The sequence below is a fragment of the Zophobas morio genome, unplaced genomic scaffold (genome assembly GCF_036711695.1).
Source record: "Zophobas morio isolate AGI-343-1 ecotype UQ-CSIRO unplaced genomic scaffold, CSIRO_AGI_Zmor_V1 ptg000026l, whole genome shotgun sequence".
Classification (NCBI taxonomy): domain Eukaryota; kingdom Metazoa; phylum Arthropoda; class Insecta; order Coleoptera; family Tenebrionidae; genus Zophobas; species Zophobas morio.
The window spans coordinates 2,371,991-2,432,734 of NW_026972131.1; the positions used below are offsets into that span (position 1 = coordinate 2,371,991).

The window sequence follows — 60,744 nt, forward strand, 5'->3', positions numbered from 1 at the left end:
GAAAAGAGTTACCGGACGTATGTTGTTATGTATTTTATTTCATACTGTCAACATACTTTTTTATTCGATAATATTATTATTATTTTGAGAAAAAATCCAAATCGAGTCACTTTTTCTGACATCGTTAGCAACCGCTCTTTGGTAAATGTTTTAATTTGTTTATTCGTGCAAATCAGCATCATATGTTTAAACACATAGTACTTATAACACTTTACAGGACTTATTGTTTTGTATAATCCGACTCGATGGACGAATGTTTTGTGCAATCCGTCTCGAAGGACCAATGTTTGTGCAACTCGGCTCGTCCTACCAGTATTTTTTGTAATCTGGTTGATACGACAATGTGATACTGAATTGTACTTTGATATTGCTCCAAGGACCTTAGTTTTCTTGCGTGCGAGATAATAGACAGCGTTCGGTTTCGATGTTTAATACAGGACGGTTACAGAAATACTAAATTTACATTTGTATTTACAATAACAGGTAAAGCAAAAGAGACCCAAAAGGGTCAGTGGCCGCTTCCGGAAATGGAACACTTGTCCTTTTTGGCTCAATTTTATCGGACTTGTCCGTTTTTTTGATTTTACCGGAATCGTTCGATCCAGTAAAACGTCAAACTTGTCATAGTATAAAGTAAAATAAATAAATTTTATTCAATTTTGACATATAAACAAACGTTTATTTTGCCGTCAGTAGGCCACTAAAGCTTTGGTTTATCCGGTAGCACCATAAAATTTTTAAACCGCTAGCGAAATAAAATTTTTATTTTGCTGTTTTAAAACCATGGTTACCATTTCTGTAATTTCTCCAATGCCTTGCTGCTCTTTCCATCTAAGGAACTTTTGATACACTTTCTGATTTGCTCTTTTTTGGGAGCAAGTTTTGCCGTTGGAATCTTGCATGATTTTGCAATTTTTCGATAATTTTAGTTTGCTTAAAATAAACAAACACCGTCGCCAGAGTCACATACTACACACACACACCTGATATTGTAACCTAAATTCTACGCATATAAAACTTTTATTTGGTCGCTGTCAATTCTGACGTTTCTCGAATGTGAACTTTGAATCACCAATTTTTTCACAATTTGGGACTTGGGGTTGTCAAAATTGAATAAAAGTTTGTATTACACTCGCGGTTAAAATGAATGTGTAACTCGTGGTCTTAAGGCGCTCGCGGCGTACGCCGCTCTCGCCTTAAACTGGCCGCTCATTAAACATTCACTTTAACCGCTTGTATAATAAATAACTATTATGATGTAAATACAATTAAGTATATCGATAATTCGCTACTGAAAATTTATTGAAATATAATTTGTGTTAAAAAAAGATTTTTGTGGTTTTATGGTTTATTAACATAATTTACTTATTTGAAATTAAATATTTTTAATACATAGCACAAGTTCTTGATATTCTTTATTTTTATTCCAAGTAATAATTGTGTTTCCTTTAGTTTTAATCAAGAAAATTTTTCGGTTATTATCTAACATACTTTTGTACATTAAGAAACTCCATTCCACGTCACAGGACGTTACAGGACAATATTTAAATAAATAAAGAAGTCGTTTTATGTGTTTTAAAATTCACTCTGATTTCCGGACTTTAGACTTTTTGGTGTTTCACTTCGGCACAAGAACTAGTCGTATCTCAAAGAAAACAAACAATGGAATATACCGTATTGTACCTATATTTCATAGTAAAAATGTCTAAATTTTTTTATGAAGAGACAGACTGTTCTAGGAAACTTTACTAAATCTTTTCATTTACGAGCTTTTGAAAGACCGCCGGTCTCACTGATACTTCTTACTTGGCTCCTACGAATGAAGCGAAAAATGCACAGATTGAAAATATAGTAAATGGGGTAGTATGTATGCGTGATATGTCGTTAGACATTAGGTATTTTGCAAATAAAATTTATTTCATTGAAAACAGAAACAATAAAAAACATATCTGTACAAGTTTGGAATCGATATGGCCAGTTGTTTAGAATATGCAAATATGCTTTTGTTCGTATTTACAATTATTACGAAACAGGTTATCAAATAATCTATTTTCACATGGCGAGACTTTCAAGCGGCCGAAGAATTAAAAACCATAAATTTTCATTGAAGAAACAAACTCTTCCAAGAAAATTACCAAATCTTTTAGTTTACGCACTATTGGACGAGCACTCCTTAAAACGGTCAGTATACCTAATCGCATTATTCCATTGATACCTACCTACCGAAAACGTTGCCAGATGAGCCTAACACAAATTTGCGGATATTTCTGGTCAACCAGATATTATTTCATTTAGAAGTTTCTGGTAAATAAATGGGATTATTGTAATGAACACATAAAACAAATAAATTATGATTATTATTTGTTGTTTTAACCCATTAGACGCTTATAGGCTTATAAGCATACTTTTCTTGAAAAATCGGTAATAAATTCAGTGAAACATCTTTGTGCCTTAATTCCTATTGGTAAACTGGGATTTTGAATAGAGGTCGCAGGAAAATTTTGTATGGTTTTATGGTTTATTTACATCATTTTCTTATTTACAATGAATGTTTTTGATATATAATACAAGTTCTTGATATTATTTATTTTAATTACATTTAATAAACCATAAAACCACAAAAATCTTTTTTTAACACAAATTATATTTCAATAAATTTTCAGTAGCGAATTATCGATACACTTAATTGTATTTACATCATAAAATTTATTTATTTTACTTCATACTATGTCAAGTTTGACGTTTTACTGGATCGAACTATTCCGGTAAAATCAAAAAAACGGACAAGTCCGATAAAATTGAGCCAAAAAGTACAAGTGTTCCATTTCCGGAAGCGGCCACTGACCCTTTTGGGTCTCTTTTGCTTTACCTGTTATTGTAAATACAAATGTAAATTTAGTACTTCTGTAACCGTCCTGTATTAAACATCGAAACCGAACGCTGTCTATTATCTCGCACGCAAGAAAACAAAGGTCCTTGGAGCAATATCAAAGTACAATTCGGTATCACATTGTCGTATCAACCAGATTACAAAAAATACTGGTAGGACGAGCCGAGTTGCACAAACATTGGTCCTTCGAGACGGATTGCACAAAACATTCGTCCATCGAGTCGGATTATACAAAACAATAAGTCCTGTAAAGTGCTATAAGTACTATGTGTTTAAACATATGATGCTGATTTGCACGAATAAACAAATTAAAACATTTACCAAAGAGCGGTTGCTAACGATGTCAGAAAAAGTGACTCGATTTGGATTTTTTCTCAAAATAATAATAATATTATCGAATAAAAAAGTATGTTGACAGTATGAAATAAAATACATAACAACATACGTCCGGTAACTCTTTTCGCAGTACTCGTTTCGAAATTAAAGACTCGGCTACCTACTCGTCCTGAAACATATCACTCGTACTGTAAAATTTGAGCTACCGGACCGGACCGTATTTAGAATAACTTTAATTACCATTTATGTTTTCATCAACACTAACAAGTATTTAAAATAACAAGTAATAATTTGTTTGTATTGTTTATTCATTATAATAATTCCATTTATTCACCAGAAACTTTTAAACGAAATAAAATCTAATCGACTAGAAATAACGGCAAAGTTGTGCTAGGCTCATCTGGCAACGTTGCAAATTATATAAATGGTTACTATGAGATTTTTACACATTGTTTTCGTCGCCCTCTGTCGAGTGGTAGCTTTATTAAATGTATTGTTGCTGCGATTTGGGTTATCTACGCGCGCGATTGGTGTCCAAGCTTTTCGCCGGCGTTTGACGGCCGACTGTTGGTGCGCCATCTCTTGTTCGCCGGCCGTTGGCCTGTTCGCTCCAAACAATAGCATGGGTCTATCTATATGTATTTAATCAATGTTTTGTGACTGCTCCCCGTACAAAGTACTGATTAATACGTCCGTTTACTACCTTATCGACATCACGTGCTTACGGACTATTTTTACCCCCTTTCGTAAGGTACCGCCACTTCATAGTGAAGCGAGTGAGATGTAAAATATATATTCATTCTTTTCTACATGGGAAAGTGATTGTCCCATTGATCTAATAAAGGAGTGGATGGAGCCTTGTATACGTTTCCATACGCGAGCGAGTGTAATCAACATAAGAAAGAAATAGGTAGAGCGGTTATGCATCAGTGGGGAAAGGACGGCTGACCACGTATCACGTGCTGGGTGGCAAGAAACGCTTCTTTTGAACGGGAATTAATACGCCTTCTTACGAATTTGTTCAAACAATCAATTATAACAAACGTCTGTTAATGAAAACTATATTTTTACAGTTTATATTAAAATTATGTGTAATGTGAAACAACAAAAATCATGTTAAGTGGTGGAGATAGTCTTTTAATAAAATGAATTGAATAGAGAATCTACAATATATTACCTACGAATTCAGTTAGTACAATAATCTTCTACAAGTTAACTAATCTTGTAGTGTATGTTCATTGGTAATTCTGAAATTTTTAGGATAAAAGTAATTAAACTTTCGATAAAAGTGACAGGGTGCCTAATTAAATTAAACATATTAAATTGTGTGGGATTTTCTACAAAATCTATTTTCTAAATCCACGTACAAATAACTAAAACAATAATCAATAGATATAAAATTCCCTCTTTTTGTAGCAATAATCCGTTTTTTTCGTAACTCGGAATGCTTAGGGAATCTAACAATTTTTTGAAATTATTTACGAAATCCTTCGTCTGTTTATGTGATTATTAGATTATTACCTATGAAATGAAACAGGATTGCTTTCTTTGCACGTTCTATTCAATTATACGCACAACACGATTTCACGATGTTTAACAAATAGTCCAATAAAATACAACTTAAGAATACTGTAGACAATTAAATAAGGTAACTTGAGCCTAAAAAACGTAAATTTGCAAAAATACACCTTCAAACACCATGCGACAGCACGAAAGAAACCTTCAGAAACACAGTGGTCTGAAGTTTCGCGTCAATGTTTTGCCACCCAAAGAGCCCTATCTCTGTCGCACTGTGTTGACAACGCGCGTCTCTCTCTAAGTTACTTCCATATAATATTATTTCTATGGATTGTCCGTATAGGCAGAGATTATCTCTGGTATAGGTTGTCCAACTATAATATACTTAAACAATGGCAGTATCGTATCGTATGCATTTTACCTGGACTTGACCATTGAAGTACACTTACTCAAGATCCTTTCTGTGAATAGGTTCCGGTCGTTTGGGTAATAAAATTTTATTATAGGATTGGAAAAATACTCCATAGATTGTATGATTTTAAATCCTTACTTCCGTTGATAATGAATTAAAGCTTTTAACCAGATGTTCTTTTTCGGCATTTTGCGGCAAGACCGTTGAGGATTTTCTAGAAAAAAGGATTACTGTACCCAACTACATACCTACCTTAAAATTTTTCTAATGGAAACTTTTAAGTAAATGAACCGTTTATTTCACAACCATCAGTCTATCGCATCTGTCGTAGTACAGTGTTATACGTGGTTCTCCCTTGTTACATGTTGAGTTCTTTTTGGTAATATTACTAATATTTTAAAAGAATGCCGAAAGTAAAATCGACGCCGGATGAGTGGATAAGGGATTTTCCAGAATTAAAATTAGAAAACAACAAAATATTCTGCAGAGCTTGTGTGAAAACCGTAAGCGCACTAATTTTTTTTTTTTTATCTATTTTCCTTTGTTAATCCTGTATATGTACGTTGTTTTAGATTTAAAGTGATAAAAAATATAACGTGATGCAACATGTCAGAACGACTCTTCATGTAGAAAGGAAGAAAATGTTTGAAGTTTCTAAAATTAAACAGCAGACCATACATGAATCTGTTGCATCTACTTCCACAAAAGATGAGCAGTTTCAGTTTAATTTCGATTTATGTAAAATGATGATCCAGTCCAATATACCTTTAAAAAAATTGGAGAAAGGTCCTCTTCAAGAATTCCTTGAAAAACACTGCAGTCGACATATTCCGGTTGAAAGTACTCTCTGAAAAAATTATGTAGGCCCAGTGTTTCAGCAAGTTTACAACGAAATTAAACCTCGCATTGGAGATAATTATTTATGGTTCGCTGTCGATGAAACAGCCGATAGTTGTGGAAGATACATGGCAAGTTTATTGTTGGAATCTTAAATGAAAATTTCCCTAGTCGGGGGTATGTAGTAAGTTTGAAAATGTTAGATAAAACAAATGGCAATACGATTACCAGATTTGTAAATGACAGTCTTACGTCACTATTTTTGCCAAAAAAATTTTATTGATGATCTCGGATGCAGCTCGTTATATGTTGAAAGCAGGGAATAATCTAAAAATATTGTACCCCAATTTAATTCACTCTACTTGCATTGTCCACGGTTTAAACAGAGTGGCTGAAGGAATACGTTTGCAGTTTCCTACTGTTAATAAATTAGTGGCAAATGGTAAAAAGATTTTTGTTAAAGCCCCACTAAGAGTGCAACATATTAAGGAAAAATTTCCAAACATACCATTGCCCCCAGAGCCGATTATAACGAGGTGGGGAACATGGTTACAGGCCACATTTTATTATGACAAATATATCAAAGAATTTGAGGAAGTAGTTACGGAGTTTAGCGAAGATTCTTTTCAATCGATTAAAAATTGCATAAATATTTTGGAAAACAAAGATTTGCGACAAGATCTAGCTTTTCTAAGAAGCAATTATCAATTCGTATGTGATGTAATAGAAAAGTTAGAAAAACCCAACATGTTGTTGGTAGATGCCATAAACTTAGTGAAAGAATTTAAACAACAAGCAAACGCAGTAAGGGATGATATTGGTACTAGAATATCTCAAAAACTTGACGAAGTGTTAAATAAAAATGCAGGTTTCGGTGTTCTTTCCGACGTTGCTCGTGTTTTACAAGGCCAGAAGGTGGAAAATTTGGAGTTAGATTCAACATTAGTTGTAAAATTCAAATTTGTGCCAACGAGTGTGGATGTTGAACGCACATTCTCCAATTTTAAACACATTTTAAATGATCGGCGAAAAAATTTTACAGTGGACAACTTGGAACATATTACAATTATAAATTGTTTTAAAGAAAACTGAAATACGTGTGTAAAATATAAAGTCTAGGATTATTGTAGTAATATTTTATCCAAAGTTCTAAGAAGTGTTCTTTGATTTGTAATATGATTATGTTTTTAATGCTTTTTTGCTTAAAATAAAACTTTTTTATTGAAAATATTGTGCTTATTTAAGCGCTTATTCTTAATTTTTTTGTGCTTATAAATGCGCTCTCTAAATATGAATTACACCTGCAACTGCTAAATTTACAAAGGCTTTTCAAGAAAGCAGTTTTATGACTTTCAGCTTTTAAAAATTGACCGAAAGTTATTTCGACAGAACCTCCCTCGCCCCTAAAGTGCAATAAAATATATCCAGCTTGTTCGAAAAATTATAAAATTATAATATATTAGCTATGCTATAAGTTAAAATAAAGATATGTAAGATGTAATTTTGTAAATGTAAAGAACTGTGCTACGCGTATGCTTCGATTGAGTTTTTTCTTTTTTTTTTTTTGTTATGACGTCATCAACACTTTTGCAAGGACACGTACATTAATTTTCACTAAGTCTTTTAATCGCTACTGGGAACTTAACACGTTACACCCGGAAGTTAGCATCGCGTAAAAATGACAATTTATAAAAAAAAGAAATCCTACCTTTTTGGCTTCTACTTCTGCTACCATTTGTTGCGAATCCCCTCTTCTTCAGTTACTGTAAATAAAGAAAAATACCAATTAGCAAAATTTGATTTTTCGTATCACTGAATGCCATATATTTTTTTATTTATTTAAATGTTACCAAAAAAAATGTCGCTTAATATCTAAAGATAAAAAATATTCTACAAATGGTTCTTACCCTTTAAATCCTGCCCAGATGCCTTATCGTCTACCCGCCTGAAATTGAGCTGCCGTTTCTTGACACAACACAGGATCAAAGTTCTAGCACCACTACCTTTCACTACGTGTTTTAATCGCGCACTCGAAACTTAACACCGCGCACCCGAAACTTAAGATCGGTCACTTGGAACTTAACACTACGACATCGTGCAAAAATAACACTTCGTTAAGAAAAAAATCCTACCTTTGACTTCCACTTCTCCTCTATTTGTAACCAATTCCTTAATCTGCAAAGATATAGACCTGCTGTAAATAAAACTTACTTTGAATGCTGTAATGAATTTTCTTATTAAAAATTGTTCAATTAATTTTTACCATAACCTTTCTAGAAAAAAATTAAATTAATTCCACAAGGGTTCTTACCTTTTAAATCCAGTCCACAAGTTTTATCGTTCGCCAGGTTGGAGCTGATCTAGCACTTCTTAAGATCAAAATTATAGAAGCATCACTTTTCACTAAGTCTTTTAATCGCGCATTAGGAACTTAACACGCAGCACCCGGAAGTTAACATCGCGCAAAAGTGACAATTTATTTAAAAAAATCCTACTACCTTTTTGGCTTCTACTTCTGCTACCACTTGTAGCGAATCCCCTCTTCTTCACTTTACGGACCTACTGTAAATAAAGGAAAATATCATATAGCAATATTTAATTTATTTCATCCTGTGTCAAATTTGACGTTTTACTGGATTCGAACGAGCCCGGTTAGATCAAAATAAGTAACAAGTCCGGTAAAATTGAGTCAAAAAGGACAAGTCCTGTAAAGTGTTACTATATGTTTAAACATTAATATTATATTCTGATTAAAACATTTGCCAAACAGCGGTTGCTAACGATGTCAGAAAAAGTGACTCGATTTGAACTTTTTCTCAAAATAGTAATTTATTTAAATGGTTATTAAATCATTATTGTAATAGCCGTACTAAAAAAACCTTTACCCTTTAAATCCTGCCCAGATGCCTTATCGTCTGTCCGGTTGGTTTTGAACGCCCTTTTCTTGACACAGCGCATGATCGAAGTTCTAGAAGCACTAGTTTTCACTACATGTTTTAATCATGCACTCTTCTTCTTCTATTATTTATAGCCACTCCACTCTTCTTGAAGGATTCGGATCCACTATAAATAGAAAAAAAAAACAGCATTTATCTGCATTTTATAAATTTTCAACAATGAACACCCAAACCCATGTAAACAAGGGACGCTTTACTAGTTTACAAAAGATGAACGCCGTACTTTATAAATTTTCATCAGTACCAGAGTTAGAGCAGTTGTGAATGTCAAAAGTAAAATAACTATTTATTTACACTAAAAGATAAAGAAAAGCCACGACTTGTGAGTGCAATTTTAATTATTAAAAAAAAAGGTCGAAAGTTGTTTCGACAGAACTTCCCTCGCATCTCCACAATTTACAATATGAAATATGTATAACGATTTTTTAGAATTTCAATATCATTACAACTGAGATGGCGGTGGGAGGGCGGAACTTAAATTTTACCTTTTTTCTGGATATACGTAACAATCTTTTCACGACAATACATATTTAAAATGGTAAATTCTTGTCGGGAAACATCGATTTTACAATTACACTCCGCCCCTCGGTTTGACAACGAAAAAAAAGATAAGCCCCACCCCGATCTCAGTTCTTAATCGTGATGAATTTTCCATTCGTTGCCAGAGTGAGGGGCGGAGCGTAATTACAAAATCCATATTTCCTGTTTTAAACACGTTTCAAGTTTTCTGTTGCGAAAGAAGATTACGGACAAGAAAAAAAAGCAAAATATTTTGGCTTAAATGTAGACTTCTTTTCGCAAATTTCTAATTTATTATTAATAAACATGAGTGAAAATGTGTTGTGTTAGTATTGTGAACACGAACGAAAGTGGATATTTTTCCGGAAAGGACCGAAAACGGGGAAGTACGACTTCAGTTTTAATTTATCAAGTTCCGTGATTCGTTTACTCGACAATGTTTAAATTTCGGAAAAAAATCGAAACGGTTGAAGTTGATCGGTCAAAGCTTTAATAATATAATTAATATTATTGATTATGCTCAAATATGGTAAATAACTATTAATATATGATAATCAAACCGAAAACCGTTTTACTAAAAACACGATGGTATTAAAAACAAAGCAATTTGTTTAAATATTGTTAAGTTAATCCTGAAAATGTCTAATTTCCCGGCCAAAATATGAAAAATAATTTTTGCAATCTCATCGTGACGTGCGATGACGTCACTGTCACTTGAGCGACCTGTCCAAAGGTCACGTTTTTCGGTCCTTTGTGTTCAGTTTTAATTTCTGTTTTATGGCGACAAGATCGTCGTGTCCTTTTGGCGTAAAAGTAGAGCAGTTTCGCGGATTTCTAATTTATTATTAACAAATATTAAGGAAAATGTGTTGTGTTATTGCTGTGAACACGGAAGAGAATGGATATTTTTCCGAAAAGGACCGAAAACAGGGTAAGTAGGACTTCAGTTTTAATTTATCAGATTCCGTGATTCGTTTACTTAACAAAGTTTAAATTTTGGGGAAATTTTCGAAACGATTGAAGTTGGTCGATCAAAGCTATACAGTTTCACGATATAATTAAATAATATTTAAACATAATTAATATTATTTATAATGTTTAAATACGCTAAGTATTATTATATGATAATTAAATCGAACACCGTTTTCTTCAAAATGCAAACTTACTAAAAACAAAGCAATTTGTTTAAATAATATTAAATTAACCCCGAAAATGTGCAATTTCCCGGCCACAATATGAAAAATCATTTTTGCATTCTCATCGTGACGTACGATGACGTCACTGTCACGTGAGCTACCTGGTCAAAGGTCGCATTTTTCGGCCCCTTGTGTTCAGTTTAGATTTCGGTCTGATGGCAGCAACATTGAAGCTCCGGTTTGGCTTACAATTAGGGCTCGTTTCGCGGATTTCTAATTTATTATTAATAAATATTAGTGAAAATGTGTTATGTTGGTGCTGTGAACACGAAATAAAATGGATATTTTTCCGAAAAGGACTGAAAACGAGGTAAGTACGACTTCAGTTTTAATTTATCGGATTCCGTGATTCGTTTACTCGACAATGTTTAAATTTTGAAAAATTGGTCCAAGGAAAATTTTGAAAATATTCAAAGCAAATAACCAATGAAAACGAGGTTCTTAATTTGACCAGTAAAGAATTGGTCGAAGCTTTATAAGTAAAAAGAAAATCGCACTATTTTACAACATACATTTTTAAGACTTTCCTCTTTTAGGCGGTATTCGCTTGCGCTCTGTGAAATCGCACTAGTTAGGTATTTTGCTTTCAAGGCATCAACCAATAATTTATTGTCTTTAGCACACAGTTTTTTGTCAGTATTCACTTGATCTTTGTACTGATCTGTGCAATTTTTAAATTATTTTCTAAAGCAGCAGTGTCGATTTTATTTGAATTTATTTTTGTTTCCATTTCCTTCATTTCAAGCTTCAATTTTAGTTGTTCTTCGACATCTCTACTCGCGTAAATAATTCTTGAAAAACGTAAAATTTATCATTTATTCATGAAACGTGCGAAAAGCCAGAGCTTTTCAAAGTTTAGTAATAAATAGCTAAATATTACGAAAAAAATAAAGTTTAGCTAAACCATATCTAAATAGCTAAAAAGCTAACGACTCTGAACTCTATGGTACTAGTACGATTCTATGTCCTAACAACTATCACTAACAAATTTAAAAATCAACGAAAATTCAAAAACACGAATGCATATGTCGATAAAATTTATTGACTCATTCATTAATTTTTTTGAGCCACCTGTATAAGCAAATATAAAAAATATGAATACAATGATAACTCACAAGTAAAAACTCATCATATTTTGCACATTTTTGGTAGAATTTATCTGGCAAAATTTTGAGATGACGTCATCAATTTTTTGGAGAGAATAAACAGATATATTTTGATTAACAACTTACCATGCTTACAATAACTTCAAAACATCTGCAAGATTTCAAAGTGTTCAGTTTCGCACTTGTAATTAACAATAAATTTTTAAAAGTTGGCAGCTTGGAACTTTAATTCTGTGGTGACCAACGGAAAAATGAGAAAATTCCTATTCGTGGAAAAGGCACCCGCTTCGACCGGCAAACTTGAATCGTTCTGAAAGTTTTTTCATTCGTAATCATACGACTAACGCAATTGTTTTTCACAAATATTTTTTAATTATAAATTAGAAAAATCCCAAAAACGTGATAATTTATAAACAGCGTTTGCACAAGTTGAAATCACTAATAATAAAAAATCGTAAATTTAAAAGCTTTCCTTATATAGCAAAAGACTTAAAAGATACAAACAATCACATCTCAGAGAAATTCATAACACTAAATTTTTAAACAACGAAAAACTATTCTATCAACATTTAACTAATTCAAGCAAAACTCAATTATCCGGTGAACTTCCAAGTTCACAGGATGTAACAACATTTTGGTCAAAACTTTGGTCTCAAGAATTTGAATTTAACCGATCTGCCAAATGGATTCCTCATATATCCCATAAACTATCCACAGTTACACCAATGAATGATCATCAGATAACACTTGCCGAATTAATAAATACCATCAATAAGACACACAACTCGAAATCACCAGGACCAGACAAAATACAAAATTTTTGGATCAAAAAATTAAATTGTGTACATATTCATTTACTACATCACTTAAATCAGTTCCTTCTTGACCCATCCTCCTTTCCAACATTCTTATGTCATGATGTAACATACCTAAAACATAAAGATAACGACACAAAAAATCCATCAAAATACAGACCTATCACATGTTTACCGACAATCTATAAAATATTAACCTCATGCATTACACAAAAAATCTATCAACACTGTTTTAACTCTGACATCATTAATGAAGAACAGAACGGATGTATTAAAGGATCCTTTGGTTGCAAAGAGCAATTAATCATAAATTCCATCATCTGTGAACAAGCTAGAAAAGAAAACCGAAACATATATACTGCTTTTATTGATTATAAGCAACGGGCGGAATTGTGTTTCATACGCTAGATCCAGTGCTGTCGCGGCGATACTTTGATTACAAATATATTTTTATTTTGGACTATATCAACATAATATAACATTTCAAGATCACAAATCTGTGGTCCTGTGTTTGAAAAATTAAAAGGGGCATCAAGTATTATTTTTTTAAGTAATATAGTAATATAGAAGTAGTTTTTTAACAAGCTGTAAAACACTCCTAGCGACGCACTGGCTACGACCTTGTGGACCAGATCAAAGCGTCCCCGCTACTCGCCGTAAAACACACCTTGCTTCAACTGGGGAATTGCATCCGTAAGATAAATTTCCGCTTACTGATTATAAGAAAGCTTACGATTCTGTCCCTCATTCCTGGCTATGCAAAATTCTGGAATTATACAAAATTGATACTAAAATCTGCACTTTTCTCAAATGTTCCATGGAATTTTGGAAGACCACCCTCCAAATAACTTTAAATGAACAAACAATTAAGTCAGATCCAATAATGATCCGAAGAGGAATTTTTCAATGCGATTCTCTTAGTCCGTTATGGTTCTGCTTAGCAATAAATCCCCTCTCCGATATCCTGAACAGCTGCAGTTATGGGTTCAATATAAGAATTAACAAACAAAGAGAAAACAGAATAAGTCACTTGCTGTATATGGATGACATAAAAATATATGCAAGTACACAAAATCAGTTAACAAACCTATTAAATCTGACTGAACAGTTTTCCGGTGATATTGGTATGTGTTTTGGTATTGAGAAATGTAAGACCCAAGCAATCAGAAAAGGCGTCCAACACCAAGTACCACATATAACCCAGAATAACGAAATAATCGAAGCTCAAGAACGAAATGATACATACAAAAATCTGGGTTTCTGTCAATCCTCCCACATCAATCATACCAAAACGAAAACACAGTTGAAAGATCAATACCTAGCGAGATTAAAATTAATATTGAAGACACAGTTAAATGTAAAAAAATTAATGAAAGCAGTAAATACATTCTGCGTTCCACTGCTAACATACTCTTTTGGAGTCATTAAATGGTCCAAAACTGATATTGAAAATTTAAACATCGCAACAAGGAAAATCTTCACACAGTATAGAAGGCATCATCCAAAATCGTCCATTGAAAGATTCTCATTACCAAGACAGAATGGAGGAAGGGGTTTCCAGAACCTAGAAAAGTTATATAGAGACAAATCTCAGATCTGAAGAAGTATTTCTTGAAACAAGCAGAAAGAAATGAAATGTTTCGCACCATCACAAGGGCAGATTTGAACCACACACCCTTAAATCTGTCGAACACCGAAGAAATCCACACCCCCCACACAATAGACAAAATAATAAGTGGGCTAAAACAAAAACAACTACATGGAAAATTCTACAAAGACTTAGAAGAAACTCATGTTAATAAGAAGATGTCATTGATTTGGTTAAAAAAATCAAATTTCAACAATATTCAAGATCAAGTAATAAATACCAAGAATTACAGAAAATACATCATCAAAGATCCGAATATAAGAAACGACTGCTGTCGCCTCTGCAAAGCAAAACCTGAAACGATCCAGCACATAATCTCCTCCTGCAGCATCCTGGCACAAACTGACTACAAAGCTAGACAGGACAACGCCGCCAAAATCATCCACAAAGAATTAGCAACACTTATGAACTTAATCGAAGATACGACACCCTATTACACTTACATTCCATCTCGGTTCCTTGAAAATAACACATACAAATTATACTGGGATCGCACAATACTTACAGACTTAAACATTACAGCTAACAGACCAGACATCATACTTATCAAAAAACACACGAACGAAGCCATTCTCATTGACATTGCTATTCCTAACACAAACATTATTCAAACATACCACACCAAGATTTCAAAGTATCTACAATTATCGATAGAAATGAAATCCATGTTGAATCTTAAAAAAATTTCAATTCTACCCCTAGTTATCTCTAATGTAGGTGTAGTTCCAAATAGCTTAGTTGAGAATTTAAAGTCTTTGCATTTGAATGATTCAATAATTGTCAAAATTCAAAAAGCTGTTTTGTTAGGAACATGTCATGTTGTTCGTAAGTTTCTCGAACAGTCTGATCATGTCAGTCAGATTAGATTAGCACCAGTAGGTCAGAGTAGTGTAGGTCACTTTCCAAGTGATGCGCGGATAAATGATCGGTAGTTACGCTACTAGACTTTTGGGGATGGGGTGAGATTAGAGAATAATAGCAGACTAATTTGTATGCTGTAATTCTAGAATCTTGAAAGTTGTTTTGTTAATCTAATCAATGCATATCATTACTTGATCTTAGTACCCGTAATGATAGAAGTCTTGCCTGAATGCCGGTCAGTGGTGGGTCTTAACAATAACGACTTTCATACGAACGCGTTTTTCCTACTTCTCTGAAAAAATAGCCTTTCAAAAAATTTCACAATATTGCGCAACAATCACGATTTTATTTTCGAACGACTATCACCAATAAATTTAAAAATCAACGCAAAATCAGAACACTAGTGTATTTATTCTAACAACAAATTAAAAGCAAAATTTACAGAAAATTATAAATTTTCCCCCTCCCCAACGAATGCGAAAAGTGCCATTACAGCTGGAGACGAGAAATATCCTATAGTCGGAAAAATGGTCTCCTAACTTAAAATTTAAGTTGTACCTATCCCGTTTTAGGTCCCCCCCCAAAGAAATGTGTAAATGTGAATTAATTAAAGTGTTGATGACGTCATCATAAAATGTTAGGTGTAATGAAAAAAACCACTTGAAACTTCTATATAGTATGTTCCTAAATTTTACAATTTTTCGAAGAATCTGTATTTGGTTGCCTGTGGTTCAGGGGCGAAGGAAGTTCTGTCTACACAACTTTACACCGGTTTTTAAATGTTTGTGGTGTAATTTTACAAATCGTAATAAACCACAGGCAGTATAAACTTACCACAAGAAAATCTTACTCCATTCTGCCACTAACCCCACTTAGACTTTAACCACCAAAAACCAAAAGACTTTTTTCAAAAACCAGTCAGTGTTCATCTTTAATTAGTAATTAGTAATTAATAATCGAAGAGACATATTTCCGGTTTCGCAGACTCGTTAATACTGGTTTCGTGGTTTCGGTAATGTACATTATACCCCCTTCCACCTCCCTCGGCGACCAATTCCAAGAATCAAGTCCTCCGCCAACTGTTTCCAAGAAATTAGCCGCACGATTTTTCCAAGAAATTCGGGCGCGATTTTTTCCAAGAAATATCGATTTTTATAAACTTACAATACACAGAAAAAAATTCTGTATTGTGTTCCATATTTTTGGAAAAAATCAAAATTGGGAAACAACATTTTGAAATTTAATTTGGAATCTGCAAAACCGAATGCTTTGAAATCTTGGAGATGTTTTACAGTTATCGTAGGCATGGTAAATTTTTAGTCAAAATATATTTCTTCATCCCCCCTAAAAAACTGATGACGTCACCTCAAAATTTTACTGAACAAATCCTATCTTAAATGTGCAAAGTATGATGAGACAATACTTGTGATTTATCATTCCATTCATATTTTTGGATTTGCATATACAGGGTGACTCAAAAAAATTAATGAATGCGTAGATTTATTTTATTGATTTAATCGGGAACTACAGAACCAAATGCTTTGAAATCTTGGAGATGTTTTAAAGTTATCATAGGCATAGTAAATTTTTGATCAAAATATGTTTGCTCATCCCCCCCTAAAAAATTGATCACGCCACCCCAAAATTTTTTCGAAAAAATGCTATCTTAAATGTGCATTGTGCAAAGTAAGATGAGTCGATAATTGTGATTTATCACTGCATACATATTTTTTAGATTTGCTTATACGGGGTGTGCGAAAAAAACTAATGACTGGGTCAATTTGTTTTATTGATTAAATCAAGAATTGCAAATCTGAATACTTTGAAGTTATTGTAAGCATGGTAACTTTTTAATGAAAGTGTATATGTTTATCAACCCCAAAAAATTGATTACGACATCTCAAAATTTTTCCAAATAAATTTTTTCCCAAATGTGCAAAATAAAATTTACTGATACAGTTTTTATTTATTATTTAGGCATCGTAGGGTATCATAACGAATTATGTTTCTAAAGAAATATGAACCAGAAACATGTGCAAGATCACTTACACAGGATTCGTTCATCAGATATAATCACTCGTTTTTTAACTGTTTTTTTTTTAACAGATTTTAAGTTTCATGTTGTGAAAAGAACTCTACACATATTAAAACAAAAAGACAAAATGTAAGCCCGCCCACCCGCCCTATCTCAATTGTGAACCAAAGGCGGAGCTTAACTGGAAAATACTTATTTCTATACAAGAAATTAGAACATGTTTTTGAGTATCGTGTTCTTCAAAGAATACCATGCTTATTAAGAAAAAAAAAAACAAAATATTAAGTTTAACTTTTTCATGTACAGTCTTTGATAAGAAAGCAATAGCCCCGCCCATCCGTCTTTTCTTGATTCTAGTAGCAAGTAGTAAATCCTCCCAACCATCAATGCTCTTTTCATTCTAAGGACTAATTTTATTTCTGTTCAGAATGGGATTCATTATCGTTCACACTTGATTATATGAATCACTGAATTGGAGGTGTGGTGGGTGGGCGGGGTTAATTATATATTCTTTTGTAGAGTGGGACTGGGGCTGTCAAAAAAAAGGACTATTCGTAATTTTTTTTATACTATGTATTTACTTTAAGATTTTTTTTCTTAATTTAGAAGAAAAAATGAGAGAACAGGTGGGCGGGCGGGGCTAAGTTTAACTTTTTCATGCAGAGTCTCTGATAAGCAAGCAGTAGCCCCTCCCATACGTCTCCTCCTCATTCTAGTGACCACTCTTAATATTGTTCAGTATATTCTTAGCAAGTACTAGGCCCGCCCACCCGCCCTCTATTTTCTTGGAAGGTACGTCATTTGCTAAATCAGTCTTATCTTAACAAGTACTAAATCCTCCCACCCACCGACGCTCTTTTCAATCTAAGGACTAATTTTATTTCTGTTCAGTATGGGATTCATTAACATTCAGACTTGATTATATGAATCACTGAATTGGAGGTGTGGTGGGTGGGCGGGGTTAATTATATATTCTTTTGTAGAGTGGGACTGGGGCTGTCAAAAAAAAAGGACTATTCGTAATTTTTTTTATACTATGTATTTACTTTAAGATTTTTTTTTCTTAATTTAGAAGAAAAAATGAGGGAACAGGTGGGCGGGCGGGGCTAAGTTTAACTTTTTCATGCAGAGTCTCTGATAAGCAAGCAGTAGCCCCTCCCATACGTCTCCTCCTCATTCTAGTGACCACTCTTAATATTGTTCAGTATATTCTTAGCAAGTACTAGGCCCGCCCACCCGCCCTCTATTTTCTTGGAAGGTACGTCATTTGCTAAATCAGTCTTATCTTAACAAGTACTAAATCCTCCCACCCACCGACGCTCTTTTCAATCTAAGGACTAATTTTATTTCTGTTCAGTATGGGATTCATTAACATTCAGACTTGATTATATGAATCACTGAATTGGAGGTGTGGTGGGTGGGCGGGGTTAATTATATATTCTTTTGTAGAGTGGGACTGGGGCTGTCAAAAAAAAAGGACTATTCGTAATTTTTTTTATACTATGTATTTACTTTAAGATTTTTTTTTCTTAATTTAGAAGAAAAAATGAGGGAACAGGTGGGCGGGCGGGGCTAAGTTTAACTTTTTCATGCAGAGTCTCTGATAAGCAAGCAGTAGCCCCTCCCATACGTCTCCTCCTCATTCTAGTGACCACTCTTAATATTGTTCAGTATATTCTTAGCAAGTACTAGGCCCGCCCACCCGCCCTCTATTTTCTTGGAAGGTACGTCATTTGCTAAATCAGTCTTATCTTAACAAGTACTAAATCCTCCCACCCACCGACGCTCTTTTCAATCTAAGGACTAATTTTATTTCTGTTCAGTATGGGATTCATTAACATTCAGACTTGATTATATGAATCACTGAATTGGAGGTGTGGTGGGTGGGCGGGGTTAATTATATATTCTTCTGTAGAGTGGCACTGGGGCTATCAAAAAGGAAAAAAAGGACCAACCGTATTTTTTTATACTATTTACTTTAAGATTTTTTTTCTTAATTTAGAAGAAAAAATGAGAGAACGGGTGGGAGGGGGGGGCTAAGTTTAACTTTTTCATGTAGAGTCTTTGATAAGCAAGCAGTAGCCCCGCCCATCCGTCTCCTCTTCATACTAATGACCATTCTTAATATTGTTCAGTTTATTCTTAGCAAGTACTAGGCCCGCCCACCCGCCCTCTATTTTCTTGGAAAGTACGTCATTTGCTAAATCAGTCTTATCTTAACAAGTACTAAATCCTCTCACCCACCGACGCTCTTTTCAATCTAAGGACTAATTTTGTTTCTGTTCAGTATGGGATTCATTAACATTCAGACTTGATTATATGAATCACTGAATTGGAGGTGTGGTGGGTGGGCGGGGTTAATTATATATTCTTCTGTAGAGTGGCACTGGGGCTATCAAAAAGGAAAAAAAGGACCAACCATATTTTTTTTATACTATTTACTTTAAGATTTTTTTCTTAATTTAGAAGAAAAAATGAGAGAACGGGTGGGAGGGGGGGGCTAAGTTTAACTTTTTCATGTAGAGTCTTTGATAAGCAAGCAGTAGCCCCGCCCATCCGTCTCCTCTTCATACTAATGACCATTCTTAATATTGTTCAGTTTATTCTTAGCAAGTACTAGGCCCGCCCACCCGCCCTCTATTTTCTTGGAAAGTACGTCATTTGCTAAATCAGTCTTATCTTAACAAGTACTAAATCCTCTCACCCACCGACGCTCTTTTCAATCTAAGGACTAATTTTGTTTCTGTTCAGTATGGGATTCATTAACATTCAGACTTGATTATATGAATCACTGAATTGGAGGTGTGGTGGGTGGGCGGGGTTAATTATATATTCTTCTGTAGAGTGGCACTGGGGCTATCAAAAAGGAAAAAAAGGACCAACCATATTTTTTTTATACTATTTACTTTAAGATTTTTTTCTTAATTTAGAAGAAAAAATGAGAGAACGGGTGGGCGGGCGGGGCTAAGTTTAACTTTTTCATGTAGAGTCTTTGATAAGCAAGCAGTAGCCCCGCCCATCCGTCTCCTCTTCATACTAATGACCATTCTTAATATTGTTCAGTTTATTCTTAGCAAGTACTAGGCCCGCCCACCCGCCCTCTATTTTCTTGGAAGGTACGTCATTTGCTAAATCAGTCTTATCTTAACAAGTACTAAATCCTCCCACCCACCGACGCTCTTTTCAATCTAAGGACTAATTTTATTTCTGTTCAGTATGGGATTCATTAACATTCAGACTTGATTATATGAATCACTGAATTGGAGGTGTGGTGGGTGGGCGGGGTTAATTATATATTCTTCTGTAGAGTGGCACTGGGGCTATCAAAAAGGAAAAAAAAGGACCAACCGTATTTTCTTTATACTGTTTACTTTAAGATTTTTTTTCTTAATTTAGAAGAAAAAATGAGAGAACGGGTGGGAGGGGGGGGCTAAGTTTAACTTTTTCATGTAGAGTCTTTGATAAGCAAGCAGTAGCCCCGCCCATCCGTCTCCTCTTCATACTAATGACCATTCTTAATATTGTTCAGTTTATTCTTAGCAAGTACTAGGCCCGCCCACCCGCCCTCTATTTTCTTGGAAAGTACGTCATTTGCTAAATCAGTCTTATCTTAACAAGTACTAAATCCTCTCACCCACCGACGCTCTTTTCAATCTAAGGACTAATTTTGTTTCTGTTCAGTATGGGATTCATTAACATTCAGACTTGATTATATGAATCACTGAATTGGAGGTGTGGTGGGTGGGCGGGGTTAATTATATATTCTTCTGTAGAGTGGCACTGGGGCTATCAAAAAGGAAAAAAAGGACCAACCATATTTTTTTTATACTATTTACTTTAAGATTTTTTTCTTAATTTAGAAGAAAAAATGAGAGAACGGGTGGGCGGGCGGGGCTAAGTTTAACTTTTTCATGTAGAGTCTTTGATAAGCAAGCAGTAGCCCCGCCCATCCGTCTCCTCTTCATACTAATGACCATTCTTAATATTGTTCAGTTTATTCTTAGCAAGTACTAGGCCCGCCCACCCGCCCTCTATTTTCTTGGAAGGTACGTCATTTGCTAAATCAGTCTTATCTTAACAAGTACTAAATCCTCCCACCCACCGACGCTCTTTTCAATCTAAGGACTAATTTTATTTCTGTTCAGTATGGGATTCATTAACATTCAGACTTGATTATATGAATCACTGAATTGGAGGTGTGGTGGGTGGGCGGGGTTAATTATATATTCTTCTGTAGAGTGGCACTGGGGCTATCAAAAAGGAAAAAAAAGGACCAACCGTATTTTCTTTATACTGTTTACTTTAAGATTTTTTTTCTTAATTTAGAAGAAAAAATGAGAGAACGGGTGGGAGGGGGGGGCTAAGTTTAACTTTTTCATGTAGAGTCTTTGATAAGCAAGCAGTAGCCCCGCCCATCCGTCTCCTCTTCATACTAATGACCATTCTTAATATTGTTCAGTTTATTCTTAGCAAGTACTAGGCCCGCCCACCCGCCCTCTATTTTCTTGGAAAGTACGTCATTTGCTAAATCAGTCTTATCTTAACAAGTACTAAATCCTCTCACCCACCGACGCTCTTTTCAATCTAAGGACTAATTTTGTTTCTGTTCAGTATGGGATTCATTAACATTCAGACTTGATTATATGAATCACTGAATTGGAGGTGTGGTGGGTGGGCGGGGTTAATTATATATTCTTCTGTAGAGTGGCACTGGGGCTATCAAAAAGGAAAAAAAGGACCAACCATATTTTTTTTATACTATTTACTTTAAGATTTTTTTCTTAATTTAGAAGAAAAAATGAGAGAACGGGTGGGCGGGCGGGGCTAAGTTTAACTTTTTCATGTAGAGTCTTTGATAAGCAAGCAGTAGCCCCGCCCATCCGTCTCCTCTTCATACTAATGACCATTCTTAATATTGTTCAGTTTATTCTTAGCAAGTACTAGGCCCGCCCACCCGCCCTCTATTTTCTTGGAAGGTACGTCATTTGCTAAATCAGTCTTATCTTAACAAGTACTAAATCCTCCCACCCACCGACGCTCTTTTCAATCTAAGGACTAATTTTATTTCTGTTCAGTATGGGATTCATTAACATTCAGACTTGATTATATGAATCACTGAATTGGAGGTGTGGTGGGTGGGCGGGGTTAATTATATATTCTTCTGTAGAGTGGCACTGGGGCTATCAAAAAGGAAAAAAAAGGACCAACCGTATTTTCTTTATACTGTTTACTTTAAGATTTTTTTTCTTAATTTAGAAGAAAAAATGAGAGAACGGGTGGGAGGGGGGGGCTAAGTTTAACTTTTTCATGTAGAGTCTTTGATAAGCAAGCAGTAGCCCCGCCCATCCGTCTCCTCTTCATACTAATGACCATTCTTAATATTGTTCAGTTTATTCTTAGCAAGTACTAGGCCCGCCCACCCGCCCTCTATTTTCTTGGAAAGTACGTCATTTGCTAAATCAGTCTTATCTTAACAAGTACTAAATCCTCTCACCCACCGACGCTCTTTTCAATCTAAGGACTAATTTTGTTTCTGTTCAGTATGGGATTCATTAACATTCAGACTTGATTATATGAATCACTGAATTGGAGGTGTGGTGGGTGGGCGGGGTTAATTATATATTCTTCTGTAGAGTGGCACTGGGGCTATCAAAAAGGAAAAAAAGGACCAACCATATTTTTTTTATACTATTTACTTTAAGATTTTTTTCTTAATTTAGAAGAAAAAATGAGAGAACGGGTGGGCGGGCGGGGCTAAGTTTAACTTTTTCATGTAGAGTCTTTGATAAGCAAGCAGTAGCCCCGCCCATCCGTCTCCTCTTCATACTAATGACCATTCTTAATATTGTTCAGTTTATTCTTAGCAAGTACTAGGCCCGCCCACCCGCCCTCTATTTTCTTGGAAAGTACGTCATTTGCTAAATCAGTCTTATCTTAACAAGTACTAAATCCTCTCACCCACCGACGCTCTTTTCAATCTAAGGACTAATTTTGTTTCTGTTCAGTATGGGATTCATTAACATTCAGACTTGATTATATGAATCACTGAATTGGAGGTGTGGTGGGTGGGCGGGGTTAATTATATATTCTTCTGTAGAGTGGCACTGGGGCTATCAAAAAGGAAAAAAAGGACCAACAATATTTTTTTTATACTATTTACTTTAAGATTTTTTTCTTAATTTAGAAGAAAAAATGAGAGAACGGGTGGGCGGGCGGGGCTAAGTTTAACTTTTTCATGTAGAGTCTTTGATAAGCAAGCAGTAGCCCCGCCCATCCGTCTCCTCTTCATACTAATGACCATTCTTAATATTGTTCAGTTTATTCTTAGCAAGTACTAGGCCCGCCCACCCGCCCTCTATTTTCTTGGAAGGTACGTCATTTGCTAAATCAGTCTTATCTTAACAAGTACTAAATCCTCCCACCCACCGACACTCTTTTCAATCTAAGGACTAATTTTATTTCTGTTCAGTATGGGATTCATTAACATTCAGACTTGATTATATGAATCACTGAATTGGAGGTGTGGTGGGTGGGCGGGGTTAATTATATATTCTTCTGTAGAGTGGCACTGGGGCTATCAAAAAGGAAAAAAAGGACCAACCATATTTTTTTTATACTATTTACTTTAAGATTTTTTTCTTAATTTAGAAGAAAAAATGAGAGAACGGGTGGGGGGGCGGGGCTAAGTTTAACTTTTTCATGTAGAGTCTTTGATAAGCAAGCAGTAGCCCCGCCCATCCGTCTCCTCTTCATACTAATGACCATTCTTAATATTGTTCAGTTTATTCTTAGCAAGTACTAGGCCCGCCCACCCGCCCTCTATTTTCTTGGAAGGTACGTCATTTGCTAAATCAGTCTTATCTTAACAAGTACTAAATCCTCCCACCCACCGACGCTCTTTTCAATCTAAGGACTAATTTTATTTCTGTTCAGTATGGGATTCATTAACATTCAGACTTGATTATATGAATCACTGAATTGGAGGTGTGGTGGGTGGGCGGGGTTAATTATATATTCTTCTGTAGAGTGGCACTGGGGCTATCAAAAAGGAAAAAAAAGGACCAACCGTATTTTCTTTATACTGTTTACTTTAAGATTTTTTTTCTTAATTTAGAAGAAAAAATGAGAGAACGGGTGGGAGGGGGGGGCTAAGTTTAACTTTTTCATGTAGAGTCTTTGATAAGCAAGCAGTAGCCCCGCCCATCCGTCTCCTCTTCATACTAATGACCATTCTTAATATTGTTCAGTTTATTCTTAGCAAGTACTAGGCCCGCCCACCCGCCCTCTATTTTCTTGGAAAGTACGTCATTTGCTAAATCAGTCTTATCTTAACAAGTACTAAATCCTCTCACCCACCGACGCTCTTTTCAATCTAAGGACTAATTTTGTTTCTGTTCAGTATGGGATTCATTAACATTCAGACTTGATTATATGAATCACTGAATTGGAGGTGTGGTGGGTGGGCGGGGTTAATTATATATTCTTCTGTAGAGTGGCACTGGGGCTATCAAAAAGGAAAAAAAGGACCAACCATATTTTTTTTATACTATTTACTTTAAGATTTTTTTCTTAATTTAGAAGAAAAAATGAGAGAACGGGTGGGCGGGCGGGGCTAAGTTTAACTTTTTCATGTAGAGTCTTTGATAAGCAAGCAGTAGCCCCGCCCATCCGTCTCCTCTTCATACTAATGACCATTCTTAATATTGTTCAGTTTATTCTTAGCAAGTACTAGGCCCGCCCACCCGCCCTCTATTTTCTTGGAAAGTACGTCATTTGCTAAATCAGTCTTATCTTAACAAGTACTAAATCCTCTCACCCACCGACGCTCTTTTCAATCTAAGGACTAATTTTGTTTCTGTTCAGTATGGGATTCATTAACATTCAGACTTGATTATATGAATCACTGAATTGGAGGTGTGGTGGGTGGGCGGGGTTAATTATATATTCTTCTGTAGAGTGGCACTGGGGCTATCAAAAAGGAAAAAAAGGACCAACCATATTTTTTTTATACTATTTACTTTAAGATTTTTTTCTTAATTTAGAAGAAAAAATGAGAGAACGGGTGGGCGGGCGGGGCTAAGTTTAACTTTTTCATGTAGAGTCTTTGATAAGCAAGCAGTAGCCCCGCCCATCCGTCTCCTCTTCATACTAATGACCATTCTTAATATTGTTCAGTTTATTCTTAGCAAGTACTAGGCCCGCCCACCCGCCCTCTATTTTCTTGGAAGGTACGTCATTTGCTAAATCAGTCTTATCTTAACAAGTACTAAATCCTCCCACCCACCGACACTCTTTTCAATCTAAGGACTAATTTTATTTCTGTTCAGTATGGGATTCATTAACATTCAGACTTGATTATATGAATCACTGAATTGGAGGTGTGGTGGGTGGGCGGGGTTAATTATATATTCTTCTGTAGAGTGGCACTGGGGCTATCAAAAAGGAAAAAAAGGACCAACCATATTTTTTTTATACTATTTACTTTAAGATTTTTTTCTTAATTTAGAAGAAAAAATGAGAGAACGGGTGGGGGGGCGGGGCTAAGTTTAACTTTTTCATGTAGAGTCTTTGATAAGCAAGCAGTAGCCCCGCCCATCCGTCTCCTCTTCATACTAATGACCATTCTTAATATTGTTCAGTTTATTCTTAGCAAGTACTAGGCCCGCCCACCCGCCCTCTATTTTCTTGGAAGGTACGTCATTTGCTAAATCAGTCTTATCTTAACAAGTACTAAATCCTCCCACCCACCGACGCTCTTTTCAATCTAAGGACTAATTTTATTTCTGTTCAGTATGGGATTCATTAACATTCAGACTTGATTATATGAATCACTGAATTGGAGGTGTGGTGGGTGGGCGGGGTTAATTATATATTCTTCTGTAGAGTGGCACTGGGGCTATCAAAAAGGAAAAAAAAGGACCAACCGTATTTTCTTTATACTGTTTACTTTAAGATTTTTTTTCTTAATTTAGAAGAAAAAATGAGAGAACGGGTGGGAGGGGGGGGCTAAGTTTAACTTTTTCATGTAGAGTCTTTGATAAGCAAGCAGTAGCCCCGCCCATCCGTCTCCTCTTCATACTAATGACCATTCTTAATATTGTTCAGTTTATTCTTAGCAAGTACTAGGCCCGCCCACCCGCCCTCTATTTTCTTGGAAAGTACGTCATTTGCTAAATCAGTCTTATCTTAACAAGTACTAAATCCTCTCACCCACCGACGCTCTTTTCAATCTAAGGACTAATTTTGTTTCTGTTCAGTATGGGATTCATTAACATTCAGACTTGATTATATGAATCACTGAATTGGAGGTGTGGTGGGTGGGCGGGGTTAATTATATATTCTTCTGTAGAGTGGCACTGGGGCTATCAAAAAGGAAAAAAAGGACCAACCATATTTTTTTTATACTATTTACTTTAAGATTTTTTTCTTAATTTAGAAGAAAAAATGAGAGAACGGGTGGGCGGGCGGGGCTAAGTTTAACTTTTTCATGTAGAGTCTTTGATAAGCAAGCAGTAGCCCCGCCCATCCGTCTCCTCTTCATACTAATGACCATTCTTAATATTGTTCAGTTTATTCTTAGCAAGTACTAGGCCCGCCCACCCGCCCTCTATTTTCTTGGAAGGTACGTCATTTGCTAAATCAGTCTTATCTTAACAAGTACTAAATCCTCCCACCCACCGACGCTCTTTTCAATCTAAGGACTAATTTTATTTCTGTTCAGTATGGGATTCATTAACATTCAGACTTGATTATATGAATCACTGAATTGGAGGTGTGGTGGGTGGGCGGGGTTAATTATATATTCTTCTGTAGAGTGGCACTGGGGCTATCAAAAAGGAAAAAAAAGGACCAACCGTATTTTCTTTATACTGTTTACTTTAAGATTTTTTTTCTTAATTTAGAAGAAAAAATGAGAGAACGGGTGGGAGGGGGGGGCTAAGTTTAACTTTTTCATGTAGAGTCTTTGATAAGCAAGCAGTAGCCCCGCCCATCCGTCTCCTCTTCATACTAATGACCATTCTTAATATTGTTCAGTTTATTCTTAGCAAGTACTAGGCCCGCCCACCCGCCCTCTATTTTCTTAAAGGGTGTCATCTGCCAAAATCAGTCTTATCTTAGCAAGTACTAAATCCTCCCACCCACCGATGGTGTTTTCATTGTAAGGACTAATTTTATTTCTTTTTAGTATGGGATTCATTATCATTTACACTAGATTACACGAATCACTGAATTGGAGGTGTGGTGGGTGGGCGGAGTTAATTATATAATCCTCTGTTGAATGATGCTGGGGTTGTTAAAAAAGAAAAAAAAGGTTAACCGTAATTTCTTTGTTATACTATTTACTTTAAGATTTTTTTCTTAATTTAGAAGAAAGAACGAGAGAACGGGTGGGAGGGCGGGGCTAAGTTTAACTTGATATTCTTAATATAAATACAAAATTTGACAACAATCGATCCAGTACTTTCGGAGATTATCTGTTTAATAAAAATCGGGAACGCAGACAGACGGATCGACGGAAACTGGAAAGGGTCACGAAAGGTCTCGAAAACGTAAAAGTAGAGAGTCGGCCAACGGACTCGATTACAATACTTCGTTTGCTTATGCTCGGGAAATAAAAGAAAGTAAACTACAAATCATAAACATGACAAATATAATTATTTATTTATTTATTTTCCATTCATATTTTTTAGATTTGCTTCAACAGGTGCCTCAAAAAAATTGAGAATACGCTCGTCTTTATAACAATAAAATAATGATAAGGTAAGAATTATAATAATAACATTCAGAATAAACTCATTCAAATCAAACAAATGTCTACGTGACATTCTTCCCATGTAATGTATGCCCGTGTGTAAATAAATTCTTTGTATTTATAACCTTTTTTAATGACCTTGGCGCATTCAACAGCACAAAAAACATAATAGGCATGCAGTAGTCACATTTCCAACAGCGAGGGAAGTACTGTCTAAACTTTTTAGACCAATTTTTTAATTTCATTTTAATAGCAAAACACATCTCATAAGGGTCAATTTATTTATCTGACTCGAAGTTCTTATCATCAAATATGATAATAATCAAACAAAATCAAAATAAATTTATGTACAGTGTTTGTATTTATAACTGATAAGGTGATAAGAAATGGCACCAATGTAATCTATTGAAACCAATAGTTAAAACCCGATTTAACAAAAAACTGTTCTCAGATTTTATAGATTTAGATTTATCGTTGTAAACTGGTTTAGCTGACGTACAGTTTTAGTTTTAAGGATAAAATGATTTAAAATAAACTTTTTCGTCAGAAAAGTTGAATACAGTGGCGCCATCTGAACGAGTTAATAAGAAACCAGTCCGGCCAGTTTGTTGATTGTTGCTCATTGGTGAAAAATTACGTCATTTGAAGTTCTATTTTTAGCAAAGCGCACGCGTAACGTCTTTTAAATTCGCCATTTTTATAATTTATTGTTGTGTGTTTATTAAAAAAGCATGAGATTTTGTTATGTAAATGACCAGAGAATTGAAGCGATGATTTCTTGTGGAAAGTAAAGTAAGTGCATTGTCTAACCGATATCCGTATATTAAAATAGCATCTGTTTACATCGTCGATAGTGTCAAAATTCAGCACGTAAACACGGTATATTTGAAAGTTTTTATGGTAAATACACTAATTTACAGCACGTGGAGTTGAGGAAATATGGAGCGCCGTTGACAAATTTTATACAACCTATTAGCAAACAGGATGGGAGCATTTCTTGACAAACCAAAGACAGATAAATTCCAAGAGTGTGGAGAAGGCAATGGTCTTCGATATGGAGTGGCTAGCATGCAGGGTTGGAGGGTCGAGATGGAAGATGCCCACATGGCTAGGACGAACCTTGGGGACGCGCTTAAAGACTGGTCTTATTTTGCTGTTTTCGATGGCCATGCTGGGGCAAAGGTAAATATATCTCGTATATTTGTTTAAGTAATCTAGTGATAGACATTTATTTTGTTGACATAAAGTAGTTGAATAGATATGCGGGGCATGAAATGATTGTTGGAATTACATCTTTCGTTTCTACATGCCTCAAATATGACAGATTCGATGAACATTTTTTGTGTATTAAGATCTTATGAGCGCAAAACCGTTGTTTAATTACGTGCTGCCGTGTGACGTACTAGACAATAAATCAAAGCACTAAATATAGTTTTTCGTGTTTTTTACAACATTATGAACGTATTTCGTCATTTTAAACTATTAGGTTAGGAAAACAATGTAAAAGAGCAGTCGAAGTCTCGAAAAGATTGAGGTTAAATCATTTGCATAAATGTGTGAAATGTACTAATTAGGATAAGTACCTATCAGTATGTCCCACCATTGTGCTCCTTATTTACATTTACAGTTTGAAAAGTAGCATGATGGGACTTTTGTTAGTATATTATATTGGTATAGGATTTGTACATTATCATTTTTTGTTTAGAATTCTTTAGAGTTTGAACCTTTGAACCAAGTAAAGTTTGTTTATACTGGTTTCCATGTTAATTCAAAAGCAAAAATTCTCAACAATGGAGTAGAAAGGTTAAAATTGATCAGAATTGTTGCTAATACGTTTAATCCCTTTTTTATTGAAAGAAGATTAATTATGAGACAGAGCATTCTTAAGTTGTTGTTTTAATTGATCTCATTTTTTCTGAATATTAATATTTTTGGAAAATTGTTCCTAGTGAAATCTATTTGTGATATTACATATAAAGAAAGAATATTATACGACGGGTTGTGTTTTTACCCATTATTATTACGTAAGGTAGTAATTTGTTATGGGGAAATTGACAAGGTTTAGACTTTTACCGACGTTTCGCAATGTGCTTAATGTATCTTCAGGGATTATTATATTATTTTATATGGATTACAATTATTTATAGATAATGTCAATTAATTTAATGTGGCCCTAAAGAGGTTTGCACGTGACTTCTAACCTGTGACGCATAACAAATACGCGTGCATGCCAAGGTGTATTTTTATCATTAACGAATTTCGAAAATTTTCTGTTTTCCGAGCGTATAAGCTAAGAAAGCCTTGTAGTAGAGTTTATCCGACGAGTAGCTACTTTCACTTTTTTTCGACGTTTCACGACCCCTAGAGTTTGAAAAAATATCTCTTCTGTTTCCGTCTGTCTGTGTTGTGTTGTCTTATCTATATATATTTTTTAACTTATAGGGGTTGTCGTAAAATAAATGCATTTAATTACATTATATAAATAAAAACAGTACTTTGCTAAAATATACATATATTAATAAAAATACAGATATAGTACTAAAAATAATAACTTCACTAACATTAAAACAGCTTATATTAATTACACCTATTTGTTATGTTTTAAAAATAACAATGACTCGAAACTTTCGTCATCTAATTTTTTCCTTGGTGGCGTCAGGATTTTGCCACCGGAACTAAAAGTAACACATTATATTTCCTAAATATCTTTAAAATATTTGGAATTTTTTTTAACATCATAACGTCTTTGTTAGATGATTGGAAATATTCCAATACTTCTATCTGAGAACTATTGGTGTTATATTATATTTCAAGTTTTTTTGGCGACATTAAGTCAAAAAATGATCCACATTTAAATAATGGAGATTTTGGATCATTTTTCGCATTTAACTTCAACAGAGAACGTAACAATTTTGGCTTTCCCAAAGCTTCATATATTTTATCTAAACGGATTTGAATCTGCAAAATCACCACCACAGAATCGAACAGAGTTCCAGACTGTAGCGCAAGCGACAATCAATTTTCTGTGACATATATTTCCAATTTCATCAGAAGTTTAATTTAACGTGTGTGAGCAACATTTAAATTGTTGAACGTCATCTTTTTCTGTTTCTTTTCCTATTTACTTCTATTTGAGATGAGCTAGACCCATTTTCATTTGTATTTTCGTATCGAAAAATTTTGAAAGCTTTACAAAAATTGTTGGCATTATCAGTTACAGTCCCGCTAATTTTACTAATATCGCTAATAAACTCTTGGTGTATGTTGTGCAGAATATTACCAATTGGATCGTGAGTGTGAGAATATTTAATTCTTCTACAAGCCAAAACAAAAAGATTTCTTTTAAGAGATTCGGTATCAATAATATGGGTCGTAACTCCAAAGAAGCTCTTATTGTTTTTTGACGAAATATTATCAGAACTGATGCACACAAAATCTTGAGTTTCCATAATACTCTTTAGATTACGCTTACAGTTCTCCATGTCATTTGAAATTTGTTTTGACAAAGTTTGGCGTCAAACAGGTTTAAACACATCGTTAGAAACGACATGTAACATATTTCTGAAGCTTCGTTATCAACTGTAGAAATTGGCAGCATTTTTTATTATTATGTACCGTAAAACTGCTGCGTTGCACTAAAAAAATCATATAGTATCAAGGTATTTCTAATTGATCTTAATTTATATCGCAAATCAAATGTACAACTAATTCTTTACGTGATCAGAAGAAATTACTTTTCTATTCTAATAGGCTAATCCTATCGCAAAAGGATTGGAAGTTGCAGCTTTACTAATTTTATTTGGAGGTTGTCCTACAATTTCGCTAAAGGAATTATTGGCTGGCCTTTTAGGAACTTTACCAATAATTAAGTTGTTCAAAAGGTCCACTTTATTTGGACGTTTTCTCTGAAAATTGAAATAAATTTAATTACTTAAAATTTGGTCATCTATTTTGAGCTGATGTTTTGAAATATTAAAAAATCAAAATTGGACTTGTTTTAGCCTTATATGTGTTAAAAAGTTAGTGGTTGATTTATTCCAACCGTTTATAAGGAGTGTTCATTTTATTAAACGGACACCTTTAAAGTAACGCCAATTTTCTAATTTTTAATCTAAATTATTCTAGTTTTTATATATGAGAGCTTTAAATTATATCTATTAAATGCCAATTTTTGTTTTCAAAATAACGTTATTTCTTTTTAAAATGAAGCGAATCGCCATTGGGGTAAGAAAATTATTTTTGCAAAAGTGATGCTACGAAAAATTTCCGTTGGGGGAACTGGCTAAAATAACTAAACGTTCAAAATCAGCAGTGTTCAAAATAATCAAAAAGTTTGGGGAGTTTAATACTTTAGAAGATTTGCTCAAATCCAGACCGAGAAAAGGCTCGCTTATCGAAAATATTGAGAAAAACATCATTAAGCTCCTAAAATTAACGAAATGTATGTCTGTGCGGGAAATACCGAAGAAGCAAGGTGTTACCGTAGGTACTGTACAAAATATAAAGACTCAGAATAACAGTAGAACGTATTAAAGCAAAAAATCCCAAAAAGAAGCGAAAAGCAGCGCATACAGTTTCAAAAAAAAAGCGCGAAGTTATAAACAATTTTGGTCAGGAACAAAAATCGTTGTGTTTTCATGGACAAAGAAACGAAGGTTAAAATGGACTGCAATACACTACCCGGCTCCCAGTTTTATAATGCAGTCGTAGGGGAAGATGTCCGCGATGACATGAAAACAAAAAAAATTGAAAAGTTTGGGAAAAAAGTCTTAGTGTGGCAAGCCATTTGTTTCTGTGGGTTAAAAAGTTTTAGTGTTTTTTTTTTACGATTGGAACAATTGGGGGCGATGATTACAGGAAAGAATGTATAAAAACGCGATTATCTCCTGTTTATCGCAAACATCATACCCCTCCATCGTTTTGGCCAGATTTGGCTTCGGTTCACTACGCTGGTGCCACTCAGGAGCTTCTTAATACCAATAATGTACAGTTTTTAAAAAAGGAAGATAAACCACCCAACTGTCCTGAGCTTCGTCCGCGTGAGCGATAATGGGCAAATATGAAAGCAGTGTTAAGAAAAGATGGCCGAACAACATCTTTACTTGGAGAATTTAAAAAAATGTGGCCTCCTGCTACGAAGAAAATCACAACCAAACCTGTGCAAACCTGTGCAAACAGTGATTCGCGGTATTCGCGCAATAGTTGGAAAATTTTATAGTTTCTGAGTATAATTGATTAGAGAATAAGAATAATTATTTCATTTAACATTGTTAAACATTTTTATAATAAAAAAAAATAAATTAGCCCAAAGTACCTACTCGAATTAGTAGCAATTTTTCAGTATCCGCTTTATAAAATGAACATTCCTTAATACCCTGACTTCCGTGGAAAAATTGGCACTTCGCTTTAATTTTATCACCATTCACTTCAATTATTTAAATCTGATTTAAAGATAAGTAGCAAATTATTTTCCATCGCAAAATTGAATTAGACGCAGGACACTGTTTTCAACAGGTTGAACTGAACTGAGCAACTGAAGAAGAAAATTTTAGCTGGTCTGGTAATCAACAATAACAAAATTGCGGATTAAAAAGAGCAGATATCCCTGTTGATACCAGGAAAAAAATGCCCTTGTTACCTGTTACTTTTGCAACAACAAATTACCCGCTTTTCCAAAACCCAGCAATATTGAGAAAAGACTGTTCAAGAATGTAATTAAAAATGTAGTTAAATACATAGTTAACTTCACCAACAGTAATTGAACAACATTTTTAACTACTTGTAGTTGACTATTTAACAATACTGAAAACATTCCGACCACACCATGGCATTAAAATGACAATGGTATGCGGACAGTTTTAGAACAAAATGTCCAAAATCAATTTTTTGGATTCTTTGCTAATTTAATCTTAATACGAGCCATTCCTGTAGAAATTTCCTGCTAAAGGAAACGCGTATTCAGAAACCTTGATAAAACTAAAATAATTTGAATAAATATTGTCCAAAAACCCAAAAAAGTTATTTCCATCAAAACAATTGTCTCCATAATTGTTATTTTTTTCTTATTTAACCATGTAATCATTTTCATATCTTTCCATTATTATCCAAGTTTTGTTTTGGTTTAATTAATCACAAAAAAATGATATCTACCATTATCCATTAAAATAAGATAAGGTTCAGACAGATTCGGTAGGACTGTTCCTTAAACCATTTTTCAAAATTTTCCTGATCGATATTGTTAAAGTAGTCACTAGAATATCTGCAGCTTTGTCCCGTTTTTATTTCCTGAGGGTAAGCTAATTGAGTATTGTAATATGGTACATCCGACGAATGACTGACTATATTCATGTTTTCTAACATTTTGTTACTTAGAGTACGAAACGATAGGTTCCGGTTTCCGTCTGTGCGCTATCTGGCGTCTATGTCTATGTGTATTAGAGAGATATAATTTCCGAAACTATCGGACCGATTGTTGTTTTCATAATAAATATCATTTAATTTTATAAAAAAACAAACTCCTGTACTTATAGTTTTGAATCCGCTTTGAGTTTTCTCCTTTTGGAAAAAAAAATTGTGTACTGAATCACAAAAATAGAAACGGTTGTTAGACTAAAAATTGATTAGATTTTCAGTGTTATCTATTGGGTAGTTTAAAAAAAAATTTTTTTTGTGGGAATGACCTGTGGTCATCAGTGTCTTCTTAGGGCATTTTATCCCATGCCACCTGTACTCGGTACCGATGTCCAAAGTCTGTGAAAAACAGAGTACATTTGTGTCTCTTGTAATAAATACGTACTAAAAAATAAAAGCATATTTCTTAAAGGCAAGTAGTACCGTATCTTATTTCAATAAAATTTTATACAATCATTTTTGAAATGATGTTACCAGTTTTTTTAATAGTATAGAGAAATAAATGTGTATTAGTTGATATTGTTACGAACTAAACCTATACGCTGCCCCGGTACGACGCCTATGCGCCATCCTGAATTTTCTGGTCGTACGCCGGTGATGACTCATCGAAGGCGAGCGCGGCGTTCGCATAAAGACAAGCCGAGGGTCTAGAAAAAACATAGATGCGGGGTTCGGGATTCATCTAGAGAAATGCAGAGATTTAAATAGAGGCTACCGTCGGGAACGATTATTCAGTCGAACCACGAGTCCAGCGAATGTTACGAAGAGTCAGCAAGTCGCACCACAATGTTATTCTGTACATAATTCGCTGTAATAGTTGTCGTGTAATTCGAGTTATTAAGTAATAAATCGTTGACTTCAATAATAATATCTTGAAATCCCTAAATCAATCTCACTGTTTTACCAAATTTTCGAAAAAGTTTTCTGTGACGTCGGAGATGAACTAAATTGGAATAGTTCGTAACTTGTTTGCGACAATATCTAGGACATGAGTATAGAACATAGTTCATCCACATTGGTACAGTAAGCCACAGTTTCAAAATTTTTACAATACAAGTTCGTGCATCCAACCAATGCAATAATTTTGTGAAAAATTACCACAGATCGTAGAAGATATCACGTAATTAGTTTGTGCTGCCATAAACAATCGAACTCCCGCAAAATGTAAGATCAAGTATAGTTTTGGAAATTTCATTGTACCCTTAAAATTTTATTGGCAATAACGAGATAGATAGAAGTACAATAGCAAGAGATATTTACAACTTAAGTTGTCGCGTGCCGGTAATCCCTAGATGTTAGAAAGCAGAAGAAAGCAGAATAATCCAGGTCTGGACAGGGACCATCGTTACTCGTGAACGGAAATGACCATTATTTTATGAGTACAACTATTTGCTAAATGTTCTCAGACAAATTCGAGTGAACTGGTGTGCGCCATAAATATTTCTTACCATTGTACTACTGTCCGTCTCGTTATCGTCAATAAAATTTTACAGGGTAGAATGAAATTTTCAAAACTATAACATATGGCTACGGTGCGCAACACCATGAACTATACTTCATTATGTGACATTACGTAGTACGGGATTTAAAAATCCTCATCGAAGCGTAGTTGTGTTTATACGCTACAAAAACATAAAATTAGCAGACTGAATTTATCGCTTCATGAAACACTAAAAAAGAAAACACTTCTTGACGAATATTGATAAATATTAAATTTAGTTCGTCACTTTTGAGCAGAAGGGTGAAAAATATTTCAGACTACTATCTACCTAACCTACCCTATCTTGACCAGGCTAACCTAACCGTAACCTGGGGTGGGATTTTGTTTCTATAACGATAAAATATCGGTACCGATAAAATGTAGTCGTCTTTTTCTTTCGCATTTGAAATTTATATTTTCGTCCTTGTCATTTATCGCTTCGTATCGTATCGGTAGAAACAAAATCCCACCCCTGACCCCCAAAAAAAATCAGCATATTGGCCAATAAAATATAAGCAATACAAAATTTGGGATGAGCAGTAACGTATCTTAAAATGAGTAGCTCAATAAGTGTTTGAATGAGCAAAAATCAAATTGGATAGTAAAATGAATAAATAGGCAGTTACGTGTAAACAGTTACTAATTCGGAATCAGTCCGCTAGAAATATTGACTTAAATAGTTCTCATACATATAGTTTTTATTTAGTTTAAATTAAGCAGTTAGTAAAATGAAAACTAACAATGGATAGCAACCAAAAAATATGTGAGTGACGCGGTACTCACGAGAATTGAAGTGAGAAAAAAGCGCTTGAGAGCGGAACTTACGTAATTACGAGGAGGTTGTAATAATAATTATTCCACCATGCTCGAGTAATTATTTATTTTTGACAATTTTGAATTTTATTAAATTTTTAATTGAATCAATTTCATAAAGGAAACAATAACTAATAATGTTTAATTACCATTTCAGTTAGAATGTACAAAGATATGGTTGTGTTGTTTTTGTAATAATTTCATAAAATTCCATTTGACAACCATGTTTGCCTGATATAAAGCGAAGGTACAAATCAGCAAAAATTGAGTAAACAGTTAAAAATGTTTGACGTATCAAAAATTGTCAAAGTTTTTAAAACCCTACTTTTTAAATGTTCGCAGTTAATTTTAGGTCCCTAGTGTTTTATTTAAAGGAATCTGGTGTTTTGTTGCAGGATGAACTTGAAAAAATCTTTTGAGTTTTTAGTGTTTTATTTTTTACAAATTTGAAAAAGTCTTGAGTGCCGCAGTTTTTTTTTTATTATTATTATTTATTTGGGAGACTCTTGGGTACCCATAGTGTATTATTTTGGGAGCCCATGTGGATTTTTTTTTGTAAATTATTTAAAATAATTTTGGAGGACTTTGGTCTTCTATTTTTGGAAAATTCTGACTTGACCTGTTTTTGAGAATTTTGGGGTGCCGTTTTTTTTATTCAAAATAATCTTGAAGTTCTAGGTATCGTTGTTTGGAAAGAAATTGAAGGTGCTTTGGAGCCTCTAGTGTCTTTTTTTACAATAATTTAATTAAATTTCTTAGGGGATACGTTATTTCCTAACATCAGTCTTATCTTAACAGGTACTAGCCCCGACCACCGGTCCTCTCTTTTCTTACAGGGTATCTCATTTGCCAAAATCAGTTTTATCTTAGTAGGTACTAGCCCCGCCCACCCACCCTCTCCTCTTTTTTTAGATATCTCATTTGCCAAAATCAGTCTTATCTTAGCAGCTACTAGCCCCCCTGGTTGTTTTGGTTGTTCTAAAAAAAAAGGTGGATTTCAGTCATCATCGTTACTAAGAAATCTGAAAGTAAACCGGAGATGCTCACGCAGTAAGTGCGTGTAGTGTTGCCAATTTTACGTTTATAAAACTACGTTTTTTTTTTTTTTTCGTATTCTACATCATAAAGATTTTTTTTATTATTTTTTTATACTCCCGTACATAACATACTGAAGAGTTAATCCGCCATTTTCCAGACACCCGGTATAGTTTCGAACAAAATCAACAAAATTGCAAAAATATCCATCGAAATTTTAAAGAGCATGTTGAAACTGACAAACTATTATGATCTAACTGCCCATTCAATTATTTTACCGCTCAAATCATAACTGCACCGTATATTTATTGAATCTACCGCTCGAGTAAATTTTGCACTGCTGGTGTGATTAAATCACGAATCAAATTCTTTTATACTGCTAGCTAAATTTTACTGCCGCAATTTAATTATCGCAAAAAAGTTGTATACTACACATGTGAATTATTCACTGTCCTACGTAACTAACCGAATAGTTAAAAAATTCACTTAAATAATTAGTTCCCATTTATGTTGTTGCGTTGATCGGTAATTTAAAATCGGCGTGGGTAAAACTCAACAAATTTACACGACTAATTAATTGCACAACGATTATGAACAAAATAATTCCGACTGGAATGGATTTGACTAGACTCAACTTCGTCCTTACTCCACTCGTTGACTGAGACTGACTCGTTCCCGAAGGTGGCCATACATTGGGCGACTGTTTACTTTCATGTTTTCTCGACATTTTATGACACCAAAAGTATATAGTCCCCCGTTTCCGTCGACCTGTCTGTCGATTTTTATTTGACAGATAATCTTCCGTTTTACTGGATCGTTGTCAAATTTTGTACATACATATGTTAGGAATGTCGTGTAAATGATAAAACGTTATTTAAAATTCTCCAACAATGGAATGACATCATCTTCAAATTTTGCAGTAGTTAATGTTATTTAAATTTTATAAAAGAACATACTCGTGCACGTACGATTTATGGATCCGTATGGAGTTTTTATCGTAGACAACAAAATAAATTAAAAAAAAATGTTCTGAAATTTTATAAACGTTTTAAAGTTATTGGAACTATGGCAAATCGTTAATTAAAATTTATACGTTTATACTAAGATCGAGTCGAGTATAAGAGTCATCATAAAACAATTAAATTCGCAAAATCAAATCTTATAATTTTTGGAAACAGCGAGAATTGTTGTACTGTACTTTATGAGCGAGGGAAGTTCTGTTCTTAAGTACAAAAAAGTAGGTCTCCCGTTTCCGTCTGTCTGTCTGTTTGCCGTCTGTACCAAAATGTTTGGACCAGGCATTCTTCCCTAAAGTACCCTGTGTATAAATAATTTATATTATCTTGTTTTATGTTTTATGAAGGTATCGGCTCACTGTGCTGAGCATCTGCTTGACGCCATCATGCAAACGGAGGAATTCCAGGAGGACGTGATGAAGGGCATACACAACGGTTTCCTAGAGTTAGATAATAAAATGCGCTCGTTACCTGAAATGACGTCTGGAGAAGATAAAAGTGGCACAACAGCTGTGTGCGCGTTCGTTTCTCCGAGACTAATATACATAGCAAATTGTGGCGATTCCCGTGCGGTACTTTGTAGAGCCGGAAGTCCTGTGTTCACCACGCAGGACCACAAACCGAGTTTGCCCTCTGAACGAGAGCGTATCGTCAAGGCTGGAGGTAATGTCATGATTCAAAGGGTGAACGGTAGTCTAGCGGTATCTCGAGCTCTGGGCGATTACGAATACAAAAACGTGGAAGGTAGAGGACCCTGCGAGCAGTTGGTCTCACCCGAACCGGAAATTTTCGTCAAAGATCGAGATGACAACGAGGATGAGTTTTTGGTACTGGCGTGTGACGGTATCTGGGATGTGATGAGCAACGAGGATCTCTGTCAATACATACATAATCGTCTTTTAGTTACTGATAATTTACAGGAAGTTACCAGTCAAGTCATTGATACATGTTTATACAAGGTAAGTCGTGTTTAGAGGTTTTACGTGTTTGAATTATATCGTGGGTGATTATTTTAGGGTAGCCGAGATAACATGAGTATTGTATTAGTTGTATTCCCTGGAGCTCCAACCCCTACCCAGGAAGCAATTGAAGCCGAAAAAGAATTAGATGCCACCTTGGAAAGGCGCATAAAAGGTTGTTTTAATTTTTTTACTTGTCAAGGCATTTAACATTACTTGACATTTTCGTTTCAACCGAGTGTGACTTTAGCACTTGAGGTTCTAATACTCTAGTCATTGCCTGGTCTTTGCTTTTTAAACAGTCCTTTAATAATAGCTGTGCTTTTTATGTTGTTTTCTTCATTTGTTTATTATTACTTGTTTTGTTTTAAGAGTTACGAAACTCATTTATTTGTGCTCTGCATAGAAGCTTTTCGTCCTTAAAAATGCTTCTTTGCATTTTCATGTGATTTTTCGTAATTTACCAAATCTTGACCAAAATTATTCCATAACGTGGCACTTTATGCGAATATTGAAGTTGCAAATTTCGTAACTCTGATCTGAACTGCCCTTTTACAAACAATTCCAGTCAATCTAGTCAACTTGACCATTAGTAAACCCTCAGTATTAATATAGAATATTCCCTAAAACTTACCATAGTGATAAATACTAAGTCACAATCAACAAAGAACTTAAAAGTGTCAATCCCACTTAAACTAGACTCGTGATATTTTCCTAATATTAGAAATACCTTACCAAAGTGTATGTGTTCAGACGTATATTATAACATGTATTGTTTTAATAATAATAATAATAATAATGAATTATTAGGAATGCAGAGGTCTTTTGGGAGATTAGATGGTGTGCACATTAAATTTTATTTCTTAGCACTCCTAGAAGTTCTTCACCATCTGATCCACCTATTTAACAGTATTGTAAAGGATGAGTAATATGCAACAGCAATTGTGATAAATCTATAACAAAAGTAAGAAAGTATTTGTAAAAATTCACATTTGAAGTGGCCTATGAAACGTAGAGATATTTAATAATAACAGGTACCTCAGTATTGTTTACAAGCAATATCCCGCTCTTAATTTTCGTATCTAATGACTTTCTGACTCCGACTGTTCAGAGGTTTTTTTTTGCATACATAGATTTAATAAAATATTTAATCATGAAAGATAGTAAAAACAATATTTTAATAAATTCATTAATGATAAAAATAATTCTTTAGGATTCTTCGGAGATATTAAAACACTGGTTGCATTCGAATTTTGGAAAGAGTGATATATAAAAATTCCTGTACTACATATTTGCTGTAACATTAGTTTCGTATATGTGCATATGTTGATATATCTTGTTGAAAACATTAAATTCTATAGTAAAAATTAATAAATAAATAAATAAATAAAAGTTACATTTAAAATTTCGAATTTTTAATACAAAATTTATTCACAGTGAAGTGTTTATAAATAAACGAAAGCTAACTGTGATCTAGGAAAATTTTAATGCAATTCTGGCAAAAACAAATCTGGAGATATGGGACTTCAGAGACCCACTAAAACAATTTGAGGACAATACCATCAAAAGGTAACATTTACTATCACTTCCAGGTATAGCAGTCTGTATCTCCCATATCTCTGTTAGTGTCGTCTGAAAAACTGCTAAGTTATCAAAGTTACGCAAAATAGAAGAAGGTGCCTACTTGTCTGTGATCGGAAGGCGAGCATTTCCTCTTCATTTTGTTGGTTTCTATCAAATCTAATTTTAATCTAACGTTTAGCTAAAAATAACAAATTATAAAATGTCAAAAAACATACAAAACAGAGTTAATTTTAAACGGCGTTTCTCCCAGACGTAATATCTGTTTCATACAATTGACACCAACTGCTTTACGTTTTCCGTTATATAGTTTAAACTAACTTTTCTTACTTTCCACATTTCTACAGTGAACACACTTATAAAAGACAAGAAATATCACTGCCACTCGATAATTTTTGTTGCTTGCTCCCATGTGTTAAAATACTAGTACTGTGTTTAATTTTCATTTTCTCGATTTTTTAAATTTCTTTTTCTCGATTCTATATCACAATTTTTCCTTTTTCCATTTTGTTTAATTTTTCAATGTTTCCATTTTTCCATGTTTCGGTTTCATAATTTTTCGTTTTTGCGTACTAAATTTTTTTAATTTTTCAATTTTTCGACATTACAATTATTCATTTCAATATTTAAATTTTTTGTTTCCTCAATTTTTCAATTTCTTGATTTTTATTTTTCATTTCCCGACTTTTTAAAATTTCATTTTCTCGATTTGATATTCAATTTTTCATTTTTCTGTTTTCTTTGATTTAAAATTTTTTTGTTATCACAGTTTTTCGTTTTTTCATTGTGTTTAATCTTTCAAGTTTTCCATTTTTCCTTATTTCGGTTTCATGATGTTTCGTTTTTACCACTTAAATTTTTTCAATTTTGTAATTTTTCGATATTCTAGTTTTTCATTTTTCGATATTTGAATTTTTTGTTTCCTCAATTTTTCATTTTTGTGATTTTATATCACATTTTTTCATTTTATTTAATTTTTGCATTTTTCCATGTTTCGGTTTCATAATTTTTCGTTTTCGCGTACTAAATTTTTTTATCGACTTCAACATTTTTCACTTTTTCGTTTCTTCAGTTTTTCAATTTGTACTTTTTAACAATTTTTGAAATTACAGTTTTTCATTTTCCCGATTTTTTTTAAATTTATTTTCTCGATTTTATATCACAATTTTTCAGTTCTCCTTTTTCGTTGCTTTTACATATTTTTTGTTATCACAATTTTTAGTTTTCTCATTTTGTACAATTTTTCCATGTTTCGGTTTCATAATTTTTCGTTTTTGCGTCCTAAATTTTTTCAATTTTTCGATGTTTGAATTTTTTGTTTCCTCAATTTTTCAAGTTCTTGATTTTTATTTTTAATTTCCCGATTTTTTTTTTAATTTCATTTTCTCGATTTGATAACACAATTTTTCATTTTTCCGTTTTCTTTGATTTAAATTTTTTTTGTTATCACAGTTTTTCGTTTTTTCATTGTCTTTAATCTTTCAAGTTTTCCATTTTTCCATGTTTCGGTTTCATGATGTTTCGTTTTTACAAATTAAATTTTTTTAATTTTGTAATTTTTCGATATTCTAGTTTTTTATTTTTCGATATTTGAATTTTTTGTTTCCTCAATTTTTCATTTTTGTGATTTTACATCACAATTTTCCATTTTTTCGTTTTATTTAATTTTTCCATTTTTCCATGTTTCGGTTTCATAATTTTTCGTTTTTGCGTATTAAATTTTTTCAGTTTTTCAATTTATCGACTTCAACATTTTTCACTTTTTCATTCCTTCAGTTTTTCAATTTGCATTTTTTAACAATTTTTCGAAATCAGAGTTTTTCATTTTCCCGATTTTTTTAAATTTATTTTCTCGATTTTATATCACAATTTTTCATTTTGTACAATTTTTCCATTTTTTCATGTTTCGGTTTCATAATTTTTCGTTTTTGCGTCCTAAATTTTTTCAGTTTTTCCACATTACAGTTTTTCATTTTTCGATATTTCAGTTTTTTGTTTCCTCCATTTTTCAAGTTCTTGATTTTTATTTTTCATTTCCCGATTGTTTTAAATTTCATTTTCTCGATTTGTTATCACAATTTTTCATTTTTCTGTTTTCTTTGATTTAAAATTTTTTTGTTATCACATTTTTTCGTTTTTTCATTGTGTATAATCTTTCAATTTTTCCATTTTTCCATGTTTCGTTTTCATGATGTTTCGTTTTTACAACTTAAATTTTTTCAATCTTTCAATTTTTCGATATTCTAGTTTTTCATTTTTCGATGTTTGAATTTTTTGTTTCCTCAATTTTTCATTTTTGTGATTTTATATCACAATTTTTAATTTTTTCATTTTATTTAATTTTTCCATTTTTCCATGTCTCGGTTTCATAATTTTTCGTTTTTGCGTACTAAATTTTTTTATCGACTTCAACATTTTTCACTTTTTCGTTTCTTCAGTTTTTCAATTTGTATTTTTTAACAATTTTTCGAAATTACAGTTTTTCGTTTTCCCGATTTTTTAAAATTTATTTTCTCGATTTTATATCACAATTTTTCAGTTCTCCTTTTTCGTTGCTTTTACATATTTTTTGTTATCACAATTTTTAGTTTTTTCATTTTGTACAATTTTTCCATTTTTCCATGTTTCGGTTTCATAATTTTTCGTTTTTGGGTCCTAAATTTTTTCGATTTTTCGACATTACAGTTTTTCATTTTTGGTATTTCAATTTTTTGTTTCCTCAATTTTTCTAGTTCTTGATTTTTATTTTTCATTTCCCGATTTTTTTAAATTTCATTTTCTCGATTTGATATCACAATTTTTCACTTTTCTGTTTTCTTTGATTTAAAATTTTTTTGTTGTCACAGTTTTTCGTTTTTTCATTGTGTATAATCTTTCAATTTTTCCATTTTTCCATGTTTCGGTTTCATGATGTTTCGTTTTTACAACTTAAATTTTTTCAATCTTTCAATTTATCGACTTCCAAATTTTTACTTTTTTCGTTTATTTAGTTTTTCATTTTTCGATATTTGAATTTTTTGTTTCCTCAATTTTTCAAGTTCTTGATTTTTATTTTTAATTTTTCCGATTTTTAAATTTCATTGATTTTAGATCACAATTTTTCATTTTTCCTGTTTCTTTAATTTTACAATTTTTTTGTTATCACAATTTTTCATTTTTTCCGTGTTTCGGTTTCATAATTTTTCGTTTTTACAACTTAATTTTTTTTTAATTTTCAATTCATCAACTTCCAAATTTTCAACTTTTCGTTTCTGCAGTTTTTCAATTTGTAATTTTTCAATTTTGGAATTTTTCGTTATTCTAATTTTTCATTTTTCGATATTTGAATTCTTTGTTTCCTCAATTTTTCAATTTCTTGATTTTAGATCACAATTTTTCATTTTTTCATTTTATTTAATTTTTCCGTGTTTCGGTTTCATAATTTTTCGTTTTTACAACTTAAATTTTTTCAAATTTTCAATTCATCAACTTCCAAATTTTCAACTTTTCGTTTCTTCAGTTTTTCAATTTGTAATTTTTCAATTTTGGAATTTTTCGATATTCTAGTTTTTCATTTTTCTATATTTGAATTTTTTGTTTCCTCAATTTTTCAAGTTCTTGATTTTTATTTTTCATTTTTCCGATTTTTAAATTTCATTGATTTTAGATTACAATTTTTCATTTTTCCTGTTTCTTTGATTTTACAATTTTTTTGTTATCACAATTTTTCATTTTTTCATTTTATTTAATTTTTCCGTGTTTCGGTTTCATAATTTTTCGTTTTTACAACTTAAATTTTTTTAAATTTTCAATTCATCAACTTCCAAATTTTCAAGTTTTCGTTTCTTCAGTTTTTCAAGTTTGCAATTTTTCGATATTCTAGTTTTTCATTTTTCTATATTTGAATTTTTTGTTTCCTCAATTTTTCAAGTTATTGATTTTTATTTTTCATTTTTTCTTTTTATTTGATGTTTCCGTGTTTCAGTGTCATAATTTTTCGTTTTTACAACTTAAATTTTTTCAAATTTTCAATTCACCTACTTCCAAATTTTTCACTTTTCGTTTCTTCGGTTTTTCAATTTGTAATTTTTCAATTTTGCAATTTTTCGATATTACAGTTTTTCATTTTTCAATATTTCACTTTTTGTTTCTTCAATTTACATTTTAATCACACGAAAAAAATTTTAAACTGGCTTGAACCGTTTTCTACAGTATTGATTTTATATTAATAACAAAATAAAATAGGAAAAACCAATGCAGATTTAATATATATACTGTAACGTACTTCCTTCATTTTTAATAATTGTAATTGAATAAAATTAAACAAAAAAAAATTAAGGTAATCGTGGTTTAGGGTACTAGAAACTTTAAGTGCCTCATTATCAGATGTAATGATTCTAAAGAAAGTGAGTCTACACAACGTGGTAGAACTCAGAAAGCAAAAAATTTAAATCGTGTTGATTTCGATTTATGATGGAATATAATCAACCAACCAGAATCATTGTAAGTTTGACAGAAATATTAATGGTTTCGTTTATTAATGAGCAGATTTATGAAGAAAAACAAAACTGTGTTTAAATAATTAGTGTTCCACTTCACTGACTTGAATTTTCTTAATCTTTGTTACCAATTTCAATATTCTGCTTTCAAGAATATTATATACATACCATTATAACGGGTGTTTGAAAAGTGGCGGATTAACTCTTCAGTACGTTATGTACGGAGGTTTCGGGAGTTACAAAACAATAATTAAAAAAAAAGAGTGCGTCGACCCAGGGACGCACGGATGAAGTTTTAACTCTGCGTATCAATTTATATAAATTTAAAAAAATAAACAGTTTCTCTTACAAAAAAATAAAAACCAAAAATATGTTGCTTTTTTTTTGATAAAATGATGATTGGGTTAATTAAAGTAAATTTCCATGTATTGTCGTTAATACAGTTATCAGTGGCCTATGATGACTAAAATGAGTGATATAAATATCTGTTCTTAAATGAGTAATAAAGCGTGTCAAACGAACACATTTTATTAAATAGTTTATTTTTAGGTGCTCATATAGAGGATATTATTTGTCAATTTGTATATTAGGAAGCTTATTATCAAATTCTCTAATCAAAGTATTTGCAGATATCTACAAAAAAAATCAACATTACTTACTGAAATTTGTTGTGACTTTTCTCAGTTTCTGGTGGTTCACTTTCACTACTATCCATTGTCACAATAATAGTATCATGAAAAAAATATGTATATACACAACAGTAAAACAGTAAAAAGCAAACTATGATGTAAAAGGGAGGTTACGATATAATATTCTTTCTATGATTACTAGACAGTGGATGGTTGTCGGGTTAGGCAAGGTTACTTAGCCCTTTTACTAGTTACGTTTTCGTTAATTGTATTTATGGAATAAGTGATGATTAAATTCAGCGATTATCACCCGCTACTGAGTCCCGGCGATCCAGCGCGTCATGATTACATTTGTGCCGGCAAAATAATAGCTGGGTAAACAAAGTAAAGATCAGTCGCTCTCTTGCCTAGTGGTGAAGGCACCTGCCCGGCAAACGGGATATGTGCGGTTCGATTCGAAAAAAACGTAATTTTATAAAAGTAAAATTGGCAACACTGCACGCACCTAATGCACACTTACTTTCTGATTTCTTAGTAGCGATGGTGACTGAAATCGACCTTTTATTTAATTTTTTTTAGGACAATGACCATAAAAACCAGTAGTCATTAATATTGATAAAACAAGCTGTTATTTTTCATTAATAAATAAACCAAAAAAAAACATTTAATAAGACATTATTTATAAATTCTTAACAAAAACAATACAAACAAAAGAAAAATCCGTTTAACCATAACCAAATAAACACTTGAGAAGATATTCAAAATTCCTGCCTTGTGCATATCAGTAAACTCGAAATGTTAGTCATCAGTACTAAGGAAAGCTGATTTTGGCAAATCATATACCTTATAAGCAAAGAGAGGGTGGGTGGGCGGGCCTAGTAACTGCTAAGATAGGACTGATCTTGGCAGATGAGATATCGTCTGAGAAAAAAGTGGGCGGGTGGGCGGGGCTAGTTCCTGCTAAGATAAGACTGATTTTGGCAAATGAGATATCCTCCAAGAAAATAGGGGCGGGTGGGTGGGGCTAGTAGCTGCTAAGATAAGACTGATTTTAGCAAATGCTATCATATCCACTAAGAAATTTAATTAGGTTATTATAAGAAAAGACACTAGAGGCTCCAAATTTTCTTTCCAAACGGGAATACGTAGAATCTCAAGATGTTTTAATTTTTTCAAAAAAAAAAAAATGAAAAAAACGGGATCTCAAAATTAACTCAAGAACAAAATTTTCCAAAAATAGAACACCAAAGCCTCCCAAAATTGTTTTAAATAATTTACAAAAAAAATCTAGTGAACCAATTTTAAAATCATCACAACTACCAAAATGTGAGTGAGAAGGGTTTTTTTTTACTATTTTTCCCAGACTCACTAGTTGATTGTTACGAGCATAACGGAGAGTTAATCGGCCATTTTCCAGACACCTGGTATATTACATATATTAATTAATGACAAATGTTAAATTTTCATCCCTAGCGTGGACCAAATAAAAAAAAAATTGTTCTGTAGTAACTGTAAAAGATTAATATTTCTGTTTAAAGCCCATTCTGCTTTGACTTGGCAGCGTACAAAACCCGTAAGCAATGCATTTTATATGGGAGAATTGGCGGCGATGTTGTCAATTATCCAAAAACCTAGCGATTTCTGAAGAAGTTGATATAGTTTTGGAAATTTCATTCTACCCTATAAAATTTTATTGACGATAACAAGACGGACAGTAGTACAATGGTAAGAAATATTTATGGCGCACACCAGTTCACTCCAAATTTGTCTGAAAACATTTAGTATAATGGTCATTTTTGTTCATGAGTAACTATGGTCCCTATGATGCTTTCTAACATCTGGGGATTACCGGCACGCGCCAACTTAAGTTGTAAATATCTCTTGCTACTGTACTATTGTCCGTCTCGTTATTGCCAATAAAATTTTGTAGGGTAGAATGAAATTTCCAAAACTATACATGATCTTACACAAATTGTCTTACATCAAGTTTTGTTATTTCGCTTTTGTTCGTTTTAAAATTTAATTTTTATATGTGTATTAAAATTTCATAGTAAATTGAATTACTTCTCGAATTTTCATCATTTTAAAATTGCGTTTTTTGGTTATTTATCACATCATACATAGGTCAAAAACTGTACAAAATTTGTCTTAGATTTTTAACTGTAATATAACCAAACAATACTGATTCTAACATTCTAATGACGTAACTTCTACTGTACTAGTGTTTTTAAATTTCTATCAAAAAAATATTTCCTTGTTACTTCCACAAAAGATGTATTGAAAAATGCAATTTGTGATTTTTTTTATTGAAGATTTAAAGTCATCAGCGACAAAAGTTGTAGATTATGGTCTAAAATAATTTTTGTAATTAAGAAGTACTTGTATTTACGCTTTTCATTATCCAAAAACAATTTTTGTGTATTAACTATTACTTTGCTGCAAATCAATTACAAAATTTTCAGTAATAAAAACCTCGTTTGATTAAAAAGATTTTAATAACAATTTAACAACACTAATTCAACAAAAGTTACATTGTAAGAAACCCAATTTTAAAATTTTAAGAAATAATTCGATTTACTACAAAATTTTATAATAATTTGTGTAAGATTCATATATCAACTCAGAAATAAGTAGGTTTTGTAAGCTACCAAGTGAAACCGGAACGCACAATAGAAACAATGACGCGACAAGTGAATTAAAAGACATAGTATTAAATACGAATTAATTGTTTATAAAATACGTTAAAATAATAATTAAAACATAACTTACTTCTCATCCTTCGACCTCTTCAACCTAGGTGTCAAGGTGTATAAAACATTTTAAAAATTGCGAAAATAAAACGTATTTGCATATTTCCAACCTTATTCAAAAAGACATTAGCTTTAACTCGAGATCTCTGAATTCTCTTTGTGATCTCCCTGACAATTTTTGCTTTAAAAATTACACACACCAAATGTAAATAAACCTCTAGTCATGTAAAGTATACCTTTTATAATAAATATTTTTTATAGTTTATTCAAATATAATTTAGCAGTTCAAAAATTGTCTTCCTGATTGTTCTTTGTTGTGTCATTAACCACGTTCTGTGTTGTTAAAATTTGTCGTTTACAAGAAGTTAAGGCGAGACTGCCCGATTCGCATCAAAAATTGTTACAATGTTTCCTTGTTAAGCAATAAACACCCTTAACTTCTTTCTCGAAGCTAAATCATAAGTTGTTAATTCCTGCGGCCGGTCCGTGGAGTATTCCATGTGTTAACTTTTTGGTTTAAATTTGGCTTCTATACGTGTGTTTGTTTCTGTTTGTTGTGCCATTTGTAACATGTTTAAATCGTTTAAATAAATGCCTGTTTTCTCGAAGTTAGTGTTTTATTGTTTTTTATTTTTCTTTTGTTTACAGAAATTGTAGAAGAAAACGAAGACAATGAGTTCTCCATGGTGTTACATAAACTTGTGTCTCTCAACATTGAAGGGTTACCTCCGGGCGGTGGTTTAGCTGCAAAGTGAGTACTTAGAAATTTTTCTTTCACTTATAACAACAATATGAATTTTCAGGCGTGCATTGATTGAAAAAATTTTCAAAGAATTATGTCCGGATCAAGCTGAAACTGTAAGTTATGCTGTAGCTTGTAGTTTTTTGTATCAATAATAAATTGTAAATATACTATTTTGGGTGACTGAACTATATTAAACTTTGTATTAATGATTTCTTATTTTAATTTTTGTATTAATACTGGTAAATCCATTCATTCAGTCAAAGCATTTTATTATAACAGTTTTTAACTTTTTTAGTGTCATCACTGTGCTGTATGAGCTTAATTTATTTAAAACGAATGTTACATGTGTATAATAATTAGAACATATCAAGTTAACATTCCTTTACTCGACACATTATTTTGTTAATTTACTCAAGTTTTCTATTTTGGTATTTTCTACTCACAGTTTGAGTGACGCCAATTAACCTTACGTCGTTACACCTCGCTGTTACAGATAGGAATAAATATAGTAACGCTTCGTCTTACAAAGTAGGCCAGAAAATAGATTTTATTGAACTGTATAAATATATTTAGCTTGTCTTGTATATGTATAAAGTATGACGGCTTAGCGTACCTTAAATTGTAGATTTCGGTACATCTTGTTCGCAATATTTTTTATTATAACCTACTGTACTGTGAAATTTTTCGCGTTTTGGGGATTGGTTCAACAACAGTGTTGCCGAAGTAGATATTTGGACTGTGATAACTTTTATAACATTCTTTTGCCAAATTTCTTTTGCGATCATTAAATTCATTGAATTTTTTCATTACTTGCAGTGTTACCCGTGACCGGTGCAATCCATTGGTAAAACTCAAGGACTCGCAACTATTGCAGGTGTTTTGGATCAAAATTAGATTTTTCCAAACAAAGTAGTAAATTTGTGTTATTGTTATTAATATTATATTTATAACAGTAATTCTTAATTCCAATAAATCGTCATTACCGTTGCTTCATTATTGATGGTCCTTATTTATCCAATCATCTATAATGTGACCCCAAAACCCCTTGATGTTTTTCGGCACAAAATTATACAGAGTGTTGAGGTTATCTACCAAAAAAATCCATACTCTTGAAATGAAAATTTTACATATTTCATACGAAATTACCCAGGTAGGTTATGATTTCCAGTCAGTTTAGTAGAAATTTTATGTCTGAATGTATTCTGATTATTTTCATTTCCTGAGTGTATTTTATTATATTTTCGAAAAAGCTGGATTTGGTGTACTTCAGGAGCAAGGGAAGTTCTATCGAAATAACATTTGACCAATTTTTATTATTAATATAGGCTGCTTTAGGTTTTTATTCAAATTATTATTTACTCTAAATTTTGTACTATTTTTTCACGAAAAGCGGAGAAAATTAGTTAAAAAAAATTAAATAAAACCGTGTTAATAACAAAACTTACAGACCAAACCTTATATTCAATTTTGAATTACATTAAAACTGAGTGCTCAATTTAAAAAAGTAATGAGATACGGAGTAAATAAAAATACTGCTCAAGCAAAACCTGTAAATAAAACTTTCAATGTGGTGAAGAACTAAATCGTTTTTGCCATATTAGGTTACATTATGGTAACTTTACCAAAATTTTTCAAACATGTGCCTAAAATATAAGATTTATCTCGAAAAACTAACACTTTGTTTGTATAATTTGAGCAAAGAACATCACTCAGTTTAATTCGAACACAACTAAATGTCTACTTCGTCGGATACTGTGTGACAAAAAACAACACAAGTGTGGCGAACGCTTTAGTTCTTCACAATGAATAAATTCGAAACGATTTGACAGTTAGAAAATAATTTGGGTATTTCTATAAAACAAAATCAAACTCAAATGAGAAATCCCCTTCTAGTAAAAAAGTGTTTTTGAATTTTTTGATTTCGTGCTTCATGGTAGAGATGTGGGACCTTGAAAGCAGCTCAGCGTAGAATACTTGATACTTAATAAAATATCAAAATAGATAACTTGGTCAATATATCATGTTAAAAAAGTGCAAGTTGTATGACGCCCATGGCTCATCCAATCCATGGTTGCTGAAACAATTCTTCTAAACAATAATCCATCCTGAATGTAACAAGTAACATTTCGCCATGATTGTAGTTAGGTATAATAACGCAAGAAAAAGACTTTGAAATTTGTGATATAGACTAAAGATACATATTGCATTGTTTTATTTTTACATTATTGTGAACGCGGGTCCATAGCTTACAACTTTTGGTAGATCTTTGTTACATCACAGAAGAACCAAAAGTTGAATGTGACTTGGAGTCCGAGATGATACATGGCTGTCATTGTCATGCTTATTAACACACAATAAATGATGTAAAAAGTGCTAGGATCTCACATGCTTGTATGTCTCGTGTGCTTTGAAACATAATCCATTAGGTCATGTAAGCTGTTAAATATTAAAGATTTCTATTTTATAAATTTGAAAAAACCAAAAACTAAAATATTCAGTTTATTACAGGATTTGGACCCATTCAACTAATTTTGAAGAAATTCACTTTTCAGGTGTTGATGGTTAATTTTAGTTTATTGCTGTTTTATTTAAAAACATAAGCTTGATAATTGGCTTTAGAGAATCATAAAATTAAATTATGTATTTTTAATTGCTGCTCTTGTACATTATCGGCGTGAGTGAATTTAAGTATTGTATTGTTATTTGGTTCACACGTAGGGCCTAACTATACCTTATTAGTTACCATTTTTAAACCTATAAAAGTGATTTGTTTTTTGTATACAAAATGAAACTGTTTATATGTTCATGTTCCATGCACAAAATGCATCGTACTGCATGTTGATCTTTATAATACTATACATAAAAACATACTTTATTTTATCTAGCGGTGCCACTAGTAAATAACTCTTAGAAGTTTAGCAGCAGTGTGGCAACTTTATCATTTTGAAAAAAACAATAAATGTTTGTAGTTAATTGTTTCTTTTTTATTTCATCTGTTTGATGCAAACATTTATTACAAGTGGTATTTTTCATCATATCATAAATCATCAATTACCATTCTTTGTACAGAGGTCGTGATTTAAAAAATACGTTAAAATTCTATTTTTTAACTATGTGAACAGGTGTATAAATTAAGATTATTTAGTGTATTTTAAGATGAATTGAAAATACTCTAATAAAATCATTATAATTAAATTATTTAAATAAATAGTGTTTTATTTTTATACATGGTACACTTTTTATTGGTTAACGGTTTGGTCACAACAATGAATCTTAAAAACTAGTAATTCGTGCTGGATGTACAGTGGGCAATTAATTCTATGCAGTTTGAATTGTCGCATTTCAACAAATCATCGAAATGTAAAATTAAAACTAGACAACATAATTAATTTTGTAAATACATCCCGTTTAATGTTATTAGCTGTCGTTTTGTATTATATATTAAAGAATTTAAAATTTAAAGATTTCAGTCTCTCAAAATAAATCTCCTGAAAATAATCCCTCCCAGCAATAAAAAAAATCTAGTAATAGTGAAAACAACATTGATGGCGGTTATTAAATATAGGTAAGGAATTACAGACATCACCAGGTGGAGCTTTTTGTTCTTTCATTTTTGTATCGATCCCAATCATTTGAGTCTTGTTAAAAATATATCTTCCATTTATCCCTAGTTTACGTTCAGGAAGTATTGTAATAGGCTCCAACTAGCGAACGACTAATAGAGTATGAAAAAGTAGGTTTTCTATTTTCGTCTGTTTAACGTCTGTGGTCTATTTCACATTTTATTATAGAGATATTTAATCTGAAACTACTATATACAACTTTTTACATTTTATATGTAAATGTATATCTTTTGCCTTCTCTTTTTTACTATTATAACCACCCCTGTTTGTGCTCATATAGGTACCTTTTTTTAACACCTCTTTTCTTCATCAATTTCTTGCCTGCTGATTTTATTGCCGATTTTCCATTTACCTTGTCTTCATCTCTCCGTTCTGAATTCTGTGCGTTCTTATTGTTGTTTTATTTTTTGTTGTATCTTTAATTTCATTGTTGTTGCATATTTTCGCTCCTGTTTTTATATCTCCGTTCACTTGATTTTCAATCCTACCCTACTTCTTGTTCAATCAAATAATCAAATTTAATTAAGAAAAGAAAATAAAGGAATTCAGTCATTGTTATGTGGGTCTTGTAGTAATTAAAATACTGTTAGTTGGCTGACTTTTTATTAGATCTGTACATTTCAAAAACGGGTAAAGGAGAGTGAGCTTCAAAAATATTGAATGAAAAGAAAGTTCGGTTGAGGAGTGGTGGAAACAGTTTACAGGAAAAAATTTCGGAACTGTTGGGAAATCCGAAGAACGTTGGTGGAAGTGGAAACAAAAGCTGGGTTTTACCATAGTCAGGTAGGAGATAAAGGGTGTAAGTGTACATATATTGTCATTTCAAAAATTTGTATAGGTATAGTCTAGGCTTTATTGTCACTTTGACGTTTGAACTTTCAAAAATTTGTCAGTTGTAACAGTGGAATGACATTGATGTCCAAGATTTTCTGACCTTTTTTTTCAGCGCGAAATTTTAATTTAAATTTGGACACCACAATATCATGATCAACTTCTTGAGTGTTTGAGTTTTTTTCCCAATCGTGATTTAGATGCAGCTAAAAAATAAACCAATCATTTTTTTATATCAGAGTCTGTAGCATAGGGGTATTTTTTTTGTTGTTATTTTTATATACATACTGTAAACTCAGTTGTACAAAGAAGTTAACGCAGCGAAACGCATGCATAAATGAACTGTTTTTTTAATCCTCTTCTCCAACCAAATTTTTGTTTCTCTATACAAACAAAAATGTAACAAACTATCAAAAATTTACTTAAGTACTAGTTCTTTCAATTTGTTTTTGTTGGTTGTTATTTAGCTGATCTAATTCCTGTTCAGTTTTGACTGGCAATGTAAGTAATGAATCTGAAGTATTATTTTCGGTCTTCTCGACGCTTGGGCTTTGCAGAAGCAATGAGTTTTCAAAAGTATTGTTACGAAAGAAACGCATACGACGCCTATGGACCGTCGAGAGCTTTCTAGTTTGTACGGCAATGACGGGTGACGATATTCGAGAAAGACCTCGATCGCAGAAGTATGGATTTAAATAGAGGCCAGCTTCGGGAACGATTATTATTATTAGTGGTCAGGATACCTGCCCGGGTGACGTGTGGTTCGATTCCCACCGAGGCAGCAACATTTTTCTTCGCTTATATTCACGTCCTTCATTTCTTCTTTGATTTCTTCTATTTCATTCTTGTTTGCTTCCACTTCCTTTTGGAATTTTTCAGTCAGGCGAATGTGCTTATCTATTTTTTCTTGCATCCATTTTGTCATTCGTTTCTTTATTTCTTGCATCAATTTTTCATCTATTGTTTATTTATTGCGTCCATTTTTTCGTTCATCTCTTCTATTGTTGCATTATTTTTTTATTGCTTGCGCCCATTTTTTCCATTCCTGTGCCCATTTCTTTTTTCATTTCTGCGAGCATAGCCATAATCTGCTTTACTTGCAGCTTGGGCTCTCGTCTCGACAGCCATAAATTCTTCAGAATTCTTGTCTAATCTGTCCGGAAGTCGTCGTAAAACCAGTTATTAATCTCAAATCCCACTTCTGACACCAGTGTTACGTTGAACAGGTGATTAAAATCGGCGTGGGTAAACTCAACAATTTATTTTTTACTACTTCAAATTTACACGACCAACTATTACAGCGATTATGTATAAAATAAATCCGGCGCAATTTCAGTCGTTGGACGCGACTCGACTCAATAAACATAAATAAAGTATTCTTAACCAACAATGGATAATAGATACATTCTAAAAAAACATTACTCCGTGACCATAACCACGCTATACTTTTGGAGTCAACATGTTGGGATCTATATCCCTGAATTTAATCGTATTAGTATTACTTATCCCTTATGCAAATTTCGACCCATTCTCGATGATTTTTGAAAATTAACTAAATACATTTTCTTGTAGATTTTGGGCCGTAGAAGTCACTTCAGGCTTCATTTCTTCGTTAACTTAAACTGTGTTTCCACAATTGTCCATGGAAATATCGCTATTTTTAAAAATTTTGAAAAATTCGAACTTCACAAGAATTTTCCGATAACAATATTGCTCCGTTACCATCAACATGCTATATTTTTGGAATCAGCACGTTGGTATATATATATATATCTGAATTTTTTCAGAATTTTTAGACAACTTTTTCAAAAATGAAATTTTACATTGTGGTAGTACTTGCTAAATAACCTACCCTCTAAGAAAATAAAAGGCCGGTGGGCCAGGCTAGTATTTGCCAAAATAAGACTTATTTTGACAAATGACGTACTCTTCTAAGAAAAGGTACTAGCAACGCCCACCCACCCTTTATTTTCTTAGAAAGGTAGGTCATCTGCCAAAATCAGTCTTATCTTGGCAAGTATGAGACTGATTTTTGCAAATAACAGATCCTCTAAGAAAATAAGGGTGGGTGGGCGGGGCTAGTACTTATCAAGATGAGACTGATTTTGGCAAATCACATATCCTCTAAGACAATAAGGGAGGGTGGGCGGGGAGCTAGTACTTGCCAAGATAAGACTAATTTTGGCAGATGATTTATTCTTCTAAGAAAATAAAGGCTGGGTGGGTGGCGGGTGGGGCTAGTACTTGCTAAAAATTAAAAATAAAAAAAATAAAAAAATAACAAATTGAAAAATTACATAAATAAGAATTAGTTTCTTCAATTTTTTGGTTTGCAATCTTCCAGTTTTTTTTATTTCTTCATGTTTTCGATTTGAAATTTTATTGTGTTGTATTCAAGTGTAAATTTTTAGATTTTCAATTTTCCAACTTGTGAGTTTTTCAATTTGTAGATTTAGCAATTTTTCGTAGTTTTTCAATCTTCCAGTTTTTCATTGTCCTGATTCTATCATTTTTCTTTTTCCAATGTGAAAATTTTCATTTTTTGGATTTTTAATTTTTCGATTTCCAATTTTTGATTTTTCAGCTCTTAGATTTTTAATTTTGGATTTTTTCAATGTTTCGGTTTGCAATTTTTTTAATATTCTTGTTTCTTCAGATTTTTGATTTACAATTTTTCTAATTTTCAAGTTTAAATTTTTAAGTTTTTAAATTTTCCAACTTTTGAATTCTTTACCATTCAAAATTCAGATTTTACAATTTTTCGTGCAGAGTTTTCCCAGTCTTTAATTTTAATTTTTCAATGTGAAATTTTTCAATATTTATCAAAATCGCAAAACTGTACAACTGTATAATCGGAAAATCAAAAACTAAAATATCGAAAAATTGAAAAAAAACAAATCTTATACGTATAAAATCGAATTCGAAATTCCTGTTTGCATTTATTTTAGTTTGTAGATTTTTCAACTTTTAAATATTTCATTTCATATTTTTTTTGACAATTTTGCAGTTTTTAATTTCAATCTTTTGATTTCCCAAGTTTTAACTTTACAATTTTGGAATTTTTTGATTTTTAATTTTTCAAGTTCTCAAGTTAAAATTTTCCCTTTTCACGATTTGTCATTTTTGGATTTTTTACTTAAAGAACAAATTTATTCGAACGGAAATTTTGAAGAATCGGAAAATCCAAAAATTGAAAATTAGAAACAAAATTTTTAGATGTTTTAAAGTTACTTTTTACTCCCTTCCAAAAACTAGGTGACAAAAAATCAAAAATCGAAAATTTAAAAAAATTAACGTCTATTTTCTCGATGTTTTTAAAAATGAAATAATTGAGAAATCGGAAAACTGCCACAGTTGTAAAATTAAAAAATCGAAAGTTTTTTTCAGTTGCCCAGAGAAATCAAAAATCGAAAGACAGATCAAATAATTGAAAATTTAAAAAGCGAGAAATTGAAAAATTCGAAAGTTGAAAAATAGAAAACCTGAAAAATCTAGTAGTAGATTTTGGCAAATGATCTACTCTCTTAAGAAAACAAAGGACGGGTGGGTGGGGCTAGCACTTTCCAAATAACCTATCCGCTAAGAAAATAAAAGGCGGGTGGGCCGGGCTAGTATTTCCCAAAATAAGACTTATTTTGGCCAACGACCTACTCTTCTAAGAAAATAAAGAATAGGTCATCAATAGTTTTAATTTTAATTTTTCACCGTCTTCACTTTACAATTTTTCGTTTTGTTTTTTTATTTCCTTTATTTTTTTCGTTATTCGATTTTTCAATATATTTCGATTTATAATTTTTTGTTTTTTCAATTGTTAATTTTTCTTGTTGCTTCAATTTTTAGACTTTGCAATTCTTCGATTTAAAATTTCCCGAGTTTTCAATTTTTCGATTTTTTAATTTTTCATTTTGGCAAATTTTCGATTTGTAATTTTTCGTATCGGTTTTTATTTTCTTAATTTTCCACTTTTTCGTTTTTGTTTTTTTTTCAATTTTTAGTTTCTTCAATTTTTCGGTTTGCAATCTTCCAGTTTTTTTTATTTCTTCATGTTTTCGATTTGAAATTTTATTGTGTTGTATTCAAGTGTAAATTTTTAGATTTTCAATTTTCCAACTTGTGAGTTTTTCAATTTTTAGATTTAGCAATTTTTCGTATTAAGTTTCCGGAGTTTTTCAATCTTCCAGTTTTTCATTGTCCTGATTCTATCATTTTTCTTTTTCCAATGTGAAAATTTTCATTTTTTGGATTTTTAATTTTTCGATTTCCAATTTTTGATTTTTCAACTCTTAGATTTTTGATTTTGCATTTTTTCAATTTTTCGGTTTGAAATTTTTTTAATATTTTTGTTTCTTCAGATTTTTGATTTACAATTTTTCTAGTTTTCAAGTTTAAATTTTTAAGTTTTTAAATTTTCCAACTTTTGAATTCTTTACAATTCATAATTCAGATTTTACAATTTTTCGTGCAGAGTTTTTCCAGTCTTTAATTTCAATTTTTCAATGTGAAATTTTTCAATATTTATCAAAATCGCAAAATTGTACAACTGTATAATCGGAAAATCAAAAACTAAAATATCGAAAAATTGAAAAAAAAACAAATCTTATACGTATAAAATCGAATTCGAAATTCCTGTTTGCATTTTTTTTTTAGTTTGTAGATTTTTCAACTTTTAAATATTTCATTTCATATTTTTTTTTTTTTGACCAATTTGGAGTTTTTAATTTCAATCTTTTGATTTTCCAAGTTTTAACTTTACAATTTTGGAATTTTTTGATTTTTAATTTTTCAAGTTCTCAAGTTAAAATTTTCCCTTTTCACGATTTGTCATTTTTGGATTTTTTACTTAAAGAACAAATTTATTCGAACCGAAATTTTGAAGAATCGGAAAATCCAAAAATTGAAAATTAGAAACAAAATTTTTAGATGTTTTAAAGTTACTTTTTACTCCCTTCCAAAAACTAGGTGACAAAAAATCAAAAATCGAAAATTTAAAAAAATAACGTCTATTTTCTCGATGTTTTTAAAAATGAAATAATTGAGAAATCGGAAAACTGCCACAGTTGTAAAATTAAAAAATCGAAAGTTTTTTTCAGTTGCCCAGAGAAATCAAAAATCGAAAGACAGATCAAAAAATTGAAAATTTAAAAAGCGAGAAATTGAAAAATTCGAAAGTTGAAAAATAGAAAACCTGAAAAATCTAGTACTAGATTTTGGCAAATGATCTACTCTCTTAAGAAAACAAAGGGCGGGTGGGTGGGGCTAGCACTTTCCAAATAACCTATCCGCTAAGAAAATAAAAGGCGGGTGGGCCGGGCTAGTATTTCCCAAAATAAGACTTATTTTGGCCAACGACCTACTCTTCTAAGAAAATAAAGAATAGGTCATCAATAGTTTTAATTTTAATTTTTCACCGTCTTCACTTTACAATTTTTCGTTTTGTTTTTTTATTTCCTTTATTTTTTCCGTTGTTCGATTTTTCAATATATTTCGATTTATAATTTTTTGTTTTTTCAATTGTTAATTTTTCTTGTTGCTTCAATTTTTAGACTTTGCAATTCTTCGATTTAAAATTTCCCGAGTTTTCAATTTTTCGATTTTTTAATTTTTCATTTTGGCAAATTTTCGATTTGTAATTTTTCGTATCGGTTTTTATTTTCTTAATTTTCCACTTTTTCGTTTTTGTTTTTTTTCAATTTTTAGTTTCTTCAATTTTTCGGTTTGCAATCTTCCAGTTTTTTTTATTTCTTCATGTTTTCGATTTGAAATTTTATTGTGTTGTATTCAAGTGTAAATTTTTAGATTTTCAATTTTCCAACTTGTGAGTTTTTCAATTTTTAGATTTAGCAATTTTTCGTATTAAGTTTCCGGAGTTTTTCAATCTTCCAGTTTTTCATTGTCCTGATTCTATCATTTTTCTTTTTCCAATGTGAAAATTTTCATTTTTTGGATTTTTAATTTTTCGATTTCCAATTTTTGATTTTTCAACTTTTAGATTTTTGATTTTGCATTTTTTCAGTTTTTCGGTTTGAAATTTTTTTAATATTTTTGTTTCTTCAGATTTTTGATTTACAATTTTTCTAGTTTTCAAGTTTAAATTTTTAAGTTTTTAAATTTTCCAACTTTTGAATTCTTTACAATTCATAATTCAGATTTTACAATTTTTCGTGCAGAGTTTTTCCAGTCTTTAATTTCAATATTTATCAAAATCGCAAAATTGTACAACTGTATAATCGGAAAATCAAAAACTAAAATATCGAAAAATTGAAAAAAAAAACAAATCTTATACGTATAAAATCGAATTCGAAATTCCTGTTTGCATTTATTTTAGTTTGTAGATTTTTCAACTTTTAAATATTTCATTTCATATTTTTTTTGACAATTTTGCAGTTTTTAATTTCAATCTTTTGATTTTCCAAGTTTTAACTTTACAATTTTGGAATTTTTTGATTTTTAATTTTTCATGTTCTCAAGTTAAAATTTTCCCTTTTCACGATTTGTCATTTTTGGATTTTT

General features: G+C 32.3%; 1 protein-coding gene across 3 annotated transcripts; it reads left to right on the forward strand.

The window, feature by feature from the left end:
• Positions 1-28,521: 28,521 nt before the first annotated feature.
• Alph (alphabet) lies at positions 28,522-53,242 on the forward strand. 3 transcript variants are annotated; one of them, XM_064065357.1, is made up of 7 exons: positions 28,522-28,675; positions 28,804-29,065; positions 38,986-39,597; positions 39,655-39,772; positions 49,684-49,786; positions 49,839-49,893; positions 52,289-53,242. In XM_064065357.1, exons 2-7 carry the CDS (start codon positions 28,868-28,870, stop codon positions 52,307-52,309), a joined length of 1,107 nt encoding a protein of 368 aa, XP_063921427.1. In that variant the 5' UTR covers positions 28,522-28,675; positions 28,804-28,867; the 3' UTR covers positions 52,310-53,242. The 3 variants fall into 3 exon arrangements, with proteins under 3 accessions (XP_063921427.1, XP_063921429.1, XP_063921428.1); XM_064065359.1 differs by lacking the exon at positions 52,289-53,242 and adding an exon at positions 50,597-50,776; XM_064065358.1 differs by having other exon boundaries at positions 28,665-28,753.
• Positions 53,243-60,744: the final 7,502 nt, after the last annotated feature.

Bases quoted from the DNA above. Each gene is read 5' to 3' on its own strand.
- Alph (XM_064065357.1), top strand. From the start codon at position 28,868: ATGGGAGCATTTCTTGACAAACCAAAGACAGATAAATTCCAAGAGTGT. The intron at 39,773-49,683 runs GTTGTTTTAATT...TTTTGTTTACAG, and splicing joins CTTGGAAAGGCGCATAAAAG to AAATTGTAGAAGAAAACGAA. The intron at 49,894-52,288 runs GTAAGTTATGCT...AGTTTATTACAG, and splicing joins GTCCGGATCAAGCTGAAACT to GATTTGGACCCATTCAACTA.